General features: G+C 42.1%; 3 protein-coding genes and 2 non-coding genes across 8 annotated transcripts; 3 read left to right on the top strand and 2 right to left on the bottom strand.

Moving 5' to 3' along the window:
- Positions 1-26,975: 26,975 nt before the first annotated feature.
- On the bottom strand, positions 26,976-44,456 carry LOC109640061 (calcipressin-1). 3 transcript variants are annotated; one of them, XM_069520780.1, is made up of 5 exons: positions 44,191-44,456; positions 42,888-44,139; positions 32,040-32,213; positions 30,655-30,814; positions 26,976-29,316 (listed from the first exon to the last, which is right to left on the bottom strand). In XM_069520780.1, the coding sequence occupies exons 2-5, from the start codon at positions 43,008-43,010 to the stop codon at positions 29,132-29,134; spliced, it is 642 nt and encodes a 213-aa protein (XP_069376881.1). In that variant the 5' UTR covers positions 43,011-44,139; positions 44,191-44,456; the 3' UTR covers positions 26,976-29,131. The 3 variants fall into 3 exon arrangements, with proteins under 3 accessions (XP_069376881.1, XP_019959414.2, XP_019959415.1); XM_020103855.2 differs by lacking the exon at positions 44,191-44,456 and having other exon boundaries at positions 42,888-43,042; positions 43,186-43,625; XM_020103856.2 differs by lacking the exons at positions 42,888-44,139; positions 44,191-44,456 and adding an exon at positions 33,839-34,503.
- A 499-nt stretch (positions 44,457-44,955) lies between these two features.
- On the top strand, positions 44,956-45,027 carry trnae-uuc (transfer RNA glutamic acid (anticodon UUC)). The gene has a single exon. It is a non-coding gene; the product is annotated as a tRNA-Glu (tRNA).
- A 342-nt stretch (positions 45,028-45,369) lies between these two features.
- trnae-uuc (transfer RNA glutamic acid (anticodon UUC)) lies at positions 45,370-45,441 on the top strand. The gene has a single exon. It is a non-coding gene; the product is annotated as a tRNA-Glu (tRNA).
- A 1,093-nt stretch (positions 45,442-46,534) lies between these two features.
- LOC109640053 (chloride intracellular channel protein 4) lies at positions 46,535-56,440 on the top strand. 2 transcript variants are annotated; one of them, XM_069521363.1, is made up of 6 exons: positions 46,535-49,572; positions 52,882-52,991; positions 54,005-54,130; positions 54,561-54,667; positions 54,891-55,072; positions 55,167-56,440. In XM_069521363.1, the coding sequence occupies exons 1-6, from the start codon at positions 47,083-47,085 to the stop codon at positions 55,326-55,328; spliced, it is 3,177 nt and encodes a 1,058-aa protein (XP_069377464.1). In that variant the 5' UTR covers positions 46,535-47,082; the 3' UTR covers positions 55,329-56,440. The 2 variants fall into 2 exon arrangements, with proteins under 2 accessions (XP_069377464.1, XP_019959404.1); XM_020103845.2 differs by lacking the exon at positions 46,535-49,572 and adding an exon at positions 51,772-52,152.
- A 1,600-nt stretch (positions 56,441-58,040) lies between these two features.
- On the bottom strand, positions 58,041-63,949 carry urp2 (urotensin II-related peptide). Its single transcript, XM_069521364.1, has 5 exons — positions 63,381-63,949; positions 60,452-60,748; positions 60,144-60,178; positions 59,489-59,642; positions 58,041-59,318 (listed from the first exon to the last, which is right to left on the bottom strand). Exons 1-5 carry the CDS (start codon positions 63,457-63,459, stop codon positions 59,287-59,289), a joined length of 597 nt encoding a protein of 198 aa, XP_069377465.1. The 5' UTR covers positions 63,460-63,949; the 3' UTR covers positions 58,041-59,286.
- Between the last annotated feature and the right edge of the window lie 7,701 nt (positions 63,950-71,650).

The following is a 71,650-nucleotide window of genomic DNA, read 5'->3' as shown; positions in this document are numbered from 1 at the left end:
TCACACGTGAAGAAGCAGCAGGAGGTCATTCTTCATTTCCTTCTGTGAATAAAAACAAAGTTTTAAAATCACTTCACCTGGTTGCGGATGTATTTGAGCATCCTATGTCCTTCTTCCCTTCCGTGTCAGAGATGTTGGGTGTTCTCTTCATGGACAGCATCCTCAGACACGACTTGTCCCAACACTGAAGGCACAGAGGCTTTTATAAACCACCAGCGATAAAGTAGCACATCGCTTTATTAATATATTCATCTCATCGAGTTTCAAAACAGGACAGATAAGACATCACCAGAAGAGGGCTTTGTCTTCTCAGGGGCGGTCCTAACAAGGTTTCCATGGGTGAACATGTAGAAGGATGATTACCAGTACAGCAGCCCGACCAACCTCCAGACGCTTATGGGATATCGAGACTTTAGGGACATCTGGTGGTCAATCTGCATGTTACAGCCTCTCCTCCCAAACATGAGAGAACCTGTGATACCTTCAGTTGTCATAGAACCTCAAAAGTTTTAGTTTGTCCAGTTTGGGCTCCTGCAAAAAAAACATGGCGGCCTCTTATTAAGTATGTAAATATAAAGTATTTAAATATAAAGCCTCCATTCTATGCTAAAGACACAACAATTTGTAGGAACACAGTGAAAACATCTCTAGGATTATTTTAGATTAAATATCTATAAGATCCCTTCACCTAAATTACACACTGAACTTTTACTTGTCATCACTAACAACATATATCGGTGTTTTTATATATATTTTTGTATATATTATATATATTTGTATATATATAACAAGGGTTCTGCTCTAGTATATTCTCGGTTTAGGTGTTTGAAGGAGTTTTTTCCTTCAGTTGATTCAAATGTAGAAATGTATGTTCAGGTTGTGTTAAGTGGACTTTTAATATTGATTTCCATGTTTCTATTTTTCAGGCTGAGGTAGAGCTGCCTCAGAGGGAGGAAGAGAGCAGCCGAGAGGTGGAGCTGCCTCGGAGGGAGGAAGAGAGCAGCCGGGTACAGAGGATCTGTGGAGTTCAGTGCATGAATGAAAGCAGCTTGTGTAAAGAACATTTAACGAACATTGAATAAATATAAAAAAAACAGCATCTACCTGAGTACATGCCTCTCTGAATACAGTTAAAGGATTCGTGGCTCTGATCGACCACTACACTGTTACACTGTTACACTTCATTTGGTGATAAATGAGTCTTAATGCTCTCAATGATCGAGATAAAAACCTGGACAAATGGAATAAAAACGATCATATGAAATGTTTTGTGGATGAACGATCCCTTTAACTTTTACAGGTCACTGCATTACATTGATTCTAAATCTGAAGGAACCTGACAACTCAGGTCAAGTAGTTTGTGTCGTTGCATCCAAAAATGAATTTGAAAGGTAGCATGAGTCTTAATATGAACATTAACTACATCTTCAGATCAACAGTACCAGTAATAATACTAATGATGTTATTTTAGATGCACTCATAAATAGAAAATAATAATGTTTTCATACTGAGTTAGTAATTAGTCAATTTACTGTAGGGGCAACCAATGTAAACAGGACTGAGACTTACAGACCGGTCTTCATTGATTGGGTCCTGGGTCCTGGCCCCTGGCCCCTGCCAGTGTTCTGAGTTTGTTTACTGAAGGAGCTGCATGAAGAACGGAGAAGAAGACGTGGGGTGTGTAAAACTTCAGGATGGAGTTGATGCGCTGGTGGGCCTCCTGGTGCTGGAACTACACCACCATCATTTCGGTCACAGTGTCGGGAACCGCCGGAGGGGATTTGGGGGGGGGGGGGGGGCAGAGGAACAGGGAGGAAGAGGTGAAGCATAGTTGAGGGCACACAGAGAAGGAGAGAAGAAAGGATGTATAAAAGAGAAGTCAAAAAGAAACAAGAAAGGAAGAATATATTAGAACATTAAACAGTTAAAGCGTGACGCGTCTCTATAATCTGAACATTAATAAACTCAGACAGTCACAGCGAACTACAGAGTCAACCCACGTGTGACTGATGGCCGACTCACCGGCAGCCATGTGTTTGTCCACGCTAAGTAAAATCTCCCAGGCGGTGGGCTGGATGTCTCCGTACATGTTGTTGGTCAAGATGGGAGCTGCTTTGATCAGCAGCGAGAGCGACGCCTGGCACAAGCTCATCACCTGAAACAGAAAGAGGCAAAACCAAGAAAACCACTGGATAAAATATAAAGAGCCTTCAAGTTGGAAAATGTAGCATTGAAAACAGATAATATCCATGTTTTACCTGCACACACGCGCACACACAAATGCTGTTTTTCACACATGAAGAAGCAGCAGGAGGTCATTCTTCATTTCCTTCTGTGAATAAAAACAAAGTGTAAATATCAGTTCACCTGGTTGTAGATGTACTTGAGCATCTCATCCAGTTTAAAAACAGGACGGATGACACTTGTGAGTTCCACCTCTTTGTTCTTCTTGGCACGTGCCCCAATGTCAGAGGAGGCGCTGTCTTCTCAGGGGCGGTCCTAACAAGGTTTCCATGGGTGAACATGTAGAAGGATGATTACCAGTACAGCAGCCCGACCAACCTCCAGACGCTTATGGGATATCGAGACTTTAGGGACATCTGGTGGTCAATCTGCATGTTACAGCCTCTCCTTCCAAACATGAGAGAACCTGTGATACCTTCAGTTGTCATAGAACCTCCAAAGTTTTAGTTTGTCCAGTTTGGGCTCCTGCAAAAAAACATGGCGGCCTCTTATTAAGTATGTAAATATAAAGTATTTAAATATAAAGCCTCCATTCTATGCTAAAGACACAACAATTTGTAGGAACACAGTGAAAACATCTCTAGGATTATTTTAGATTAAATATCTATAAGATCCCTTCACCTAAATTACACACTGAACTTTTACTTGTCATCACTAACAACATATATCGGTGTTTTTATATATATTTTTGTATATATTATATATATTTGTATATATATAACAAGGGTTCTGCTCTCTTATATTCTCGGTTTAGGTGTTTGAAGGAGTTTTTTCCTTCAGTTGATTCAAATGTAGAAATGTATGTTCAGGTTGTGTTAAGTGGACTTTTAATATTGATTTCCATGTTTCTATTTTTCAGGCTTGTGAAGCAATGCAGGCAGAGATTGAGGCTCTGAAAAAGATGCTGAAACAGAAGGATGAGCTTCTGATGAGGGAGAATGAGAGAAGGTCTGCTCGCAGCAAAGCCCACATTGACATCCTGGCCGAGCTGGCTGCAAAAGAAAACGAGCTCAAGAGCTCTCAGGCCAGGTGTGCATCTCTAGAGATCCAGTGTGCAACTCTGGAGGCTGATTACCGCAGCATTGAGCTTTTACTGACAAAGATGGACGAAAGGCGAGTTCACAGTCAACAAACTGACTCTGTGGCCGAGGAGACTCTAACCAGTGAGCTGCCTCAGACTAAGGAAGAGAGCAGGGCTGATGAAGAGCTGCCTCAGAAGGAGGAAGAGAGCAGCCGAGAGGTGGAGCTGCCTCAGAGGGAGGAAGAGAGCAGCCGAGAGGTGGAGCTGCCTCAGAGGGAGGAAGAGAGCAGCCGAGAGGTGGAACAGAATCAGAATTCTTTTATTTGCCAGGTATGTTTGCACATACAGGAAATTGCCTTGGTGTAATTGGTGCACTACTTATGTACATAAAACAACAATGTAGAAAAACAACAATATATAAGACATTGAATAAAATAAAATAGAATAAAATAAAATAAAATAAAATAAAGTATATACATATATGCAGTAACAGAGTAGTAATAAATTATAAATTATGTGCAGGTGGTGGGGTGTGGTGGGGTCGAGTCAGTGCGGTGCAGAGTCAGTGTGATGCAGGGGGCTTGTTTGTGAGCCCCACTGCCACGGGGAAAAAACTGTTCAGATGGCGAGAGGTTTTAGTCCTGATGGCCCGAAACCTTTTTCCGGAGGGAAGTCTCTGGAACAGGTGGTGACCGGGATGTGAGGGATCAGCAATGATCTTGCCTGCTCTCCTACTGGTCCTGGAGTGGAACAGGTCTAGGAGGGCCGGCAGGTCACAGCCGATGACCTTCTCAGCTGACCTTATGATCCGCTGCAGTCTGCCCTTGTCCTTGGCAGTGGAGGCAGCGAACCAGACGGTGATTGATGAGGTGAGGATGGACTCAATGATGGCTGTGTAGAATTCAACCATCACTTTCTGCGGCATGTTGAATGTCCTCAGTTGCCGCAGGAAGAACATCCTCTGCTGGGCCTTCTTGGTGATGGAGGTGATGTTCTCCGCCCACCTCAAGTCCTGTGCAATGATGGTCCCCAGGAATCTGAAGGACTCCACTGTTTTAACTGGGGAGTTGCACAGGCTGAGGGGGGCAGTTTGGGCTGGGCTCCTCCTGAAGTCTACTACCATCTCTACAGTTTGTAGAGCGTTCAGCTCCAGGTGGTTCTGGCTGCACCAGGAAGCCAGGCTGTTAACTTCCTCTCTGTAGGCGGCTTCGTCCCCATTGGGGATTAATCCGATGAGGGTCGCGTCGTCTGCAAACTTCAGGAGTTTGACAGAGGGATGGCTGGAGGTGCAGTTGTTGGTGTAGAGGGAGAACAGTAGAGGGGAGAGCACACAACCTTGTGGGGCTCCAGTGCTGATGGTCCGGGACTCAGAGACAAGCTTGCCCAGCCTCACGCGCTGCTTCCTGTCAGTCAGGAAGTTAGAGATCCACCTACAGGTGGGCTCAGGCACGCTCAGCTGTGTCAGCTTGTCACGGAGAAGAGCTGGGGCGATGGTGTTGAATGCGGAGCTGAAGTCCACAAACAGGATCCTGGCGTAGGTGCTGGGGGAGTCGAGGTGCTGGAGGATGAAGTGGAGTCCCATGTTGACTGCGTCGTCTACGGACCTGTTGGCTCTGTAGGCAAACTGCAGTGGGTCGAGGAGGTGGTTGGTTATTGTCTTGAGGTGGGTCAGCACGAGGCGCTCAAAGGTCTTCATTACTACAGAGGTCAGGGCGACAGGTCTGTAGTCATTAAGGCCTGTGATCCTCTGCTTCTTGGGAACGGGGATGATGGTGGATGTTTTGAGACAGGCGGGTACAGCACATTCAGCCAGTGAGGTGTTAAAGATGTCCGTGAACACTGGCGAAAGCTGGTCTGCACAGTGCCTCAGTGTGGAGGGGGAGACAGCGTCGGGTCCAGGTGCCTTGCGGGGGTTCAACTTCTTCAGAAGCTTGTTTACATCTCTCTCCTGAATAGAGAGAGGTGTGATGGGGGGGAGGGGGGTTGAGTCTTCGTCCAGGCTGGGGTGAAGAGGTGTAATAGCTGCGTGGGGGGGCTGGGAGTCTGGGTTAGAACTGGTCCATTGTCTTTCAAATCTACAGTAAAAGTCCTTCAGTTCGTTTGCAAGTTTCAGGTCTTCCACAGAGTGGGGGGATTTGGTTTTGCAGCCGGTGATCACTCGCAGCCCCTTCCAGACTGACGAGGAGTCGTTGGCTGCAAACTGTTGTTCCAGCTTCTTTGAGTACTGTCGTTTGGCCTCCTTAATCTCCTTGCCAAACGAGTATTTTGCCAGTCTGAAACTATCCATGTCCCCACTCTTGAAGGCCGCCTCCTTCTCCAAACGAAGCTGTTTGAGTTTTGCAGTGAACCAGGGCTTGTCGTTGTTATAGCTCACCCTGGTGCGTGTTGAACAGTTGGAAACGCTGGAAAATGTAAAAGTGGACGACAAGACAGAGAACAGTAACCACAAACCTTCAAAACAGGCAACAAAGAAGAAGAAGAAGAAGCAGAAGAAGAAGACTGGAAAAAAGCCTCATGGTTTCCACTGAAACCTCGTAACCGTACACCCGGGTACAGAGGATCTGTGGAGTTCAGTGCATGAATGAAAGCAGCTTGTGTAAAGAACATTTAACGAACATTGAATAAATATAAAAAAACAGCATCTACCTGTGTACATGCCTCTCTGAATACAGTTAAAGGATTCGTGGCTCTGATCGACCACTACACTGTTACACTGTTACACTTAATTTGGTGATAAATGAGTCTTAATGCTCTCAGTGATCGAGATAAAAACCTGGACAAATGGAATAAAAACGATCATATGAAATGTTTTGTGGATGAACGATCCCTTTAACTTTTACAGGTCACTGCATTACATTGATTCTAAATCTGAAGGAACCTGACAACTCAGGTCAAGTAGTTTGTGTCGTTGCATCCAAAAATGAATTTGAAAGGTAGCATGAGTCTTAATATGAACATTAACTACATCTTCAGATCAACAGTACCAGTAATAATACTAATGATGTTATTTTAGATGCACTCATGAATAGAAAATAATAATGTTTTCATACTGAGTTAGTAATTAGTCCATTTACTGTAGGGGCAACCAATGTAAACAGGACTGAGACTTACAGACCGGTCTTCATTGATTGGGTCCTGGGTCCTGGCCCCTGGCCCCTGCCAGTGTTCTGAGTTTGTTTACTGAAGGAGCTGCATGAAGAACGGAGAAGAAGACGTGGGGTGTGTAAAACTTCAGGATGGAGTTGATGCGCTGGCGGGCCTCCTGGTGCTGGAACTACACCACCATCATTTCGGTCACAGTGTCGGGAACCGCCGGAGGGGATTTGGGGGGGGGGGGGGGGGGGGGGGGGGGGGCAGAGGAACAGGGAGGAAGAGGTGAAGCATAGTTGAGGGCACACAGAGAAGGAGAGAAGAAAGGATGTATAAAAGAGAAGTCAAAAAGAAACAAGAAAGGAAGAATATATTAGAACATTAAACAGTTAAAGCGTGACGCGTCTCTATAATCTGAACATTAATAAACTCAGACAGTCACAGCGAACTACAGAGTCAACCCACGTGTGACTGATGGCCGACTCACCGGCAGCCATGTGTTTGTCCACGCTAAGTAAAATCTCCCAGGCGGTGGGCTGGATGTCTCCGTACATGTTGTTGGTCAAGATGGGAGCTGCTTTGATCAGCAGCGAGAGCGACGCCTGGCACAAGCTCATCACCTGAAACAGAAAGAGGCAAAACCAAGAAAACCACTGGATAAAATATAAAGAGCCTTCAAGTTGGAAAATGTAGCATTGAAAACAGATAATATCCATGTTTTACCTGCACACACGCGCACACACACACACACACACAAATGCTGTTTTTCACACATGAAGAAGCAGCAGGAGGTCATTCTTCATTTCCTTCTGTGAATAAAAACAAAGTCTAAATATCAGTTCACCTGGTTGTAGATGTACTTGAGCATCTCATCCAGTTTAAAAACAGGACGGATGACACTTGTGAGTTCCACCTCTTTGTTCTTCTTGGCACGTGCCCCAATGTCAGAGGAGGCGCTGTCTTCTCAGGGGCGGTCCTAACAAGGTTTCCATGGGTGAACATGTAGAAGGATGATTACCAGTACAGCAGCCCGACCAACCTCCAGACGCTTATGGGATATCGAGACTTTAGGGACATCTGGTGGTCAATCTGCATGTTACAGCCTCTCCTTCCAAACATGAGAGAACCTGTGATACCTTCAGTTGTCATAGAACCTCCAAAGTTTTAGTTTGTCCAGTTTGGGCTCCTGCAAAAAAACATGGCGGCCTCTTATTAACTATGTAAATATAAAGTATTTAAATATAAAGCCTCCATTCTATGCTAAAGACACAACAATTTGTAGGAACACAGTGAAAACATCTCTAGGATTATTTTAGATTAAATATCTATAAGATCCCTTCACCTAAATTACACACTGAACTTTTACTTGTCATCACTAACAACATATATCGGTGTTTTTATATATATTTTTGTATATATTATATATATTTGTATATATATAACAAGGGTTCTGCTCTCTTATATTCTCGGTTTAGGTGTTTGAAGGAGTTTTTTCCTTCAGTTGATTCAAATGTAGAAATGTATGTTCAGGTTGTGTTAAGTGGACTTTTAATATTGATTTCCATGTTTCTATTTTTCAGGCTTGTGAAGCAATGCAGGCAGAGATTGAGGCTCTGAAAAAGATGCTGAAACAGAAGGATGAGCTTCTGATGAGGGAGAATGAGAGAAGGTCTGCTCGCAGCAAAGCCCACATTGACATCCTGGCCGAGCTGGCTGCAAAAGAAAACGAGCTCAAGAGCTCTCAGGCCAGGTGTGCATCTCTAGAGATCCAGTGTGCAACTCTGGAGGCTGATTACCGCAGCATTGAGCTTTTACTGACAAAGATGGACGAAAGGCGAGTTCACAGTCAACAAACTGACTCTGTGGCCGAGGAGACTCTAACCAGTGAGCTGCCTCAGACTAAGGAAGAGAGCAGGGCTGATGAAGAGCTGCCTCAGAAGGAGGAAGAGAGCAGCCGAGAGGTGGAGCTGCCTCAGAGGGAGGAAGAGAGCAGCCGAGAAGTGGAACAGAATCAGAATCAGAATTCTTTTATTTGCCAGGTATGTTTGCACATACAGGAAATTGCCTTGGTGTAATTGGTGCACTACTTATGTACATAAAACAACAATGTAGAAAAACAACAATATATAAGAAATTGAATAAAATAAAATAAAATAAAATAAAATAAAATAAAATAAAATAAAGTATATACATATATGCAGTAACAGAGTAGTAATAAATTATAAATTATGTGCAGGTGGTGGGGTGTGGTGGGGTAGAGTCAGTGCGGTGCAGAGTCAGTGTGATGCAGGGGGCTTGTTTGTGAGCCCCACTGCCACGGGGAAAAAACTGTTCAGATGGCGAGAGGTTTTAGTCCTGATGGCCCGAAACCTTTTTCCGGAGGGAAGTCTCTGGAACAGGTGGTGACCGGGATGTGAGGGATCAGCAATGATCTTGCCTGCTCTCCTACTGGTCCTGGAGTGGAACAGGTCTAGGAGGGCCGGCAGGTCACAGCCGATGACCTTCTCAGCTGACCTTATGATCCGCTGCAGTCTGCCCTTGTCCTTGGCAGTGGAGGCAGCGAACCAGACGGTGATTGATGAGGTGAGGATGGACTCAATGATGGCTGTGTAGAATTCAACCATCACTTTCTGCGGCATGTTGAATTTCCTCAGTTGCCGCAGGAAGAACATCCTCTGCTGGGCCTTCTTGGTGATGGAGGTGATGTTCTCCGCCCACCTCAAGTCCTGTGCAATGATGGTCCCCAGGAATCTGAAGGACTCCACTGTTTTAACTGGGGAGTTGCACAGGCTGAGGGGGGCAGTTTGGGCTGGGCTCCTCCTGAAGTCTACTACCATCTCTACAGTTTTTAGAGCGTTCAGCTCCAGGTGGTTCTGGCTGCACCAGGAAGCCAGGCTGTTAACTTCCTCTCTGTAGGCGGCTTCGTCCCCATTGGTGATTAATCCGATGAGGGTCGTGTCGTCTGCAAACTTCAGGAGTTTGACAGAGGGATGGCTGGAGGTGCAGTTGTTGGTGTAGAGGGAGAACAGTAGAGGGGAGAGCACACAACCTTGTGGGGCTCCAGTGCTGATGGTCCGGGACTCAGAGACAAGCTTGCCCAGCCTCACGCGCTGCTTCCTGTCAGTCAGGAAGTTAGAGATCCACCTACAGGTGGGCTCAGGCACGCTCAGCTGTGTCAGCTTGTCACGGAGAAGAGCTGGGGCGATGGTGTTGAATGCGGAGCTGAAGTCCACAAACAGGATCCTGGCGTAGGTGCTGGGGGAGTCGAGGTGCTGGAGGATGAAGTGGAGTCCCATGTTGACTGCGTCGTCTACGGACCTGTTGGCTCTGTAGGCAAACGGCAGTGGGTCGAGGAGGTGGTTGGTTATTGTCTTGAGGTGGGTCAGCACGAGGCGCTCAAAGGTCTTCATTACTACAGAGGTCAGGGCGACAGGTCTGTAGTCATTAAGGCCTGTGATCCTCTGCTTCTTGGGAACGGGGATGATGGTGGATGTTTTGAGACAGGCGGGTACAGCACATTCAGCCAGTGAGGTGTTAAAGATGTCCGTGAACACTGGCGAAAGCTGGTCTGCACAGTGCCTCAGTGTGGAGGGGGAGACAGCGTCGGGTCCAGGTGCCTTGCGGGGGTTCAACTTCTTCAGAAGCTTGTTTACATCTCTCTCCTGAATAGAGAGAGGTGTGATGGGGGGGGAGGGGGGTTGAGTCTTCGTCCAGGCTGGGGTGAAGAGGTGTAATAGCTGTGTGGGGGGGCTGGGAGTCTGGGTTAGAACTGGTCCATTGTCTTTCAAATCTACAGTAAAAGTCCTTCAGTTCGTTTGCAAGTTTCAGGTCTTCCACAGAGTGGGGGGATTTGGTTTTGCAGCCGGTGATCACTCGCAGCCCCTTCCAGACTGACGAGGAGTCGTTGGCTGCAAACTGTTGTTCCAGCTTCTTTGAGTACTGTCGTTTGGCCTCCTTAATCTCCTTGCCAAACGAGTATTTTGCCAGTCTGAAACTATCCATGTCCCCACTCTTGAAGGCCGCCTCCTTCTCCAAACGAAGCTGTTTGAGTTTTGCAGTGAACCAGGGCTTGTCGTTGTTATAGCTCACCCTGGTGCGTGTTGAACAGTTGGAAACGCTGGAAAATGTAAAAGTGGATGACAAGACAGAGAACAGTAACCACAAACCTTCAAAACAGGCAACAAAGAAGAAGAAGAAGAAGCAGAAGAAGAAGACTGGAAAAAAGCCTCATGGTTTCCACTGAAACCTCGTAACCGTACACCCGGGTACAGAGGATCTGTGGAGTTCAGTGCATGAATGAAAGCAGCTTGTGTAAAGAACATTTAACGAACATTGAATAAATATAAAAAAACAGCATCTACCTGTGTACATGCCTCTCTGAATACAGTTAAAGGATTCGTGGCTCTGATCGACCACTACACTGTTACACTGTTACACTTCATTTGGTGATAAATGAGTCTTAATGCTCTCAATGATCGAGATAAAAACCTGGACAAATGGAATAAAAACGATCATATGAAATGTTTTGTGGATGAACGATCCCTTTAACTTTTACAGGTCACTGCATTACATTGATTCTAAATCTGAAGGAACCTGACAACTCAGGTCAAGTAGTTTGTGTCGTTGCATCCAAAAATGAATTTGAAAGGTAGCATGAGTCTTAATATGAACATTAACTACATCTTCAGATCAACAGTACCAGTAATAATACTAATGATGTTATTTTAGATGCACTCATAAATAGAAAATAATAATGTTTTCATACTGAGTTAGTAATTAGTCCATTTACTGTAGGGGCAACCAATGTAAACAGGACTGAGACTTACAGACCGGTCTTCATTGATTGGGTCCTGGGTCCTGGCCCCTGGCCCCTGCCAGTGTTCTGAGTTTGTTTACTGAAGGAGCTGCATGAAGAACGGAGAAGAAGACGTGGGGTGTGTAAAACTTCAGGATGGAGTTGATGCGCTGGCGGGTCTCCTGGTGCTGGAACTACACCACCATCATTTCGGTCACAGTGTCGGGAACCGCCGGAGGGGATTTGGGGGGGGGGGGCAGAGGATGAGGGAGGAAGAGGTGAGGCATAGTTGAGGGCACACAGAGAAGGAGAGAAGAAAGGATGTATAAAAGAGAAGTCAAAAAGAAACAAGAAAGGAAGAATATATTAGAACACTAAACAGTTAAAGCGTGACGCGTCTCTATAATCTGAACATTAATAAACTCAGACAGTCACAGCGACCTACAGAGTCAACCCACGTGTGACTGATGGCCGACTCACACGCCCGCCATGTGTTTGTCCACGCTAAGTAAAATCTCCCAGGCGGTGGGCTGGATGTCTCCGTACATGTTGTTGGTCAAGATGGGAGCTGCTTTGATCAGCAGCGAGAGCGACGCCTGGCACAAGCTCATCACCTGAAACAGAAAGAGGCAAAACCAAGAAAACCACTGGATAAAATATAAAGAGCCTTCAAGTTGGAAAATGTAGCATTGAAAACAGATAATATCCATGTTTTACCTGCACACACGCGCACACACGCACGCACAAATGCTGTTTTTCACACATGAAGAAGCAGCAGGAGGTCATTCTTCATTTCCTTCTGTGAATAAAAACAAAGTCTAAATATCAGTTCACCTGGTTGCAGATGTACTTGAGCATCTCATCCAGTTTAAAAACAGGACGGATGACACTTGTGAGTTCCACCTCTTTGTTCTTCTTGGCACGTGCCCCAATGTCAGAGGAGGCGCTGTCTTCTCAGGGGCGGTCCTAACAAGGTTTCCATGGGTGAACATGTAGAAGGATGATTACCAGTACAGCAGCCCGACCAACCTCCAGACGCTTATGGGATATCGAGACTTTAGGGACATCTGGTGGTCAATCTGCATGTTACAGCCTCTCCTTCCAAACATGAGAGAACCTGTGATACCTTCAGTTGTCATAGAACCTCCAAAGTTTTAGTTTGTCCAGTTTGGGCTCCTGCAAAAAAACATGGCGGCCTCTTATTAAGTATGTAAATATAAAGCCTCCATTCTATGCTAAAGACACAACAATTTGTAGGAACACAGTGAAAACATCTCTAGGATTATTTTAGATTAAATATCTATAAGATCCCTTCACCTAAATTACACACTGAACTTTTACTTGTCATCACTAACAACATATATCGGTGTTTTTATATATATTTTTGTATATATTATATATATTTGTATATATATAAAACAAGGGTTCTGCTCTCTTATATTCTCGGTTTAGGTGTTTGAAGGAGTTTTTTCCTTCAGTTGATTCAAATGTAGAAATGTATGTTCAGGTTGTGTTAAGTGGACTTTTAATATTGATTTCCATGTTTCTATTTTTCAGGCTTGTGAAGCAATGCAGGCAGAGATTGAGGCTCTGAAAAAGATGCTGAAACAGAAGGATGAGCTTCTGATGAGGGAGAATGAGAGAAGGTCTGCTCGCAGCAAAGCCCACATTGACATCCTGGCCGAGCTGGCTGCAAAAGAAAACGAGCTCAAGAGCTCTCAGGCCAGGTGTGCATCTCTAGAGATCCAGTGTGCAACTCTGGAGGCTGATTACCGCAGCATTGAGCTTTTACAGACAAAGATGGACGAAAGGCGAGTTCACAGTCAACAAACTGACTCTGTGGCCGAGGAGACTCTAACCAGTGAGCTGCCTCAGACTAAGGAAGAGAGCAGGGCTGATGAAGAGCTGCCTCAGAAGGAGGAAGAGAGCAGCCGAGAGGTGAAGCTGCCTCAGAGGGAGGAAGAGAGCAGCCGAGAGGTGGAACAGTTGGAAACGCTGGAAAATGTAAAAGTGGACGACAAGACAGAGAACAGTAACCACAAACCTTCAAAACAGGCAACAAAGAAGAAGAAGAAGCAGAAGAAGAAGACTGGAAAAAAGCCTCATGGTTTCCACTGAAACCTCGTAACCGTACACCCGGGCACAGAGGATCTGTGGAGTTCAGTGCATGAATGAAAGCAGCTTGTGTAAAGAACATTTAACGAACATTGAATAAATATAAAAAAACAGCATCTACCTGTGTACATGCCTCTCTGAATACAGTTAAAGGATTCGTGGCTCTGATCGACCACTACACTGTTACACTGTTACACTTCATTTGGTGATAAATGAGTCTTAATGCTCTCAATGATCGAGATAAAAACCTGGACAAATGGAATAAAAACGATCATATGAAATGTTTTGTGGATGAACGATCCCTTTAACTTTTACAGGTCACTGCATTACATTGATTCTAAATCTGAAGGAACCTGACAACTCAGGTCAAGTAGTTTGTGTCGTTGCATCCAAAAATGAATTTGAAAGGTAGCATGAGTCTTAATATGAACATTAACTACATCTTCAGATCAACAGTACCAGTAATAATACTAATGATGTTATTTTAGATGCACTCATAAATAGAAAATAATAATGTTTTCATACTGAGTTAGTAATTAGTCCATTTACTGTAGGGGCAACCAATGTAAACAGGACTGAGACTTACAGACCGGTCTTCATTGATTGGGTCCTGGGTCCTGGGTCCTGGCCCCTGGCCCCTGCCAGTGTTCTGAGTTTGTTTACTGAAGGAGCTGCATGAAGAACGGAGAAGAAGACGTGGGGTGTGTAAAACTTCAGGATGGAGTTGATGCGCTGGCGGGCCTCCTGGTGCTGGAACTACACCACCATCATTTCGGTCACAGTGTCGGGAACCGCCGGAGGGGATTTGGGGGGGGGGGGGGGGGGGGGGGGGGGGGGGGGGCAGAGGAACAGGGAGGAAGAGGTGAAGCATAGTTGAGGGCACACAGAGAAGGAGAGAAGAAAGGATGTATAAAAGAGAAGTCAAAAAGAAACAAGAAAGGAAGAATATATTAGAACATTAAACAGTTAAAGCGTGACGCGTCTCTATAATCTGAACATTAATAAACTCAGACAGTCAGAGCGAACTACAGAGTCAACCCACGTGTGACTGATGGCCGACTCACCGGCAGCCATGTGTTTGTCCGCGCTAAGTAAAATCTCCCAGGCGGTGGGCTGGATGTCTCCGTACATGTTGTTGGTCAAGATGGGAGCTGCTTTGATCAGCAGCGAGAGCGACGCCTGGCACAAGCTCATCACCTGAAACAGAAAGAGGCAAAACCAAGAAAACCACTGGATAAAATATCAAGAGCCTTCAAGTTGGAAAATGTAGCATTGAAAACAGATAATATCCATGTTTTACCTGCACACACTCGCACACACGCACGCACAAATGCTGTTTTTCACACATGAAGAAGCAGCAGGAGGTCATTCTTCATTTCCTTCTGTGAATAAAAACAAAGTCTTAATATCAGTTCACCTGGTTGCAGATGTACTTGAGCATCTCATCCAGTTTAAAAACAGGACGGATGACACTTGTGAGTTCCACCTCTTTGTTCTTCTTGGCACGTGCCCCAATGTCAGAGGAGGCGCTGTCTTCTCAGGGGCGGTCCTAACAAGGTTTCCATGGGTGAACATGTAGAAGGATGATTACCAGTACAGCAGCCCGACCAACCTCCAGACGCTTATGGGATATCGAGACTTTAGGGACATCTGGTGGTCAATCTGCATGTTACAGCCTCTCCTTCCAAACATGAGAGAACCTGTGATACCTTCAGTTGTCATAGAACCTCCAAAGTTTTAGTTTGTCCAGTTTGGGCTCCTGCAAAAAAACATGGCGGCCTCTTATTAAGTATGTAAATATAAAGTATTTAAATATAAAGCCTCCATTCTATGCTAAAGACACAACAATTTGTAGGAACACAGTGAAAACATCTCTAGGATTATTTTAGATTAAATATCTATAAGATCCCTTCACCTAAATTACACACTGAACTTTTACTTGTCATCACTAACAACATATATCGGTGTTTTTATATATATTTTTGTATATATTATATATATTTGTATATATATATAACAAGGGTTCTGCTCTCTTATATTCTCGGTTTAGGTGTTTGAAGGAGTTTTTTCCTTCAGTTGATTCAAATGTAGAAATGTATGTTCAGGTTGTGTTAAGTGGACTTTTAATATTGATTTCCATGTTTCTATTTTTCAGGCTTGTGAAGCAATGCAGGCAGAGATTGAGGCTCTGAAAAAGATGCTGAACCAGAAGGATGAGCTTCTGATGAGGGAGAATGAGAGAAGGTCTGCTCGCAGCAAAGCCCACATTGACATCCTGGCCGAGCTGGCTGCAAAAGAAAACGAGCTCAAGAGCTCTCAGGCCAGGTGTGCATCTCTAGAGATCCAGTGTGCAACTCTGGAGGCTGATTACCGCAGCATTGAGCTTTTACTGACAAAGATGGACGAAAGGCGAGTTCACAGTCAACAAACTGACTCTGTGGCCGAGGAGACTCTAACCAGTGAGCTGCCTCAGACTAAGGAAGAGAGCAGGGCTGATGAAGAGCTGCCTCAGAAGGAGGAAGAGAGCAGCCGAGAGGTGGAGCTGCCTCAGAGGGAGGAAGAGAGCAGCCGAGAGGTGGAGCTGCCTCAGAGGGAGGAAGAGAGCAGCCGAGAGGTGGAACAGAATCAGAATCAGAATTCTTTTATTTGCCAGGTATGTTTGCACATACAGGAAATTGCCTTGGTGTAATTGGTGCACTACTTATGTACATAAAACAACAATGTAGAAAAACAACAATATATAAGAAATTGAATAAAATAAAATAAAATAAAATAAAATAAAATAAAATAAAATAAAATAAAATAAAATATATACATATATGCAGTAACAGAGTAGTAATAAATTATAAATTATGTGCAGGGGGTGGGGTGTGGTGGGGTAGAGTCAGTGCGGTGCAGAGTCAGTGTGATGCAGAGGGCTTGTTTGTGAGCCCCACTGCCACGGGGAAAAAACTGTTCAGATGGCGAGAGGTTTTAGTCCTGATGGCCCGAAACCTTTTTCCGGAGGGAAGTCTCTGGAACAGGTGGTGACCGGGATGTGAGGGATCAGCAATGATCTTGCCTGCTCTCCTACTGGTCCTGGAGTGGAACAGGTCTAGGAGGGCCGGCAGGTCACAGCCGATGACCTTCTCAGCTGACCTTATGATCCGCTGCAGTCTGCCCTTGTCCTTGGCAGTGGAGGCAGCGAACCAGACGGTGATTGATGAGGTGAGGATGGACTCAATGATGGCTGTGTAGAATTCAACCATCACTTTCTGCGGCATGTTGAATTTCCTCAGTTGCCGCAGGAAGAACATCCTCTGCTGGGCCTTCTTGGTGATGGAGGTGATGTTCTCCGCCCACCTCAAGTCCTGTGCAATGATGGTCCCCAGGAATCTGAAGGACTCCACTGTTTTAACTGGGGAGTTGCACAGGCTGAGGGGGGCAGTTTGGGCTGGGCTCCTCCTGAAGTCTACTACCATCTCTACAGTTTTTAGAGCGTTCAGCTCCAGGTGGTTCTGGCTGCACCAGGAAGCCAGGCTGTTAACTTCCTCTCTGTAGGCGGCTTCGTCCCCATTGGTGATTAATCCGATGAGGGTCGTGTCGTCTGCAAACTTCAGGAGTTTGACAGAGGGATGGCTGGAGGTGCAGTTGTTGGTGTAGATTGAGAACAGTAGAGGGGAGAGCACACAACCTTGTGGGGCTCCAGTGCTGATGGTCCGGGACTCAGAGACAAGCTGGCCCAGCCTCACGCGCTGCTTCCTGTCAGTCAGGAAGTTAGAGATCCACCTACAGGTGGGCTCAGGCACGCTCAGCTGTGTCAGCTTGTCACGGAGAAGAGCTGGGGCGATGGTGTTGAATGCGGAGCTGAAGTCCACGAACAGGATCCTGGCGTAGGTGCTGGGGGAGTCGAGGTGCTGGAGGATGAAGTGGAGTCCCATGTTGACTGCGTCGTCTACGGACCTGTTGGCTCTGTAGGCAAACTGCAGTGGGTCGAGGAGGTGGTTGGTTATTGTCTTGAGGTGGGTCAGCACGAGGCGCTCAAAGGTCTTCATTACTACAGAGGTCAGGGCGACAGGTCTGTAGTCATTAAGGCCTGTGATCCTCTGCTTCTTGGGAACGGGGATGATGGTGGATGTTTTGAGACAGGCGGGTACAGCACATTCAGCCAGTGAGGTGTTAAAGATGTCCGTGAACACTGGCGAAAGCTGGTCTGCACAGTGCCTCAGTGTGGAGGGGGAGACAGCGTCGGGTCCAGGTGCCTTGCGGGGGTTCAACTTCTTCAGAAGCTTGTTTACATCCCTCTCCTGAATAGAGAGAGGTGTGATGGGGGGGAGGGGGGTTGAGTCTTCGTCCAGGCTGGGGTGAAGAGGTGTAATAGCTGTGTGGGGGGGCTGGGAGTCTGGGTTAGAACTGGTCCATTGTCTTTCAAATCTACAGTAAAAGTCCTTCAGTTCGTTTGCAAGTTTCAGGTCTTCCACAGAGTGGGGGGATTTGGTTTTGCAGCCGGTGATCACTCGCAGCCCCTTCCAGACTGACGAGGAGTCGTTGGCTGCAAACTGTTGTTCCAGCTTCTTTGAGTACTGTCGTTTGGCCTCCTTAATCTCCTTGCCAAACGAGTATTTTGCCAGTCTGAAACTATCCATGTCCCCACTCTTGAAGGCCGCCTCCTTCTCCAAACGAAGCTGTTTGAGTTTGGCAGTGAACCAGGGCTTGTCGTTGTTATAGCTCACCCTGGTGCGTGTTGAACAGTTGGAAACGCTGGAAAATGTAAAAGTGGACGACAAGACAGAGAACAGTAACCACAAACCTTCAAAACAGGCAACAAAGAAGAAGAAGAAGCAGAAGAAGAAGACTGGAAAAAAGCCTCATGGTTTCCACTGAAACCTCGTACCCGTACACCCGGGTACAGAGGATCTGTGGAGTTCAGTGCATGAATGAAAGCAGCTTGTGTAAAGAACATTTAACGAACATTGAATAAATATAAAAAAACAGCATCTACCTGTGTACATGCCTCTCTGAATACAGTTAAAGGATTCGTGGCTCTGATCAACCACTACACTGTTACACTTAATTTGGTGATAAATGAGTCTTAATGCTCTCAATGATCGAGATAAAAACCTGGACAAATGGAATAAAAACGATCATATGAAATGTTTTGTGGATGAACGATCCCTTTAACTTTTACAGGTCACTGCATTACATTGATTCTAAATCTGAAGGAACCTGACAACTCAGGTCAAGTAGTTTGTGTCGTTGCATCCAAAAATGAATTTGAAAGGTAGCATGAGTCTTAATATGAACATTAACTACATCCTCAGATCAACAGTACCAGTAATAATACTAATGATGTTATTTTAGATGCACTCATAAATAGAAAATAATAATGTTTTCATACTGAGTTAGTAATTAGTCCATTTACTGTAGGGGCAACCAATGTAAACAGGACTGAGACTTACAGACCGGTCTTCATTGATTGGGTCCTGGGTCCTGGCCCCTGGCCCCTGCCAGTGTTCTGAGTTTGTTTACTGAAGGAGCTGCATGAAGAACGGAGAAGAAGACGTGGGGTGTGTAAAACTTCAGGATGGAGTTGATGCGCTGGCGGGCCTCCTGGTGCTGGAACTACACCACCATCATTTCGGTCACAGTGTCGGGAACCGCCGGAGGGGATTTGGGGGGGGGGGGGGGGGGGGGGGGGGGGCAGAGTAACAGGGAGGAAGAGGTGAAGCATAGTTGAGGGCACACAGAGAAGGAGAGAAGAAAGGATGTATAAAAGAGAAGTCAAAAAGAAACAAGAAAGGAAGAATATATTAGAACATTAAACAGTTAAAGCGTGACGCGTCTCTATAATCTGAACATTAATAAACTCAGACAGTCACAGCGAACTACAGAGTCAACCCACGTGTGACTGATGGCCGACTCACCGGCAGCCATGTGTTTGTCCACGCTAAGTAAAATCTCCCAGGCGGTGGGCTGGATGTCTCCGTACATGTTGTTGGTCAAGATGGGAGCTGCTTTGATCAGCAGCGAGAGCGACGCCTGGGACAAGCTCATCACCTGAAACAGAAAGAGGCAAAACCAAGAAAACCACTGGATAAAATATAAAGAGCCTTCAAGTTGGAAAATGTAGCATTGAAAACAGATAATATCCATGTTTTACCTGCACACACGCGCACACACGCACGCACAAATGCTGTTTTTCACACATGAAGAAGCAGCAGGAGGTCATTCTTCATTTCCTTCTGTGAATAAAAACAAAGTCTAAATATCAGTTCACCTGGTTGCAGATGTACTTGAGCATCTCATCCAGTTTAAAAACAGGACGGATGACACTTGTGAGTTCCACCTCTTTGTTCTTCTTGGCACGTGCCCCAATGTCAGAGGAGGCGCTGTCTTCTCAGGGGCGGTCCTAACAAGGTTTCCATGGGTGAACATGTAGAAGGATGATTACCAGTACAGCAGCCCGACCAACCTCCAGACGCTTATGGGATATCGAGACTTTAGGGACATCTGGTGGTCAATCTGCATGTTACAGCCTCTCCTTCCAAACATGAGAGAACCTGTGATACCTTCAGTTGTCATAGAACCTCCAAAGTTTTAGTTTGTCCAGTTTGGGCTCCTGCAAAAAAACATGGCGGCCTCTTATTAAGTATGTAAATATAAAGTATTTAAATATAAAGCCTCCATTCTATGCTAAAGACACAACAATTTGTAGGAACACAGTGAAAACATCTCTAGGATTATTTTAGATGAAATATCTATAAGATCCCTTCACCTAAATTACACACTGAACTTTTACTTGTCATCACTAACAACATATATCGGTGTTTTTATATATATTTTTGTATATATTATATATATTTGTATATATATAACAAGGGTTCTGCTCTCTTATATTCTCGGTTTAGGTGTTTGAAGGAGTTTTTTCCTTCAGTTGATTCAAATGTAGAAATGTATGTTCAGGTTGTGTTAAGTGGACTTTTAATATTGATTTCCATGTTTCTATTTTTCAGGCTTGTGAAGCAATGCAGGCAGAGATTGAGGCTCTGAAAAAGATGCTGAAACAGAAGGATGAGCTTCTGATGAGGGAGAATGAGAGAAGGTCTGCTCGCAGCAAAGCCCACATTGACATCCTGGCCGAGCTGGCTGCAAAAGAAAACGAGCTCAAGAGCTCTCAGGCCAGGTGTGCATCTCTAGAGATCCAGTGTGCAACTCTGGAGGCTGATTACCGCAGCATTGAGCTTTTACTGACAAAGATGGACGAAAGGCGAGTTCACAGTCAACAAACTGACTCTGTGGCCGAGGAGACTCTAACCAGTGAGCTGCCTCAGACTAAGGAAGAGAGCAGGGCTGATGAAGAGCTGCCTCAGAAGGAGGAAGAGAGCAGCCGAGAGGTGGAGCTGCCTCAGAGGGAGGAAGAGAGCAGCCGAGAGGTGGAGCTGCCTCAGAGGGAGGAAGAGAGCAGCCGAGAGGTGGAGCTGCCTCAGAGGGAGGAAGAGAGCAGCCGAGAGGTGGAACAGTTGGAAACGCTGGAAAATGTAAAAGTGGACGACAAGACAGAGAACAGTAACCACAAACCTTCAAAACAGGCAACAAAGAAGAAGAAGAGGAAGAAGAAGCAGAAGAAGAAGACTGGAAAAAAGCCTCATGGTTTCCACTGAAACCTCGTAACCGTACACCCGGGTACAGAGGATCTGTGGAGTTCAGTGCATGAATGAAAGCAGCTTGTGTAAAGAACATTTAACGAACATTGAATAAATATAAAAAAACAGCATCTACCTGTGTACATGCCTCTCTGAATACAGTTAAAGGATTCGTGGCTCTGATCGACCACTACACTGTTACACTGTTACACTTCATTTGGTGATAAATGAGTCTTAATGCTCTCAATGATCGAGATAAAAACCTGGACAAATGGAATAAAAACGATCATATGAAATGTTTTGTGGATGAACGATCCCTTTAACTTTTACAGGTCACTGCATTACATTGATTCTAAATCTGAAGGAACCTGACAACTCAGGTCAAGTAGTTTGTGTCGTTGCATCCAAAAATGAATTTGAAAGGTAGCATGAGTCTTAATATGAACATTAACTACATCTTCAGATCAACAGTACCAGTAATAATACTAATGATGTTATTTTAGATGCACTCATAAATAGAAAATAATAATGTTTTCATACTGAGTTAGTAATTAGTCCATTTACTGTAGGGGCAACCAATGTAAACAGGACTGAGACTTACAGACCGGTCTTCATTGATGGGTCCTGGGTCCTGGCCCCTGCCAGTGTTCTGAGTTTGTTTACTGAAGGAGCTGCATGAAGAACGGAGAAGAAGACGTGGGGTGTGTAAAACTTCAGGATGGAGTTGATGCGCTGGCGGGCCTCCTGGTGCTGGAACTACACCACCATCATTTCGGTCACAGTGTCGGGAACCGCCGGAGGGGATTTGGGGGGGGCAGAGGAACAGGGAGGAAGAGGTGAAGCATAGTTGAGGGCACACAGAGAAGGAGAGAAGAAAGGATGTATAAAAGAGAAGTCAAAAAGAAACAAGAAAGGAAGAATATATTAGAACATTAAACTGTTAAAGCGTGACGCGTCTCTATAATCTGAACATTAATAAACTCAGACAGTCACAGCGAACTACAGAGTCAACCCACGTGTGACTGATGGCCGACTCACCGGCAGCCATGTGTTTGTCCACGCTAAGTAAAATCTCCCAGGCGGTGGGCTGGATGTCTCCGCACATGTTGTTGGTCAAGATGGGAGCTGCTTTGATCAGCAGCGAGAGCGACGCCTGGCACAAGCTCATCACCTGAAACAGAAAGAGGCAAAACCAAGAAAACCACTGGATAAAATATCAAGAGCCTTCAAGTTGGAAAATGTAGCATTGAAAACAGATAATATCCATGTTTTACCTGCACACACGCGCACACACGCACGCACAAATGCTGTTTTTCACACATGAAGAAGCAGCAGGAGGTCATTCTTCATTTCCTTCTGTGAATAAAAACAAAGTCTAAATATCAGTTCACCTGGTTGCAGATGTACTTGAGCATCTCATCCAGTTTAAAAACAGGACGGATGACACTTGTGAGTTCCACCTCTTTGTTCTTCTTGGCACGTGCCCCAATGTCAGAGGAGGCGCTGTCTTCTCAGGGGCGGTCCTAACAAGGTTTCCATGGGTGAACATGTAGAAGGATGATTACCAGTACAGCAGCCCGACCAACCTCCAGACGCTTATGGGATATCGAGACTTTAGGGACATCTGGTGGTCAATCTGCATGTTACAGCCTCTCCTTCCAAACATGAGAGAACCTGTGATACCTTCAGTTGTCATAGAACCTCCAAAGTTTTAGTTTGTCCAGTTTGGGCTCCTGCAAAAAAACATGGCGGCCTCTTATTAAGTATGTAAATATAAAGTATTTAAATATAAAGCCTCCATTCTATGCTAAAGACACAACAATTTGTAGGAACACAGTGAAAACATCTCTAGGATTATTTTAGATTAAATATCTATAAGATCCCTTCACCTAAATTACACACTGAACTTTTAATTGTCATCACTAACAACATTTATATATGTATTTTTATATATATTATATATGTTTGTATATATATAACAAGGGTTCTGCTCTTGCTATCAAGTTCATACAGATTCTTTTAAATATAATAAAATATTCAGAGTGTTACTTTCGTTGTAAAACCTGAGAGTTGACTCATTTTTATCAATTTTTATAAAACTTAGACATAAAGGTCACTTCACTTTTTCCAACAGCTTTAAAAATAATGTGATTTGAAGAAAATGGATTATGTGAAACATTTCAAATAGAAAATAATCCTACAGGACTCTATTTGGAATTTATTGTCATTACAGTAACATTTTCATACTTTTCTTACCAAGCCAAGAAACGAAAATAGTTTTATTTGAATGTAGTGAAATTATGAATAACTAACCTTCGTTTATAGAATAAATCTGAATTATTTCGAAAATGTAAAGTTGTTGAGTCACATGTTTTAAACTTTTAAAAGTTAGTTGATACAAAATATTATAAATCAAACTATAAACGTATGAAACTCTATTCGCGTCAGTTGATGATCACAATCAAAGTCACATTATAATACGTTTGTATTTGTTTAAATTCTCTTTTCCAGGATGTCAATAAACCCAACTGGTGCCACGTGTGGTGAGCTTATGATGCTAGCTTAGCTTAGCATTCACATGAGAAACCAATGACACTACTGTTCCTCTAAAACAAGTGATCAACAGAAGATGGAATAGCTGTGTTGATAATTGAATCAATATTCGCCTCGTGATGGATCTGTGGGCTCCGGATCCAAGCGTATCCGGCTCCGTGCGGAAGCACCGGCTGACAAACAGGAAGAGGAGGAGTCCAATGGGAGCTATCCGCTTTAAATCGAAGGGAATATTATTATTATTATAAGACAAACTTCCGTTGTACAAGTACAAGTACACGTACTTCACGATTCCTTCATCGCTTCTTTCTTTCCGCTTCAAGTTGTTGTCCCCCGTCGCGCTGACACCAGAGTGCAGTCCGTCACTAATAGTGACCCCCCTGCAACTGGTACCAAATAGTAGTTCCGCCACGAAACACCACATTCTTACACATAAATACTTATAATGCCCAACAAAAATAATTATTCATTACACTAAATGATTTTTACATTGACTAACTAAATGTCTTACTTCAACTTTGAACTGTATAACTGAGTCATGATGGCAGAGGAGAGGAGGAGGATGGAATCTCATCAGATGTAAAATTTAGTTAACGCCCTAAAATTCAGGTTTGATTGAATCAATTCCAAAAGTCAAATTCTGCAACTTGGTGGATCTTGCACCAAAAAATCCCGGTTTGACAGAGCTATCGCTCTAATGTAATGTCTGCACTCTGTTACAGCATTCGACTCTTTGCATTGGGAACCAACCCACGTCAGATGATCTGCGAGGCAAAGCTCAAAGATTTCTGTTGGGTTGATAAGATGTGAACTGCCATCAGGGCTAGAACCACCTGAAACACTCGATTGGATTGAATTGTCAAAGAACATCAAATTACAATGGCTTGTTCTTTAAAACATTGTAAAATTTGTAATTATTTTATTCACAAATGTTGATTATATTACATTTATAATTTAAAAGTAAATACCATTTATACTTGGTCACATTCCAGTCGGATTTCGTGCCACAGCTTCTCAACATCTGGCACAACCTTGAAGTTTCAAATCAATCCGCCACGCCATCAAGTCCCCTTCATGGTGAAATCCTCTCAGCATGATTTTAACTTTTCACTTTGGCTGTTGAACTTCAAAACTCCAAGACACTCCAGAATCTTGAACCTGTGTCCTCAAAGCTATCCTGCAGCCACCTGAGCTACTTGAACACATCATCATTTCATTATACTGAAGTATTTGCTTTGAGGTTCTTGTAAATTTAAGGCTAAAGGTTCTGTTATCCAAGAAAAATCCCTCTTAATATAAAATACATTTTACATTACATTTCATTACATATAATTTAAAAATCACATCTCCTTCTACGGTGGAAGGAATGTGGCACTTACGCAAACAGAGCACGTGGAATCTCAATCTCACTTCTACGACTCACTACTATATTTTTATTATGTTTCAGAACTAGAAGAACATGTTTTAGCATTTCATGTTTATATTACAAGAGATAAGGAAAATACATCTGCAGTCTAGAGTCCATTAAGAATCACGACAATTTGAAATAATTTAAAGTGAAATATCAGAAACAAAAGTGCATCATTACACAGAGTTTAACTGAAATCTCACAAAAGTGCAAATATTAGTGATATTGAACATTAACATATCAGTAAATGTATTCATTTATACAAAGTGCAACCGTTTCTCAATAGAAGGTGGTTAGACATATGCAAAACATTTTCTGACACCATGGTGAGGCAATCAGACATTTTTGTAAAAATTCACATTTAAAATTGAATTATATTGCATTAATATATCCGTGTTTAAGCACACTTAATAATTAGCTTTGTACACAAATACACACTTGAATGTCTTCCTTGTAAAAGTTACACAGCATCGTTGGCTCTTGTTGCAGAAGCTCAGATTTAAGGTCATTTGGACTTTTTTGGTCAAACCCAGTCATTCATCAGCAGCAGCCGTCTCTGCAGGTGCTGTCACAAAACAGCGGACAAGCTCTTTGGAGGCGTCAGTAAACTGAAGCAAAACAACGAGGGTCATGTTCCCAAACCTTTTTAATCGCTTTAAATTAAAACGTGCGGGACAGACAAACCCCTTCGTGCTGGTTGCGCCACCTTGCTGCTGACACTTGAGCACAACCTCTTTGACTCTTTGCATTGGGTACCCACATCCTGACCAAGGTAACTATTTCAACTACTTCGTGATTGAGATGAAGCGATAAAAAGGTCAAACTCTAAATATTACCTGACTTGTGCTGTGGTGCTCCTTGCTTCATTCCAGCAGGATCTCAAAACTGGGCAGACTTGTCTTCACATGGCTTCTGAGGAGGCAGACATGGAGCTGCTGCAACTTTTTCTTATCCAGCCACAGTCACTGTCCGTTGTAAATGTAAAGGGAAGTCAAACACACTCTCTTCAGAAATGTTATGTGCAAAATCATAAAAGCCAAGTTGAAGCGGTGAACCTGCTGAAGAGAAAAGGAGCTGACCCCGGAGCCAGGAATTATAAAAAATGAGCTGCCATGTCAGCTGGTGCCTGGAGGACCCATTTTCGTGCATCATGAACATGCAGAATTAAATGTTGCATTGTGACACAATACAATATTTACTCATTGTGGGACTTGTGGGTTAACAAGGGGTTTTTCTTTCACTTTAAAACTGTGGTGATAACATTGTTGTACCTTTCTTAATCCATGTTATAATGTCATCATTTGTCCTGTTGAAAATAGGACTTAAAAATACTTATAGTTAACATGATTTGTTTTGTATAATGATAATTATTGTTGATCATGTTGAGACATCAGATCATAACATCATTTTATCAATTTGGTGTAAAAAGGTTTTGATTTTTAAAGATTTTAGATTTGTATACACATTTTTACATTTTACTTTAGTTGAAGCATCTGGGAACAAAAGTCAAAACAGGTCTATATCCTGACTGCACCATTAGGTGACATTGTAATGTTGAATTATATTGGCTTTACACAACAACAGGTTAACTGTGTATTTCACATGTCTGTCAACTCCAACAATACAGTCTCTTTTCACAATTAAAACCATATCGAACTTTCATTTATCGAACTTTCTTTCACCTTTATGCATCCTCATTATTAATTTGAGTCCATGGAGTCACTCACACGCTATCAAAGGACGAATTGAGCAAGTGTCAAATATAAATCCAGAAAAAGTTTGAAGGACTCGCACACACAAACACATTTTCACTCACTCAGGGAATTTCACATGAAGGCCTTCAGGACTGAAGAGAAAGAGATACAAATAAAAACATTCAAGGGAGAGGGACAAAGAGAAATGGTAGCCATTTTTAAAAGTACATTTTCTTATTATTTCTGGAACTCCATAATTGACCTCCTATTTCCTTGTGTGCTATTTTCTCACCAGTGTGTAAGATTCAGGTGAAAGGGATCTATTGGCAGAAATTAAATGTTAAATAATCCAAGTGAGGATTTCACTAGTATGTTTCATCTGCATTGTATGGATTGTTCTCTCTTTAAATATATTTTAAAAACGACACCTCAGTAACTCTAAAATAAATGTCGTATTTATTAAAATGCACCATGCAACCACAGTATATACTGACAAGGCCTAAAAAAACATTTGACACCTGAAACTCCTTTCTGTCCCCATCGAATAAAAGCATACAAAACATCTTCAAATTCACATCCTGTGCGATTCAGAGCCTCACGATGCTGCTTTCAATCCCCAATATTTCATTTTTAGCATAGAATGTGATTTTGTGGTGACTAATGCATCTACGTTGCCACCGACTGACCGGCGCAGTGAACCATCTTTGGAAAATCCACAACCACTGATGCCAAACAGTGACTTTTTCTTACATTTGAAACTGAGCATCGGGAGGCTGATTCTCTTTTTTACAGTCACTCCATTGTCTAGGAACTGTGTTGACGGGAATTGCAGAATACTCTTAAAGGTCCAGTGTGTAAGATTTAGGTGAAAGGGATCTATTGGCAGAAATGTAATGTAGAATAATCCTCATGATGTTTTCACGAGTTCATTTCATCTAAATTGTATGAATTGTAGTTTTCTTTACACCAGAAAAGGCCCTTTATATTTAAATACTTTATATTTACATTGAGGTGGGTCCTCTCTACGGAGGCCGCCATGTTTTTTACATTAGTCCAGACTGGACAAATAAACACCTTTTGAGTTTTTATGACAACTGAAGCTACCACAGGTTCTTTTTCATGTTTGGAAGGAGAGGGTGAGGTGAGGGGTGTTCAGCTGCAACATGCAACTTCAACACTAGATATCACAAAATCCTACACACTGTGAATCTCAGGCATCCGTTTACACTGGGGCTTCCTAAAAAAACTCACATTGCAGGGTTTTACTCTCTGCACAATGATTCAAAGTTTTTTTTCTTCTCTATTTAGACCAATGTCACTGTTTTAAGCGTCCGTGACGCGTGGACGCACTCCTGCTGTATCTGCGATGTAACATTAAAGACAGCAGTTTGGACAACATCGTACAAAGCAACAGCCGCGCACAGACACACACAACATGCTTCTGGTGCCTATTTGACAGTTGTTTCACATGCAGACAGCTTGTGTGAACACAGTGACACGTTGACTAACACTCACAAGCACTGTGATCGAATGAGGACCCACGAGAACAGGCTGAGAGCAGAGCTGGGCCCTGAGTCACACATATTGTTTAAATATTATTGAGCCCAAGTGGACACAAAAAGTTAGCCCTATTTTTTTCTTCTTTTAACAACGAGATACAATAGTTTCCCTCAAGCGACGGACTTGGCGTTAGAACTACATTCCCAAAATAAGAACGCAGTGTAAATCACTGGATTTGAATACTTCTTTGCTAATCTACAACCAAACCTCAGACGCAGAGAACTGAAATAATCCACAAATAACACTGTTAGACGTCGTTACAGGAACACTGTTGTCAAAGAGCCACGTTTTAGCGTAAGCCTGTCTGAGTGCGAGTAAGGCGAGCTTCCGCCGGATTCTTCTTCCACCGCACGACAGCTGAGCAGGAGACGAGACATCTAACAATGGTAAAGAGTAACAGGGACCCGCGGGGCCGACGTGACCTTGTGGCTAATGAGCACGCAAACCAAAGGGGAACGGAAAAAAAGCAAACGCCAGCGGTGAGTTAAGTTTACATCCTCCTCAACTTCCACAGCTGGATCCTTTTCTTCTTCTGTCCGTTCGTTACATTCCAAACTCTAGATGAGGACGACGCAAACATGGTTTCTCAGAATGATGCTGCATTCATGTCGTGCGGGAATAACATCCAACATCCGTTTGATGCTCTCGCACAGACTTTATTTGCACCTGACCATCTTCAAAAACAAAACAAACTTAAGTCTTTTTTTTTAAAACATCACCACAAACCAAACCTCCGGCATTTTCAACACTACAGTACAAAAAAAGTGGTATACATCGTTTCTCCAAACCGCAAATTCACACAGTACAAATCAATTGATGGCTACGCAAACTATGTAGTTCGTATCACGTCTTTCCCGTGGGACATGAATGCAGCATTCCACATTGTGTTTTCTCTCCTTATGAAATGCTCGTCTACGGGACGTCTCGGCGCCCGCGGGCGCCAAACCCTCAAAGCTCAGAGAGTGCGTTCGGCTCTCGACCAGTCTAATCAGGATGGAATGTCGCACTGCTGCCCCCCCTTGCCGTCGTTCACTGCTTGACCTCGGGGCTGTAGTCAGGACGCCGCGTCTGGATGATCTTAGGCCGCTGCGGGCGGGGCTTGTCGTCCTGGTCGCTGTCGTCGGGGGCCGAGCTGTCGCCGCTCTTGTCCTCGCAGACGTGGACGACCACGCTGGGGGTGGTGGGCGTGGCGGTGTGGAGCTCATATTTGTCCCCTGGGAATTGCACGTGAAAGACAAGGCTCAGTGAGAAGAGACGTGGGACAGTAAATGCATCACAGCTCAGGAGAAATACCTTCACTTGATCATGTCAAATAATTACATTTGTATTTCCTGTTGAGTCACCAAATGTAATGATTATTAGTTCTCTCATTAGTTCATTTTACTAATGATAATGGTTAATTCAGAGATTGAGGCATTGTACCTAACAGCATGACTGATCTCCTACATTTTAAACTTTACTCAACTTTCAAGACTCATTGAAACTCAAAAGCCACACATAGTGATCTCAAAGGGTTTAGATTTTCATCAGTCCATCATTTAACTGTCGGCATTAACAGCCGCCATTTTAGGAAACCAAGACTTCAATGCACGCCATGATATACAGCTACAGACAGACCAGGTACAATGCTGATGTCTGTGTTGGACACACATATAATAAATAAACCACCATAGTTCTGTGCTAGGATTCACAACAACTGACACACTCCATGCCACTGGACACAGGGAGAGCATGAAGTCGGTGACAGTCTTGGTGAGACAGATGTTATCAGGACAACAAACCACGAATGACCGGGGATGTCAAGCTGCTGCAGAGAGACTGCGATTCGGCCTTTAGGTCTGGGGATAAGCAACTATACAGCATTGCCAGATCCAACCTAAAGAAAGGCATCAAAGAGGCCAAAGCAGCATATGGGAGGACGATTGAGGGACCTTAAGCATGTCTGGCAGGGCATTCAGCATCTCACAAGGATCCGACTACCAGCACCAGCAGCGACTAGCTTGCTGAGAAGCTCAACTGCTTCTTTGCCCGTTTTGAGGTGACTGAGGCAGAGACCCGGCCAGCACCGCTACCATCAGCACACAACCTGACACTTACTGTAAACGCAGAACACGTCAGGAGATTTCTCTGTGGTTTGAACCCCAGGGAGTGTACTCGGGGACTGCGCGGACATCTTTCACCTCTCTCGATCAACTTGCACGGCCCCCAAATGTTTTAAATCTGCCACTGTTGGGCCTGGACCCAAGAACCATCTATCAACTGCCTGAATGACTACAGACCTGTGGCTTTTACCTCTACAGTAGTGAAATGCTTTGAGAGGCTGGTCCTTAAACACCCTCCCTCCCACTCTGGACCGACACCAATTTGCATACAGAGCTAACAGGTCGTCAGGAGACGCCATCAAGGCGGCTCTTCGCGTTGCGCTGATTCACCTGGAACCCCCTAGCGCATGTGTGAGAATGCTGTTTATTGACTTTAGTTCTGCTATTAATATGGGAGGAGTGCACTTAAGTTTCATTCAAACGCTTAAATTGCACAACAGCTCATATTACCTGGTCCTAGTTTTGAGATGGCGCACAGCAGATCGTAATTGATGACGGGCGTGGCATCTTGAGACTGCTCCCAGCCAACGGGAGGGGAGGCCGGGGGGGAGATCAGGAACTGCTTGTCTGGCTTGGGGGGCTCCAGCCGAGGACTCCCTATATGGACAGACTACAGGACAAAATGGACGGATTTAAGTTTGGGTCAAAGTTTTCAAATAAACAGAATGATGTAAAATAATGACATGACTGAATTGGTGTAACATAACTAATTAATAATTAGTGACATAATGAAAGATACTGACATCGCTATTCTACAATTATATTTCGCACATGTTTTTTCCTATGACAGATTTTTTGCAGTTTGTTTTGATTTCATTATAGAATATTTTTTATTCTGTTGTTACATCCCCCCGTCTACAAAAAATCCCACCAAATGTTACCAGTTAGCAGCCGAGCAACAAAGACAAAGTCCTGGTGGATCTGCAGCTGTCCCGACACGGTGACTAACTCAACTTACTACATAACTAGCTGGCTAACAGCTAGGCTGGGTGAGACCCTTGGATTTTTACTTGGCCTTTATACACCGGGGGCTAAAATCAATTGTCGGCAAATATTAAGCATCACAACATCCCACGTTAAAAGGTGGAGAAAGACACAGCCCCAGATATATATTTTAGGATATTGGTGGAACAGTGAAGTCCTGCTGAGGAAACCAGAGCTGCACCTGAGGAGGCAGAGATCCTATTGATCTATTACCCAACAGTGATTGTTGGAATCCCTTGAAAAAATACCCCGTAACTAAATAAACATATTTTTGTCCTCATAATATTTTCCTTATTTGTGATAGTAATTATGACAAAATAAAAAACTACAATAAAAATTCCAATGTAAGCTCACAACCACACCTCATTAGTTACAACAACTATTATTATTATTAACAACAATACTTTACAGTTATTAATTACTATATGAATTGTTACTGTAATCAATAATAATCAATAACTCTTTACACTCTTATTGTTTACAATTTAACTGATAGCTGATGCTGCTCAAGTCTTCCCTGTCTCTCTCCCCTCTACGTAAAGTGCCTTGAGATAATGTATATTATGATTTGGCGCTAAAAAAATAAAATTGAATTGAATTAGCAGGTAAGGTAGTTAGGATGGTATAGGACTGTTCATTTACAGCAGCAGCTTTTATTGATAGATTCAAGGATTTTGACGTTGTAGCTGAATTTGATTGTACTTGTTGAGTTTTCCAAAAAAAGGCTTGTGGCATCACACTTGGCGTCATGAAAAGTTACATAATGGCATTAACAGTGAAATGAAATAAATCAATGACCTCTCACTAAATCGATGCAGTCGGAGGAAAAAGATGCTTCTCAAAGACATTACCTGGGCAAAGTACAGTCTCATCTCTTTGCCATTGAAGTCAGTCTTATGCAGTCGCAGTCTCGCCTCAGCCGCAGCCAGAGCGTCGCTGAAACTGATCCTGACCCGCCGGAAAGACCTGAAGTACTGGAACTGCACTTCTGGGTTGAATGAACGGAACAAGGCCTCAAAACTGGCCTGGGGAGGGAGAGAGAGACAAACGGTGAAGGGAGGCGGTGAGAATAGAAGTTAATATCGGAATCAGGAAATTTAGACCAGCTTCTGCATCCTCCTCCTCTAGTTCCACTCCATTTATTCCCTTGAGCTCCTTTTTCTCCTCTTATCTAAAAATACTAAACACTGTCAGACACAGGCAGCCGTGAATGCAGCTCTGGCACTTGAAGTCGCTTGGAATAAAAATGATAAAAATAGCCTCTTCTACCAGCCGCTTCTCTTTGCTCAAGACAGCCCCGCAGCCTGCGCATATGTGTGTGTGTGTGTGTGTGTGTGTGTGTAGGAGGCTGTGGCCTCAATTTAAAATGACCAATAATAGCTACAGCAGCTAAAAGTGACCTTGGCTCCTGTTTCCAAGCGAACACACACCAATCAAAAGCAGTCCATTGTATCTCGCTGATAGCTCCACTCTGACCACCCAGTCTTCTTCATGAGAGGCTCATCAGGTCAGTGTGCACACAACAACACAAAGGGATGAGCCCAGTCCAGATGATCATTTCATGTCTGCACAGTGCAGCCACAGAACTGCTTGTTAAGTGCGTAACAGCTTCACTTTAGCTCCTGTGACGCTTTTGCTACATCCAGTCATACATGATGCAGTTAGTCTTCAAGCTCAGGTAGATAAACGCCAGAATGTCAACACAATATATATATATCAATATGTTGATATTTATCATCATTTTAGATTATTGTTAATATAACGTGTCAACGCTAAAATATGTTTCTGGTATTATCTGTTGTATTTTTATCAAAGAAGGGAGACAACGAATCAGTCGAACATCATATAATTATAACCATTATAAGCAGGACTTTGCTTTAGCTTCATTTATCTAATAAGCGGACTAAAAAAAATTATAAACGGTGTAATGTTGCAGTTGTCACAGTTGGACTATGTGGATAAAAATTGTTTTTCACAAGTCACCCCTGCCTCCCACTGTCGTCAGTCAGCATGTTGTGTCCACTGCACTGCAACACAAGAGCAATCACTGACTGTGGACTTGTGCAGTGAGTCAGGGACCAATCAAAGGAGGAAGAAGAACAAAGTGTGGCCTTAGGAGGTCAGGTCCCTCATTGTCGCAACCTCTCATTACAATCTTTATAGATGCTCCCTGCAGAGTCTCCATGAAAATGGTAAGTACATGACAGAGTAAGGCCCCTATAATATCTAGGTATAAGAACACCAATAACAGCCAAAACACACAGACCTTAACGTAGTGTAGTTTTATCCGACCTAGTTAGACACCTATAACACCTCAGATCATCACTTCAGATATGTGCTCGTGTGATGACTGCCAAATCAGCCGTTCTTCTGACTTTGCACATTACGTGAGCATGGAGCTGCCTCTGAATCAAGCACATTACTCAAAATGGCAAATAACTTTCAATCAGCCATCGTACAATCCTGTTTGAATATAATCTGGATGACTATTGACAAGATTGATTGACAGTGAAAATAGCTGCAGGCCTTTTGACACTGACAGGAACTAAGTTGAAGTAAAGCATTATGTGTTCTGCTTGTGACACGGTTCTGGTCCAGGTGGGTGGACTCAATGATGAATTGTGTCCAGGAAGCTTGAACGCTCTCTTACCTGCGTCTCAGGACGACTGAACACTTCCTGGTTAGTCACGGAAGCGACCAAGCAGAAGCGGTTACACTTTGTAGTCTTGATGTGCATGATGGGCGATCCCAGGAGCCGAAGCCTCTTCCACCTGATACCCGAGTTCAGAGTGCAACGGGACGCTGCTATGGACTTCAACGGTGGTGAGGGCGATGGGGGTGATGATGATGAAGAGGAGGGGGGGAAACGGAGGAGCGTTGCCTTCCCCAGGGTGACAGGCGAGCAGGAATTAACAGATGCTCCCCAACAGGAAACAGGTCAGCTCTTATCCACCTCTGGCTCCCTGCACAAGGATCTTCTTTTGTATCCGTAAATGTTTGTCTTCTTTTAGCTTCACAAGGGAAATGTTCTACATATAGCCTCCTAACCTAAATTCCAAGGTTATGTAGTCATCTGCTGCAACACTTGCAAAAGATAGGCAAAATCCCAAAATCAGCCAGTTAATATTTCACCTTTTCCCGTATCTCTCTGTCGGCCTCGGGGAGCGAGCGCTGCAGCAGCCTGCAAAGTGAAGGAATTTTCCAGAGATCTGGGTGTGGAGAGCTGAAAATGTCACTCAGTCTCTACTGAGCTCTTTCTCTTTCTCCTCCTGCTACACAGCCGCTTAAATGAGCCCCTGCCAGTCGATGACGCATTACCCACAATCCCATCCCCTCCTCTTCCTGTGTCACTCAGCCGTTCTTTCATAGCGAGCCAATCGTCTGTGGAACGGGGAGGGACAGTCTGTTTTTTTTTTTTTTTTTCATCCTATCGCTCTACTGACAGATACAAGCCAATGCTGACTAATCAGACATAAAGAAGACCAGTGTGTGTGTGTCTGTGTGAGTAGAGAGAGACTGGAAAATAATGACATCATCATTGAGCAAACAAAAAGCCCAGATCTGCCTTCGGTTGTATTTCATCTCAACACAAAAAAATCCTTTCTTTCAACGGAAACTACGCGACAATGAGCCTTTCTCCTCCTGATTCCACACAAAGCCTCGTCGCCTGACTGCTGAGTGCACAGGGCAAGATGTGGAAACATGTAAATATGAATGAGGCAGAGAGAGCAAGACAGAAATTGACAAAGGGAGAGAGAGAGAGAGACACATAGCAGCAAACAGACAAAGGGAGAGAAAGAGCGTAAGAGACGGCTGGTAGGAAGAATGTAGTATGGAGGGATGAAGGGATAAAAAGCAAGAGGTGAGAGCTGGTGCTCATGGAAAGTATGCAGTTTGATAGCATGCTTTTATGAGGTATTAATAGCAGAGAGCTTGAAGTGGAGGAGAGGTGTGTGTGTGTATGTGTGCAGTTGGAAAAACACAGCCAGCACTTGCACCTGTGTGTTCGACAACTTTGTGGTCGTGAGGAGGATAGCGACGCATTCCGTTTGTCGAGTCCGACAAAGTCGCACATTTGACATCTGGGAGAGATAAAAGCTTTCATCCTCACACTTAGTGGAACATTAATTATGCAATTAACAGCACTAGAAAGGCATCTGGCAAATATTAATCTTGGTTTAGCACGTGGTCTGGGAATTGTGGGCCCATTAGAGGATATCATGTGGTGGATCTAACACGTACTTCTAAGCAGTCACTTAAAAACAAAAAACTCCTTTATGTCCTTTTTATCATGCACAAGTTTCCTATACATTATAATTATATATGAAGAAATATTATACATTGTTTACGATTCTGCGATTGTTGAAGGTCCATAAATAGTTTGCTTTTCTCCATTCCATTGCAATCATTCATTTATTTATTTATTTGCATACATGTCAATAACTATGTTTCTTTTTCCTCCCATAGTCCGACTCCAGAACTGCAGGAGAACAACTTGTATTATTATTAACAACAATAATTATTATTTATTATATGAATTGTTGCTGCTATCATTAATAATCAATAACTTCCTTACACTGTTATTGGGTTCATTTTAACTAGTCACAGCTGATACCTAATGGTGCTCAAGTGTTCCCAGTCTCTCTCACGTCTCTCTCTCTCCCCCTCCCCACTATCTCTCTCTCTCCTCTCCCCTCTTTTCCACCCATCTCCTCCCCATTTTTTTCTGCTCACCCCAGACGGTCGAGGCAGATGACCGCCTGCATTGAACCCTGGTTCTGCTCGAGGTTTCTTCCTGTTGACGAGGGAGTTTTTCCTCTCCACAGTCGCCAAAGTGCTTGCTCTTCTGTGTAAAGTGCCTTGAGATAATGTTTATTGTGATTCGGCGCTATATAAAATATAATTTAAGTGAATCACCTCACGGGGGATGCTCACAATGATCAGTTTGTGGTTGGTTTCATTTCAATTGTCATTTCTGCTTCCTTTTTTTTTTTTTTTCTTTAGTACAAATATTTTAAACATTCCTACACTTCTCCATTTATGTTAGACACCATCTTTTCTCATGAGAATTATAAATATAGTTTTTTGTTAAAGTGCTCAGCTACACGCAGCATCTAAGCAACAAAATAAGGTAAAACAGAATTGCTGAGTTTTGTTGACGCTGACAGGACCCACTGCTGGATGTGAATAAGTGCTCTAACCTTTTTTCCTCTTCAAATAAATGTTTCTCCTAAATGCCAAGCATTCACTTTGCCACAAACATGGAGGTTCATTCTTGGTAAAAGTGACACAATACAGACATGATGACAAAGCATCAACACTAATTGAGGAAATGCATCATATTTTCTTCCTGCGGAGAGATGTAACATGTTTGAGATAAAATTGTTCTTGTGAACTTTTCAGAATGAACATTTCTTAGTAGTTGTGCTGTACTCACAAGTGCCGAGGTGGCCTTTTAAAGAGACCTCTTAAGGAAAGAAAGGAAAAGAGTCTGCACAACAGGCAGTTTGAGATAAATTACTGGAATGGACTGTATTATATTCCATATTTCTCGTCTTACAGACCATTCAAAGCACTTAACAGGATGAGCCTGCATGGGATCAAACCACCAACTAATGAACGACCCTCTCTACCTCCTGAGCAACAGCTGCCCGTGTTCAACTTCTGCTCACATGGAAACCTTCTTCACTTCAGCCTTCAAAGTTCTTATTTGCTACAACTGCCAAGATCTGCTATCCGTGGGGACCTCCTACTCGTTGTGGAGTACTCTTTGAGGCACACAGCTTCCAAATAAACTCTGCCATTTTTTCCTGGATTTGACATTTCACTGCATGTTTAAGCACTTTTTTAAAAAACATTATTGTAGGAGTCGATGGAATAAAGTAGATTTCTCGTTTTCTGCACCTCTCGATGTGCATTTATTTACAAACTTTTTCCGACCACAGAGAACTTCCTAGTGTCAGCAAAACATCCGCTTTTAACCCCTCCCAGTGCCCTTGTTACCACGGTAACCCCACAGCTCCTTACAGGACCGAGTAATAGTGCAAACCACATAGTGCAAATGAAATACAGTGTAAACCACATCAACAGTCTTTGGTGAATTCTGTCTATCACCTGTGTCCACTAAACATTATATACATTTTATATTTGTGCATAATGTCCATATCATGTAAATCAGTCTATATCAATGTGTACACAAAGTTACATAGATGCTTAATGATAGCATCTACTTTAATTGTTTTTAGTAAACTAACATGTGCATGGAGTCCTAAAAATGAGTAACCACAAAACGCAAGATGGAAATTGTTCACTGGTACCTGTTGCGACACAACAACGTCAGCACAATGCCTTGTGGTCTGTTAACACAGATCTGTTTTCAGTCTGAACACCCAACGCTCAAATTCACACGAGTAGACACTCGTTGGTGGAAACTGCAGCGACTGGAGGAATCCCGTGCGGGCATGGACTGGACATACAAAGACATACAATGACAAAGGACCTCAGTGGAGTTGACCTTCTGACTGTGAGGTGGCGGCTAACACAGACTGCAGTGACCTACCAGTCTCTGAGGCTATTTAAACTCTAGAGTACATCTCATCTATTTACAGGCAGTGACACCTGGCAGGTGGTTTGGTCGGAACGAGTCTATCATATACTATCACGCTAACGTGCAGACATTCTGTTCGTGATCACTAAGGCCCCCTGAGTGTGGTGTTAATTCACAGTGAATTGACTAAAAGCACCGTCCTGTGTGCGCGCGCTGAATGGAAAATGCGTGTGTGGAAAATAAAGTGGTGTAAAGTTGATGAGCCACCTAACAGTGAAACTGATGCTCTCATGTAAGTGCTGTTTGTTGATGTTAAACATTACCATGTGAGTCAGTGTGTGTAAGGTGCTAATCATCTCCAGACCTCAACCTCACCCTGGTGTGGCTGCTACGCGAGTGTGTGTGTGAGAGAGAGAGAGCGTGCATGTACTGCATTTTTTCCATCACGCTGTGTTTTTTTTTTTTTTCATCTTCCCATTTTTTCCATTCCCTCACTTGACAGACAGGCAACACCCCCCCCCCCTTCTCACTACTTCTCCATCCTCCCTTTCCAGCTGGTGATATATGACACGCCGACTGTTGTCGCTGTGGTTTGCTCCAGAAAACCTGCTATTTTATATAAATTGTATAAATATATGAACAATTAAAAATGTGTTTTCCAGCAAAAAAGTTGAGCATTGCTCATTATTGCCGCATCCTCATCAAACAACACAGCGCGTGAGCCAATCAAATACATGCCCGCACACATTCTTGAAATTGGTAACGTGAAGGCGTAATTCTACTGTTTACCTGGCAAAAGACACAACCGAGGATAGAATGACTGCCTCTGTAATATGTTTAAATATTAAAATCCAGTCCTAGAGTACAATTATTGGCAGATATCCAGATAAATACTGATAGGTGTGACACCAAATCCGCAAACAGCCTGCAGGAAACTCCAGTTTGGACATGTGTTCGCATTTCTCCAGGAAAAACGCATTGATGTTTCTCCGCACAGGATCTCTGGAGCTTGACTAGAATGACCAACGGCTTCTGCGTCACCAGGCGGCAAGAAGAGTCGTGGTTGTTCCACAAAATGAAGTAATTAACTGAACTGAAGTGGTTTGAGTACTTCCCAAACGCAAAGTATCTCACAATAACTTGCTGATACACTGAGCGGCTCTAGCTGCATGTAGGTTTATATCAATATCATGGCAACAGTGATTTCCACCAGATAATCGCCCCCTCAGCGTTGGCAGTATCTATGTCTTTAACCACTAAGATGTAGCCTAAAATAATTTGGACTTGTAGGGGAATTCCATTTTCCCCCCAATTAAAATTCCAACGACACCATCTTTATTTTTAAACCCCAATCTCTGTCACAAAGCCCGGTCTCATCAAGTTACAGAGGTCTGACTCCTGTGAGAGACTCTTTCTTGTGACTTCAACAGAACTCCATATCTGAGCAGGAAAAGAGAGCCTGCAGCACAGTGACACATCGTTGCCTTTTCCAGCTCTGTCTCTGAACTTATGGAGAATTTCAGAAAAGCTAAATGAAATCTAGATAACGCTAACTCTGAGTCAGTGCCTGTCCGACAAAACGTCTCAGATTTTCCATTTGGGCTGAAACTTCTTTGTCCGGTGTGGCTGACCTGGTAAGGATTAGTTTACATACTTGTCATCAGGGTGGTTGGAAACATGATTCACATCTCTTTGTTTAACCTGCTTATCCTGTTGTGTAAGACTAAAGACTAATAATGATATTCACTGTGCTGAGAACTGTGATCGCACATTTAATCGCACACATACACTCTTTCACTCTTGATTTTAATCAGGATAATTAGACTGAGATTGGAATTTAATTACATCTCTAGTCATGATGAGTACATCCACAGCTGCAACAGGGTGCGTTGGGCTGGAAAAGTCCAACTTGCCTGACTTTCCAGACCTACATCAGAGTTTTCCCTGACCTAAATCACTTCTTCCATGCTGGTTTATTAATACTGTCGCCTCTCTGCTGCGGGTGAGCTAAAACCAGTTTAACCTGCACATCTCACTGAAAAATACATACCATACTTTCTGTTAACTGACCTAAAATGTCCTGTTCTCTCGGGAGAATATATTCTCAGACTCCCTCTGCCATATGCTTTATTCATTAATATATGTATGCTTGCCCTGTGCCTGCTGTATATACCCATATCAGACAATGCCATCTTATATATGACCAAAAATAATCTATATTAGCTTTAGGTCATGTCTTGAGTCCTGCCAGATGCAGAGATACATTCAGGGATAATAACAATTACAGTTGCTGCTGTTAATATAACTATATTAAACCTATGAAGATAAATATTATTAACGTCATTGTACTAACCACTCTGACAGTGCTTGAATAAAACAGTTTATACATAGACAGATGCCCACCCTGACTCTGTAAAGTGCCTATATAATGTATGTTATGATTTGTTGCTACATAAAAAAGGGAAATTGAATCATGTCATGTATGTGCTGCCATTTTTCGTTACTTCTCAGCTGAAAGACATAGTCCAGACCGTGAGTATTATTACAGTGTTTCAGGCTATGAGTCATTTTGTAATAAAAAACTTAAAGTGCCAAGTCTCAGCTTTAATTACAGTAGGTTTATACCAATATAAAAAAAGAAGAGTGCAGTCAAACAAAATCATCATATTAAATATTTGGCATAAAATTGTTTGCTGTCAACCACTGGTTAACATCTTCCTCCCATAGACACAAGATAGTCAGGTCTGTGTGCATTTGGACAGCGACAACATTTTTGTAATTCTGCCTCAACAGACCAGCAGTATAAGCTACAGTTGGCCTATTATTCCACTACCAGGTCTAATAAAATACAAGGCAGACATGATATAGAGTAAGTTGGCCATATCTTAGCACCATCATTGGAAATTTAGGAAACTTAAAAGAATACAGTGTTAGCATCTATCACACTGATATAATAGTTGTGGCTGTTTTTCTGCCACAATGATACATACAAATGATTTAAATACATGAACAAAACTATTATGATCTAAGTATGTGTGACTGTGTTATCGGTTTTTCAGATAAGCTGATGTTGAATGTGCATAGATGACTCAATTTCCCCTACAGGGGATCAAAAAAGTTACAGCTTTTCCTATTTCATCTCTCTCACCTAACATTCATTTGTGTTTTCATAAATTCCAGAAGCAGTCACCCACCTCAGTGGAATATTTTGCCATATGATACATCAGCTGACCCTCAAAACTTTCCCAATGCCCAGTGGAAAAGCAGCAGGATCATGGAATAAATGAAGGAAGAAAACATCTCTCTTCACCTCTGTTTTTTCTTTTCCATCAATGTCAGCAACCTCCACACTGGCTCATCTCACATCCCCTGTGTATGCATATGCCTGGCAAAATGCCTGCGTGTACCAAGAATTACATGTTCCCACAGGATCTCCCACAGATGGACCCTGACTTTTACGGTGGCTTTTGTTTGGCTACATCTTGAAAAGAAACATTACACTGAGAGAAAACCAAGAAATCAGAAACAAAGAAAGGATAGAGTTGTTTTTCCACTGTCTGACTTTAGTTCTCCACTGTTAACATGTACAAAGATTGAAAATGTACTTTGTTATTGTTCAAACCACCTTTCTTATTGGTTGAATTTAAGTGTATCAATCTTTGTCAGAAATTATGGATCAAAGAGATTTTACAGTAGAGTAAATATTGCGCATAATGCCTTTTTCAACTAAAAAAAGGAACTTTGAGGCTGAATTTCTCCAAAATGATACAGTAAATATGCTTGATACTGAGTGAGTGAACAGTCAGGATGGTCCTGAATTCAACTGTATCAATCTTTGTCAGAAATTATGGATCAAAGAGATTTTACAGTAGAGTAAAAATTGTACATAATGCCTTTTTCAATTCAAAAGAATGAACTTTGAGGCTGAATTTCTCAAAAATGATACAGTAAATATGCTTGATACTGAGTGAACAGTCAAGATGGTCCTGAGGACAACTCTATCAGCCTTTGTTAGAAATTATGGATCAAAGAGATTTTACAGTAGAGTAACTATTGCACATAATGCGTTTTTCAACTAAAAAAGAAGGAACTTTGAGGCTGAATTGCTCAAAAATGATACAGTAAATATGCTTGATACTGAGTGAGTGAACAGTCAGGGTGGTCCTGAGGACAACTGTATCAGCCTTCGTTAGAAATTATGGATCAAAGAGATTTTACAGTAGAGTAAATATTGCGCATAATGCCTCTTTCAATTCAAAATAATGAACTTTGAGGCTGAATTTCTCCAAAATGATACAGTAAAAATGCTTGATACTGAGTGAGTGAACAGTCAGGATGGTCCTGAATTCAACGGTATCAATCTTTGTCAGAAATTATGGATCAAAGGGATTTTACAGTTGAGTAACTATTGCGCATAATGCCTTTTTCAACTAAAAAAGAAGGAACTTTGAGGCTGAATTGCTCAAAAATGATACAGTACATATGATACTGAGTGAGTGAACAGTCAGGATGGTCCTGAGGACAACTTTTGACAACCTTTGTCAGAAATTATAGAATAAAGGGATTTTACAGTAGCATAAAAGATTGGCTCGCTCCGTATCATGGACTACCTGCATTTATTACATTCTGTAATACGGGCGCACTTGAAATCAGGAAAAGACGAACGTCTGCTCACTTGACCACGAAGAGACGAACGTAGTTGTTTTTTGTACAAGCTGTTTCACATGAAACGCCCACAGTTGGGATTAATAAAGTTGTTTGAATTGAATAAAAGTCAACTTTTGGAAGTTCTCTTCTTAAGCAACTCCACTCTGATTGTTTTGTTGACAGCTCAGTTAAATACCTGTGCGTATTTTAAAATATTACCCCCAGCTAGTGGTGTTAATGACTGAAAAGAAAGCTCAGTATTGCTGTCACTCAAAAGGAGATACAGGACGTGTGTGGGCGTGCACAGCAGCTCACCAGACTCCATGAAAAGAAACGATGATCTTAGCACAATAACAGAACAGAACAGTGTTTTGAATGCTTAATGGATCCGAAAGGACCACTCTCACACTCGGCTATCATCGGCTACACCAAAGTATACGCAACACAATAAAATGTTAGTAAATGGTTAACCTAACAAAGTGCTACATAAGCATTTAGCTCTTACCTTGAGGTTGCCTTCACCGAACAGGTCCTCCGGCACTTTGCAGGCGATCAGGGCGTTTGGTAAATCTCGAAACTGCACATCCACCGTCGCCTCCTCTTCGGCGCTCTTCTTCGATCTCTGCATCACGATCCCCGGCTGTTTCCTTTGAGTTTTGCCTGGAAACACCGGACCAGCAAATCAGAAATCCAGATCCCAAAAAAAAGTTAGCTAGCTAGCTAACGTCCCCCCACTAATGACTTCCCAAGTGTCAAAAGCTGACGTTGTGGCTAACGCTAATTTAATTCCGTGTTATTCGTACCGATAAAGTCGTTATTTCATGTTAACGCAGCTCAGTCTGCGATGTTTCCATCCAAACAGCAAACGGAGCCAAAAGCTTCAAAGCGGCTCTTGGTGTATTAGCTCACAAGCTGCACTAAGCTGGCTAGCTGGCAGGTTATGCTAACCAGGAAGCTGGAATAATGCTGCCAAACAAGCGAAACACACGATATTCCGTGGGTTTCTTCCGTCGTCTTGTTTTGGGCGGAGGTGGTCGTTCGGTAGAAAGTATTGACTCAAACCGAAACAGTAAAATATACGTAAGAATTAACTGTAAATAAACCTCCGGGGTAATTTTGTTAGCATGACGCACAGGATCAGGGAGATGACGTCAGGACAGCAGCAGCTGATGTGTATTTCCGGTTTTGCAGCGTGTCCCTTTTTTTTTTTTTGACTTCATTACAAAGAGTGTAACATTAAATAAAAAAGAATGATGGATATCATACATCTTTGATTCATCCAAAACTGTGAAACTATTTTAATTGCTTAATCCTGTTTTCTGGCTTTTCAAAGTAAGGTGTTGCATTATGGCAATGTGACTGAATGATAATCACGAACAGTATCGATGAAAATGTGTGACGTGTCTCCGAATATCCAGAAATGAACCCAAAATATCCGGGATACAAACACAGCCATCTTTGACTACAACAAGAAAGCCCTGCAGTGCATAGTAAACACAGCTGGACGGATCATTGGGGCCCCACTCCCCACCCTGCAAGACATATACACCACCCGCCTCACCCGCAAAGCGAACGCAATTGTTAGTGATGCGAGCCACCCCGCACACAATCTGTTCAGCCTCATGCAGTCTGGGAGAAGGTACAGGAGCCTCCGTTCCTGCACCACCAGACTCACCCCCAGCTCCATCCACCAGGCTGTCCGGAAGCTAACACCCCCCCCACTCTGGACTCTGAACCCTCCGACCCCGGTCTTTGCACTACTATGCCATTTGCACAATTGTATCAAACAGAAAAACGTCTGCTGCTACTACTGCCTGTCTTTGCACTATTACAACTCACTTTATAAAACTTTGCTGCTACTTCATACATTTGCACTACGAATTTTCATTTTATTTATTGTCTACTTTAGTGTTAGGATATGTCTGTCTCTATTTGTTGTGCCTGTGCACTTTACTGTTACTTTAGTGTTAGAAAATGTCTTGTCCTGTCTTCACCGTGGGATAGTTAGGAACGTAATTTCGATTCCTTTGTATGTCTGGTATATGTGAAGAAATTGACAATAAAGCTTTGACTTTGACTTTGTTGATTTGAAGCAAGATTATGGGATTATACCCTGTCTGAGCTGTCAATCAAGATTGTTTACATCAAATAACTCATTATTGGACAAATTAACACTGAGATACATCAGTGTGATAACAGCTCATGTAATTTACAGAATCTATCTATTTTATATGGATAACAATTTTTTTAAACTTATTTATTTAAGTGGCTCCATCCATTACATGGAGGTGTGATTTATGACCTATATTGCAGGAAGCCACTTGGTGGTGTTTGAAACAGTTTGGCATCACTTTCGGGGAGCAGTCATATTTTCCAATTAATAATGTTAAATTGATATAAGATTTCTGGATCCATCCCTTGATCCAAATCCATAACAAAATTTAAAGGATTGACTACATCCACAGCTGACACATACTGCATTCCCTCCGCCACGTTCTGTGGTAATCCGTCCAGTAGTTTGATTCGAATCGAATTTCTAACGAAAAAAAGACCAATAAACTGTGTATTGATAGTCCCATATGGTCTAGCGGTAAGGATTCCTGGTTTTCACCCAGGTGGCCTGGGTTCAACTCCCGGTATGGGAACTACAGTATGTCTTTGCAGATGAAATCTACCCCATCACCTTTGGGGAGCAGGCATATCTCCCAATTAACAATGTTAAAGTGCATTCAAATGACTGGATCCGTCCCTTGATCCAAATCCACATCAATATTTATAGGGTTCTTGACATTGTCACAGAATTCCCAGGAATAATTCATGGATCTTGATGCGAAACAATCAGGCATATTTAGGGGACTGGTAAAAAGCCCCAGAGTCATTACCTCTGCCAAGGAGGTCATGGTTTCTCCTGTTTGATTGCTCATGTGTTTGTTAATTTTATTCTTTCATTCATGAGGAAAATAGATCAAAATATTACTTGTTGATAGTCCCATATGGTCTAGCGGTAAGGATTCCTGGTTTTCACCCAGGTGGCCCGGGTTCAACTCCCGGTATGGGAATTTAACTGTCTGTTTATACATGAAAGGTGCATTATGCGCATAACTTTGTTTGAGGATTGAAGAACCACTTCAGTGACACATAAATATAGTCATTTCACCAAACTGCAGTGGAACACAACATATAGTTATTTTTCCAGTTTGTTTGACATTTTAACAGAATTCCCAAGGAATAATTTATGGACTGGAATTCAGTCTGGCTTGATTGAGTTTAAGGGGACTATCGGGCCCTATTGGGGGAGGTAGATGCTCTACCATTCTGTTATTAGTGTTTTTCTTTCTTACACATTTTGTCTAGACTAGATTTTGTGGGAAATAAGCAGACTGGAGCTTCGTAACAGTACTCAATGTCCCTTTTAAGCCTCAGGGAGGCGCCATAGACAAGTAAAGGCCAGACATCATTCCTGCCTAAGGCAATCAGGAAGGTGAAAGCAAAATTATGTTTCTTTCTCTTCCTCTGTATTGTTTTTGTAAATACAGTCTGTATTGTGTTTTTGAAGTCAAATATAACTTTCCACAATCACTAACCAACTAATTCGGCTCAAGAGCCTCAAAACCTTCTGTTGTGGTTAATATTGTTTGCTGCTCGACGCACCATGCAGGTGAGATGATATTTGCTGTCTGTCTAAAAATACGATTGTAAGTGCAGCCTGTCTTGGGGGACAAACACTGCAATTGGCATTGTAATCTTAATTTATGGAAGATGAGCATAATTATTAATCCGAAAAACAAACTTAATTCAAACATTTTTCCCTATTCTTATTTTAAAACAGCCTTGTTCTAGCTATTATAGAGCAACAGCATAGTGCCATACCCAATTTAATTTCATTAAACAAGATTATATAGCAGCTTTTGAAATTAAAGTATGGAAATAGAAAACAAAACAATTGGTAAACCCACACCATAAGCAAACTTTTGAAGGTTAATTTAGCCTGAAATCTGGAGTTAGTATGTGCTAATGTGTCTGTGTGGCATATGTAGACTTTATGTGTTTTTAAGGAACTTCATTAAGTGGTGCTGGTCCCTGGGTGGCAGAGGGGTTTAAGCTCTCAGTCATGTGGGGATCAGCCTCCATTTAATCCTTTAGAGAGAGAGGGAGAGAGCGAGAGAGCAAGAGGTCTGACCGTGCTTAAGGTGAAGTACAGTTTTGAGAGCTCTATAGGGACAAGCAAGGCGAAAAACTTTCTATTTGCAATTCAACCTGTAAGCCTAAATAATATGCATCGTCTTCGCCTGGACATTTGGAACTTCCTGGGAATCATACTGAATTTCCACAATTTTCAATGATTTCAAACTCTTGGATTTATTCTGAAAAACCGGACTCCGAAACCACCCTTCACATTGCAATTTGGGACCTAGTCCAGGATTTGAGTCATCTTGCAACCTTGGAAACGCTTGGAAACATTCTTTCTGCTCCTTATTTCTTGCTCTAAAACATACCGAGAGATACTATGTTTATGGTTTTTAGAAATACTGGGTTTAGTTCTTATTTTTTAATGTTGGCGTCCTAAGATTCACGCTGTTATACTTTTGACCCAAACTGGGAACTCTGCGATTTTAGTCTTGTAGCTCTAAAATCAATTGTACATCTTGTGGAACTGCATACTGACCCTATAGAGTCCCATCTTTTCTTAGAAAGTTCCTATGGCTCAATCAGGCTCCTGTCCAAACCAAGACCTATCAAATGCTGCCATTGTCCACAGCCCACTGGGTATTTGTTCAGACCTGGATACCCAGAAAGGAAGAGAGGGTGGGGAAGGAGAAGAGGACGATGATGAGGTGGAACTAGCTGAGGAGGTAGGGGAGGATGTTTTGATGATGGCTGAAGCAGGAGAGGAGCATAAAAAAGAAGAACTTGGAGCACGGGATGAAAGGGAGGAAGTGAAGATTATACAAGAGGACCAGTTACCAAATGGAGTAATAAGAGACGAGGATGGAGGTAATGAAACACTAGAGGAAAATGGGGAGGGAGGAGCAGAAATGGCAGATGAAGAGCATGAAAAGATAGAAGACCAATCAAGACAGAAAGAATGTGAAGACAAAGAAGAAGAAGAAGAAGAGTCAAAAGACACAAAGGCAATGACTGATAATCCATCTACATTTTCATCAGTCAGTATTATCTCTCAAAATCAGATATTTGGGGAAAATGAGAACAGAGAAAGTGAAGAAAATACCCAAGAGGCCTTCACTGAAAGATCCAAAACAGAGACAATGGAGGAAGAGACTAATGAAGGAGATGATGGGTTAGAAGAACACCAGATTATGTCCTCTGCAGATGATACAGATAATCTTCAAGATTTAAGTATCATAGAGGAGTCAGGGGAGGATGCACAGTTGTCTACTGATGACAACAACAAAACAGAAGTTGTTCTTCTCACTAATAGTGAGGAGACAGAAAACATTGAGGAGTCAACAACAGATGCAATCTGCGTTACCGCATGCCCAGATGAGCCAGTTAACATTCAAAAAGATCTATGCCAAACCTCTGTTGATAATAGTGGCCCACTATTCAATACACCTGCTACAATTGAGATGGTGAGCATTCAGACCAACCAGTTAATCAGTGAGAATCAAGATGGCATGACTTACACAGATGAGAAGATAAACTTAGAATCCAGCAAACAGGAAGTTGAGTCAACTAATAACAACATTATTTGGCAACAGATGGATCCCATTGAAGCAAACATTGAGGATGAGGGAACCGAGGAGTTAATGAAGAATGCAATGTTAGCTCCTGACGTTCTGGACAATGGGGGCGAAGCAAATCTAAAGGTAGAGCAACCAGAGTTAGCCTTCGTACCTCCTGAAGAGCCGTCACAGACAGAAGGATGGACTGACGAAGGGATTAACCAGAAAGAGCAAGTGCAAAAGGTTGGTGTTAATGCTCATGATGGGGCAGCAGGAATTATAGAGATGAAGGAGAACACGACTGATGTTATGCAAGAGTTAATGGGTGAGGAAGAGCACATAGGAAGAGGTGATGAAGAAATGCAGGAAGAATCTATTGTTAAGCTTGAAATGGTAGAACCTCCAGAACCAGAAGTGCAGAGTGTAGAGGAGCTACCTTTAGATGCACAGCAGGATGTGCATTTGGATCAGGTGGAGGAGGCCTTCGAACCGGAGGAAGAGGGTGAAGTTGAACTTGACCAGCCAGGAGGTGAAGTTGTGTCAGAGGAGAATGAGTCCACAAAACAGGGGGGTGGTGATTTTCAGCAACAACTGTCACAACTGCTCATAGAAGCATGGGCAGACAACTTGAGAGAACAGCCAAGAGGGACGACCCTTGTAAAAGGTGAGAGTGGGGGTCAATTAGATAAAGTGGCAATGGTGGGAGAAGAAGAGACAGCAGAAGAACCTGTGACAGTTTTAGATGATGAGATTGAAGAGATAGAGGAGACTCAGACTAGTGAACTTGATGAACAAAAGCCTTCCACCCTTACAGTCACTTCTGAAGAGGGCATAATGGAGACAAAGGAAGAATGTCAAAAGATAGAAGTTGAGACGGTTGAACCAAGTAAAGCAAAAGAAGAGAAGCAAAAAGATGAACAAGGAGAGGAAGAGAAGGAAAAGAAGCAAAAGGATGACAATACAGCAGAAGAATTAGATGTAAATGGAAGAGTTAAAGGACTGAAGCAGGAAATGGAGAATGGGATCTTGTCTCCCGAGCCACAACCAGTCAGGAAAGAGGGATGGGAGACAGCAAGAAGGCGGTCACCGAGGAGAAATCAGCCTGAGGACGAGAGAGCACCAGAAATGAAAGACTGGAGGAAAGATTTGAAGCCAGTGAAAAAAGACAAATGTGACACTGAAAGGGGAAGGAGGGAATGGAGGAGAGAATCATCACCAGAGGAGAAGAGTCTGCTAAGGAGGGAGGACTGGATAAAAGAGCTAAAGTCAGTGATAAAAGATGAATCCCTGCCCAAAAACAGAGATGAGCATGTGAAAAGAAAGCGAGTGGTGCTGCTCGAAGATGGCCATTCATATTTCCCGCAGCGGGAGGAGATGACTGAGGAGAAGAAAGAGGAGTTGAAACTAATCTCCCATAGGAGAGTGAACAGCCCCTTTTCTCCTGTTCACATGAGGAACATCAGAACACCCCAAGATCAGGACTATGAGATCTCACTCTATGTCAAGGTGAGGAGCCTCTTCAAAACATAGATATGTACACATGTCGAATGACCACCCAGAGTCAATAACACTGTAGGATGAAAACTGAGGGTTCCTCCATAGTTCCTTGGTAAAGGCCACAGACCATAATGCCTTTAAGAGTTCTAACACCGTAAAAACAACCTTATAGAGCTTTAAACCTTTAAACCACAGTCATCTGGCAAAAACGTTGACACCATCTAACGGTTAATTGTTAATTGCAAAAGCCAAATCAATATTATTTTTCCTGTATACCACTTCGATACACAGCAATGCTCAAGAATACACTGTTGAGTTCACAGATAATGGTGTGTGTTGACATGTGGCAGGTAAAGTCCCTGATGTCCTGGATCAAAAATCTCATAAATGGGCTCAAGCAGGATCCATTACACTTGACATGTACTGTCCTGAATATATTCATTCAGCATAAGAAATTGGTTTGGTAACTTTTACATTCCTGAAAGAACATGCAGCCAGCTGGGTAAGTGTCAGTGCACTTGAACTTTTTGGCACTGTAGAGCCCCAAGCTGTAAGCTTGCTCCAGGCTGTACTCGACTGCCCTAAGGCCAGATAATAGCAGCATATGAGCAGCTCTGGGCCAGTGTACTTTCATACCATTCATAGCGTTTTATTAAGTGGTCAACCGTGATTTGTGAGTGCGTGTGCGTATGTGCGCTCGCGTGTGTGTTTGTGTATTGCTTCTGTGTGCGTTACAGAAAAAGCAAGTGAGGGAGACAACCTATCTTGATCTACTTACCTTATCCCATTAAGACAGTGATATCCTAATCCATCAGGTATCCTGCATTGCTGCACGCATGCAATTCTAAAAGTAATAGACAAAATAATAGGAACGCACTGTAATCGACCATATTCATGGAATATTAGCTAGTGCAGCATCCTTGTTAGAAATAAAATGTGATCTTTGTGATGTGATATTTATAATAATCAGTTCTTTTTTCCATAACCGCTGCAAATAACGCTAATTTATAGATCATCTCAACCTGCACACATACACACAGAGAGGTTTTGCTCTGTGGTTCAGCAGCACATTCCTGACTGAGGTGAGAATAAAAGAGGGCAGCCATCCGAGGGTCAGCCGAGAGGTTTAACACCAAGAAAAAAATGCACTAATATCTGAGAGCTGCTTCACACATACACACAGCGAGCTTGTTCTCTGTGGGAGCTCACAGTCAAACAATGGCTTCCTTTGTCAGGGACTCTGCTGGCAGCATAGACTGGAGTGGATGGAAATATTATGGAAAAGGTCAAGCATCTTTCTGAAGTCCTTGGGCTCAGCGGGCCTCAATGTACGCAGCTCTGACTGGCTTTGTTCACCTCCACCGAGACAATAAACATACAGGAACACGCACCAAATTATGTTTAAGCTTGACATATTTACTATAAAATACAGACTACAAAATGACAGCCACTAGGATGTATCCAAGGAAACATGTTTGAGGCACTAATGACTGAATAGTACAAAAGCTCTATGCTGTTGCCAGTAGCATGCAGGGTTAATCTCTGCATTCTCACTCTACAAGCTGATTAGCCTGCTGTTTGGTCCTGAGAGGTCTGGTCACACAGCGGTGCAACAACAACACAGGCTCTCCTCCAAATAAATACTGCCTTTACATGATCTTGAACAGGCGGTAAACATGCACAACAAGGACAACAAGAACAAGTTATCCATGATTACTCATCAAGGTTTATACACACATATATATATAAGGCCTATATTTGACTATTATTTAAAAATCAGGTCTGTTCCGGTTAGTCAGTCTAATGTTGATCCTTTGAGCTGCACTTAGCCTTACCCCCCAGCAGGCCCCGAAAATAAATAAAAGCTAAGTGTGGCTGGTGTGCATTGAATTCTGAGAGGGGAGTGAAATAGAAGGGAGCAATCTTTATATACAGTTTATGCTTCGGAGAGGATCAAATGTTCAGCTATGATAAAGAGAGATCTTGAGTTTATTTGACAGCAGAGAGCAGAACATCAGATCTCTAATGTTATCAGAACTTTAGAATGGTCTATGAACCGAAGTGTTTGTCAGTCATACACTGTTGCACCAACTGCTGAGTCTAGAATGGTGATGCCTTCATTGGAACTTGTATGGCTTGAACGGCCTTGAGAGGATTTATGAGAAATAAAAAATATGGCTGCAGCATGGACGATCAGATCTGACTGCAAAGGAAAATTTCGAATCCTGCTTAATGTCAGACTGATGGGCCGCTGGGATGGGTCCACTGGCAAGTGTGTGTGTGTGTGTGTGCTGAAGTTGAGATTCCATTGCCACCCACTCCTTTCTGATGGGCCTCTGTTCTGCGCCTTCCATTTTGAGTCAGTGGGACACACAGACACAGACAGACGTGGAGCTGGTGTTTGTTTTTCATGGCTTAATTGGGGGATGAACCGGCGGGTGATATGGATTAATCGTGGATTGTACTTCTATAATAGATAGAAAGTGTCTCTAGAATGATTTTAGTGTAACACGTGGACTGTCCACCATGTCCTGGTTTGACGTAGCAGTTAAAAAACTTGGCTTTCCTACCATTGAGTTGTTTGTAAAGGTAAGTGACGTTGTAAATATGTACACCCTACTGATTATATTCACTGAAGCAGATTGCTTGCTAAATGCTCATACCTCTATGCTGACCATTACCTTGAACTCAAGGTCCAATTACTACCTTCTTTGGAGCTTTTAACTACATCTCATGGACTTCATCCACATAGTGTCCCAGTGTGCCCCGGTGTCATCATGTGACCTAAGTTGATAACAAGTGTTGGGGTGGTCTGACACCCAACGGCTGATGTTTATGGTCTTCATTCAGTTTCTGGTTCAGTGTCCTTGCTGTGTTCCCCATGATGATGATGATGTCAGATACTCTTCACTTCCTGTGTCTCAAATCGGATACTTGAAGGGATAGTTCACCCAAAACTGAAAATTCACTCATTATCTACTGACCACTATGATGTCGCCCCAGCAGCACAGACATCTTCTCCATATATTTTGGGTGGGTCTGTCAAAAGAGTCTGTTGTTTGGATTGCTCTTGTCTCATCACTTATTGTCTGACGAGACGAACATAAAGGGAGAATTAATTCACTTTCCTTTCATATTTGATATTTTTGTTATCGCCTGTTGTGCGGGTGCAGATTAAACCCAGTGAATAGCTTCATTATCATATCCTCACTCAGGATTTGTATAGCTGAGCTGAAACATTCTCTCATTTCTGAACTGGAATGTGTGTGTGTCTTTTTGTGTGTGCATGCATGCATGTGTGTGTGTGTGTGTGTGTAGGCGGGAAGTGACGGAGAGAGCATTGGTAACTGTCCATTCTCTCAGAGACTCTTTATGATCCTGTGGCTTAAAGGAGTCATCTTCAACGTCACCACTGTCGACCTCAAACGGTAATCTACTACACCCACATGCAGTCATTATCTTATTAGACAATTATTGATTTAATAAGAATGACAGAAACATGTGCAGTAAAAAATAAAGAATACTTAACTACTATACTACTAAAACAGATGCTATCCTATGACAAACGTCTGGCTTATATGACTTTGTATAAAATCTGAATCAACTTTTCAGTCCCCTAAAGTAAGGTGATTTGAAATAATGTGTGACTTGGTGCCATGCAAATAAAATTGTACTGAATTGAATTAAATCCATTTCTGTTCAGTCCTGTTCTGCTCATTTTATCAAATTAAAAATGACTAAAACTAAAAAAGACTCAACTGACATCTATATACTTGTTGCTTCAGTTTCGATGCAGCAGCATGACTATTGATCACAACCCATGTTAAAATCAGAACATGAGATAAACGGAAGATGTGCAATGCCGATGAAAGGTACAATGTGTAGCATTTATTTGATATCAAGTGTTGATATTGCATGTTGCAGCTGAACAACCCTCACCTCACCCTCCTCTTCCAAACACCTGTGGTAGCTTCAGTTGTCATAAAAACTCAAAAGGTCTTTATTTGTCCAGTCTGGACTAATGTAAAAAACATGGCGGCCTCCGTAGAGAGGGTCCCCTCCATGTAAATATAAAGTATTTAAATATAAAGGGTCTTTTCTGGGGTAAAGAAAACTACAATTCATACAATTTAGATGAAATGAACTAGTGAAAACATCATGAGGATTATTCTACATTAAATAGTTCCCTTTCACCTAAATCTTACACACTGGACCTTTAACTTACGGGAAGCTGTATATTTCAAATTACACCTATTTTATTGTCTTACAATCGGTCATATCCCTATTTTGGTCCTATCGCAATTGAGAGATCAAAGCTGTGGTAAAAGTCACAGTTTAATAAAAGAAGGATACAGATTCTGTAAAACATCTTTTAAACACAGTGAAGTTTGCAATTGTTTTCATCGCAAGCTTTGTGATTGTCTGCATTTGACATTTTCAGAAAGCCGGCTGACCTGCAGGACCTCGCTCCAGGAACCAACCCTCCGTTTGTGACCTTTAACGGCGAGGTCAAGGTGGACGTCAACATGATCGAGGAGTTCCTGGAGGAGAAACTGACCCCGCCGCGGTACACAAACACACATGATGTATCTGAATAATGTATCTGTTTTTGTCACTTAAGCTATACAAAAACATGTGGCGGTGTGTCCCTTACTAGTAAGGTGCCAGATATTTGCCCTGGCACACTGCAGTGTTTTTAGGCCACAGCTTCCATTGTTCTCTTCAGGTTCATTCAGGTCCTTAGAATATCTTTCATTATAACATCCTTTATTGCTTGTAACACAATTTGCCACCTTTAAACCTTACCTATGATCCCAACTGTGTTTTTTCACACACAAGAAATACAGCTGAAAATTGCTCATCTAGAATGTTATGCATATAACGATATGTCTATTGGATGCTAATTTCACACCGTACCAGTACAGTACAACAAATGAGCATCAATGATAAAAGAAAAATAAATGCATGCTGATTCTTCGATCTCTGTTTTACACTAGCTACCCCAGGCTGGCTCCGAAACATCGACAGGCCAACACTGCCGGCATCGACGTGTTTGCCAAGTTCTCAGCTTACATCAAAAACCCAAGAAAAGACACCAACGACGGTAAGAGAGCAGTTTCCATTGATTTAACTACTAGCTAATATACATTTTCTGTGTCTTCAGAATAATCACCGACTCTATTAAGTAAGTAATGTCGTTCTGCTGCCCCAAAGTGGCCAAACGTACAAGCTAAATCAGCTTTAACAGTGTGATTTAACAGAGTGATTGTGTCATTTGTCCACTTCTTTTGTTCTCCGTACCTCTGTGACTCCATCTGTCCGTGCAGCCTTAGAGAAAGCCTTGCTAAAGTCTCTTCGGCGTCTTGATGACTTCCTGCGGACTCCCCTGCCTGAGGAGATTGATGCTTACGCCTCAGGCGACCTCCCCGAGTCTTCCAGGAGTTTCCTAGACGGGGCTGAGCTCACCCTGGCTGACTGCAACCTCCTGCCCAAACTACACATCCTTAAGGTTAAGTCAACCTCATTTTCATATGCCAGCTCTACATCAAGAGTGGAGTTTGAGAGTATTTGGACTGTTCCAATTTTCTTTCAACTGTTTCTAGGTCGTAGCTAAGAAATACCGCGGCTTTGAGATCCCGGCGGAAATGACGGGGGTGTGGAGGTATTTGAACTGCGCCTATCAGAGGGAGGAGTTCACCAGCACGTGCCCCGCCGAGCGGGAGATCGAATTTGCCTACCTGGATGTTGCAAAGCGGATCAAATGAGAGCAAGGGGTTTGAGAGGAAGGAAAGAATGGAGATGGATGAATGAGATAAAACAGAGAGTTGTGAAAAAGCAGCAAATGGTTACAACAGAAAACATAAAAAGCAACAAGAGGTTAGAAATAAAGTAGAACAGTCAGAAACACGACTGTAAGGTGTTTGGTTGACGCTGAATTGATCATGTGAAGAGTAAAGAGAAGGATGAAGAGATGCAGAAGCAACAGGTGAATAAAAGGAGGATGAGAAGAACGCACAGAACGCCACCCTAACACCAAAACATCTTTTAATTCCTTGAGTTTGATAGCTCTGCATTGACGAGTGGAATGCTGATTGTACCTGTGTGTGTGTGTGTGTGTGTGTGTGTGTGTGTGTGTGTGTGTGTGCTCTCACAGGTTGGGTTGCACCGTTATCTTCTGTATCTTATGCTAATCGTTCTACAAGTAATCTATAAATTAGAGATCTGCTTGCAGCATTAATTCCTGATTCCCTTCATATTCACTTTTCAGACGATGGCAGGACCAGGTTCACTGCGAGAAACAGAATAAGTAGCACACGTATGCAGCTCGTATGCATTTTCACTCAGTATTAAAGGAGGAAAAATTAAGAAATTAACTTTTAGCAAAGCGTTTGATTAACCACTATAAACTACGTCAATCACTCTCAATCTAATAACTGCATTTTTGTAGTGGTACAAGTAAAATACGAGCACTATGACAATGTCTCTATGAGTATCAAATGACCTAATCTTTAAAAGGAAGCTAACTAGGACACGATAAGTAAATCATAATGTGTTTCCTGTGGGGACTGCTGATATTTTTTCATGTTTAATGCATTACATACAATAAAAAATGGCTCATTTTGTTTGCTGTGTTTTAATCAATTAATGTGGCCCATATTACATTTGACTGAAAGCATTCTGGGGATATCAGAATGTAGAATGAAGGAGAAATCATCCCCAAACCCCACAATCTGATTCAGACAACTTATCCAGGAATGTCCTTTTTATTCCCTTGAATGCAGTCCAACATTAACCAACCCTGACGCCATATGCTGTGTTCTGGCCTTATATCCTCTCTGGGGGGGATAATCTTTATTAAATATTGATTTTATCACTCTGTGAGTTGTCTTCAATGATTCTCTGTGTGTCTGTCATAATCATTTCAGGGAGTTGTGACATCTTGCCATTCAATGAGAATAATTTAAATGAAGCTAATTGCTTACATCCATGGTAGTTCAAATAATGCAGTGAAAAATGATGGTGTTGGTTCTTATGAGTCTCAGTGCCACTGACTCGTGAGCTCCACTCAGTGGTGACTGGCAGTACTGTCATGTTATCGCATCAGCAGTTGCTTCATATTTAACTTGAATTAAAAGAATGTACAGATTTGTATGTATTAAAAATCTGTATATATTTGCATTGAGATTTGTACACTTGTCAACTGATCTGAAATCTATGGTCTATGCACCCGTTTGCAGATTTCTCTACATATTTATAGATCTATGCTCACATTTGCCCATTTGTTTACACGTGCACAAATCTCATCATGCTCACACATATTCTGAAAACACGTTTGCAGATTCCTCGACGTATTTGCAAATCTCAGAACGCATGATTATAGTGCACATTAACCTCAAAGTTTACTGGACCAAGATCAGAGCTACCTCAGGACTTTCTGAATGTGAAAGGCCTCGATGTACTGATATAATAATAATAGGCTTTTACTTAATTATGACCAAATAATGAATTGGACTGGACGAAGGGTGAACAGTGAACCTGGATCTCTCCTGGATCGCTTGATTAACAAGCAACATGACTGTAAAAACTATCATTACTGATTTTAGGGGCAGTTACATGCCAAAACATTTTCTTGGCAAACAGGTTTATACATTTATAAACACGTCTTTGGAGGATTTCCATCATAGCATGGAAGGGACAGCACTGGAGTTTCGTTGGGTATAGTCCTAAACTATAAGAGACTTCATTCAGATATCAAAATCTTTTTTTAAAAATAAAAATGTGTTAATTATCATTTTAAATGGTTTCTCCAGCACACATTGCTAAAAGCAATACTTCATCACTCTTTGCTCAAAGAATCCAAAAATAATTGTTTGCGCAAGAGCAAGTATATTCAACACATTTTAAGCACGTGTAAACACTCGAGCATGTGCAGACTCACGCACGCATCACTGGGGCAACAGTGATAAGTGACCTCTGTTGAAACCCCCAGAATGTAATGACCCAGAGTTTACACACCCAGACAGCAAACACATACAGCTCAATTACCATAGAAACATCCGCAGGAAGAATGCCCCACTGTTCTTACCGCGTTGAGACTAATAACAATCTGTAGAGCCACACTTCAAATACTACGACTGCAGAGGTGCGGCACAGTAAATCTACAGTTTGGGAAATAAATGAATTACCCAGAGTTCATCCTCATTGAATCAGAGTTATACTCCAGTGGAACAGCCGATTCACATCTACAGGTTTCTATATTTCAATACTTGAATGGAGCAATGGATTCTATTTCAGCTGCTATGTAATCTTTAGTGATGTGAGGGCCATGTTACAGCTAATTTTGCAGTAATCTTATTTTGTACACTCATAAAAGTATTTTCTTTCTAAAACACTGTAAAAGAAAACTTTCTATGATAAAATGAAGTATTCTTACTGGTCATGTGACCTGTCTACACAATGAACAACTAACAAGAGTGTCATTGTAGAAAAATAAAATATCAATCTTTATTGTGACAGCAGGGTTTTGCCATGCCAGAGATGAACTTTATTTTGAAATTCGCTCACACACATACAAAAATGACGTGTGTCTGTCTCAAAAGGGAAAAGAGAGGGTTAAAAGGCATTCATGCGCCGGCCACAGGCGCACATCGTCTTCTTTGATTGGTCAGTCGTGTTAATTAATGAGTGAATGAAAAGGTCTGAGTCCAGGCTGGCGCCGGTGTTGGAGGGAGGGGGCCACAGGGGTCTCTGATGCCATGGCGACAGTCTCTTAGCACTCAGAGGTCAGAGGAGAGACAGAGGAGAGGAAGGGACACGGGCGGCGGGGACGGAGGGATGAATATGGATGTATGAAGGGATGGATGAAACCACAGTTCAAGCACGTTCAGCTTCTGAAGGCCCACACCGATACTCTACTAATTTATCTGTACACATATTCATCTAAATGAATCAAAGTTACAAACAGTTTCTTTTTTTTAAGACTATAATACTGCATGGGGTGGATTAGTTCACATCCAATGTAAAACATACTCTCCCTGACTCCCTGGGTCTAACAAGCCACGGTGTAATACAGCGGCTGTCACTAACAATGCACCGGAACCTGGCAGTGACGGTGCGACATAAAAAACCGTAAAGGTTGCAGATGCAGCAACAAAAACAGATTTGTTAATTTGGAAACCAAAACAAGGACATATGTATTAATCAATTGGTTATAGTGGCAGATATGCATTATACGATGGCAAACTTAAAAACTCTTAACCTATCTGCAGTGAAGACTCTGGGTCCAGCAAGCATCACTTAACTGGATGTGAACCAACACCATAATGTAAATGAGTGCTAATCTTGTACCTACTAAAATGCTCTAAAACCGCTTTTGTCACAAACTGTCACATCGAATGCACTCTTTAAGTTTTTTAGAGAATTTGTCAGTGAATTATTAACGACGTAACTCAGCTGCAGTTGCGTTACAGCTGAAGTGACAATTTATTATTCTAAATGAATATTTATTCCAATGTACATTGCTTTTGCAAACTTCAACCTGTAAATTGGATTTATGAAACATAGCTGCTTCATATTACTGTTTTATTTCATGTCATTTGGAAACATTTTATATTAGGGGGGTTATTTGGTGGACGGACGGATGGATGGAATGATAAATGGATGGGGAGGGTGAGGAGGGCTAAAAGGTGGACCAGCAGCAGGTCAACACTGGCTGGGACGTGGTCAGTTCTGGGAGCAGTACTTCCAGAAACACACTGTTGAAGACACACAAAAAAGAAGAACATCATCATATACAAGTACAAATAATAAAACCTTTTTTTTTGAAATGTCCAACAATTATTCACATCTTCCGACTGCTGCTTGAAAACGTGAATACAACATGTTGACCTCCTTGCAGAGATATAAAATGGAATTTGCCTCTCACCTCTTTTGTTAGTCTTCTTGTTCTGTGGTGGGAGGGACTTCCTGAAGTTGCGACCAGTCAGGCTGGGCACGTTGACGTCTGCGCTCGCTCTGGACGCAGTGCTGTCTGCTGGGGGTGCAGTGGTGGGCTTCACCCCTCCCTCAGCGTTGGGGAGCTTTGTCCAAGGCAGCAACAGAAAAAAGTACGAGGAGTGAATATAGAGAGCTGAAACCCTCTGGATGTTTTCTCTCTTCTGTATCTTTACTTGATTATATATTTTAGTCATTCTGTGCTTTTGAATGTAAAGACATCGTTGACTGGTCCCCTCTCCCACAGGCTTAAAAACTGGTCCTGCTTACATCATATCACCCTGTAGCTTGGACACCAGCGTCACATTTGATCAAGCATTTATCCCTAAATGAAAAATCAAAGTTCTCTTTAGCCTCTTGGGCAACTGCAAATATTTTCTTCATCATTTCTTATGTCAAACTAGAAAAGGAAGGTTCTTGCCCCCAAATTTTGTCCCTCGACAACAGGTTCTACTTGCAAACATGCAAAATCCACCAGAAGTGGTATCTTCAAATACCACTTCCAGCATATTTGTTAGCCAAATAATATACAAATAAATAGAGTAATTAAGGCAAAGTATGAGTGCAAATATTTTACATGAACTCACCATTTTATTTTTTCGTCCTGAACCTCTGCCATGTGCTGTAATGACAGAAAAAAATAGACGTCAGGGAAAAATCAGGGATTCAGCAAAGTCAGCGAGATGCATCCTCTGGAGACCACAATTGCTAAATACCATATTACACTACAACCGATCAAGTGACAGGCCAACTGCAACACTGTGGTCAATACTACTACACCACTGGTGGCATTATTGCAATATTCTATGCAATACACATTGCAGCTGCACTTGTTTAATGTTACAATGAATTCAAGTGTTTCAAGAATCTTCCACCAATTTGAGATTTTTTTTACCTCGAGGCATGATGGTGATCCGTGAGCTCAGCGTGCTGTTCAATGTCCTGTGCAGCCCCTCCAGGGCTGAGATCATCTTCAGCATGTGGGCTGTTCTACCTGGACCGGCCTCCTCAGAGCTGCTCCTCCATCTCCCAGCCCTGGTGCTGGCAGGGAGAGTCCCTGTAGTGGTTTTTGTCGTCCCGTCCAGTCCGGCTGCTTTGGTACTCACTAGCCACTGTTTCAGATAGCGGCTCAGGTTCAGTGCCGAAGACTTATCTGGCACAGCTGACTTGTGAGTGAGCTTGGCAAGAGGATCTGGAGGTTTAAGGTAAATAAATGGTCACCTTTTTGTTGTTAGTGGCACTAGTACACAGTCTAATGTGATCAGACACTCTGATTTTTTTAGGAAAACTAAATAAAGCCAAGTGGAGCATCTATACCCAAACATGTCTTAAAGGTACAGTGTGTAGAATTTAGTGACATCTAGTGGTGAAGGTGCATGTTGCAGCTGAACACCCCTCACCTCACCCTCCTTTTCCAAACATGAACGAGAACCTGTTGCAGCCTTCAGTTGTCATAAAAACTCAAAAGGTGTTTTTTAGTTTGTCTAGTCTGGGCTAATGTAAAAAACATGGCAGCTTTCATATAGAGGACCCGCTCCTGATGTAAATATAAAGTATTTAAATATAAAGGGCCAATTCTAGGGTAAAGGAAATAACAATTCGTACAATTTAGATAAAACACACTTGTCAAAACATCACTAGGATTATTTTATATTCAATTTCTGCCAAAAGATCCCTTTCACCTAAATCTTACACACTGATCCTTTAACGCCCCAATGTTGCCAGACCCTGTTACTGTGGTAAGTACAATGTTAATTTTTTTTTTAAACTATAGATATAATTAACCCATGGCCCTTCTAGGACAAGTCTGCCAAGTCGTGCTACAAAGAGGCTGTGGTCCTGGACAGGCTGAACTAAGACGTGTGTTCCTCCTGGAAAAGAACCCTTCATCAGTTGCTATTATTTCTGATGATTTTGTCCATTTTAATGTTGAATTCATCCACATTTATTATATAAATAGTTTTTTACAAGTGCCTGCTCACAACCAGGTCTAGATACTGCAGCATGGACAATGTGCATGTGTTTTTCCAGTTGCTGTGTCTCATTTCGGGGGCCGGATCCTTCAGGGGCTTCATTTAAAGAGCAACCGCATCACAGCTGCACTACTGTCCCTTTTCGAAGGCTCCTTCAAATGTGACGGACAAATGCATTCTTTCAACCCCAAGGAAACAAGGGCTCCTATGGGTTGATCCTTTCCAGCTCAACCTATCCCAGGATCAATTGCGGTGACGCACCATCTTTAACAGAGGCAATGGTGGTGACATCCAATATGTCAACTCAACCAAACAGCTTACAGGACAACTGCTAAAAACCATTTAAACGTTCTCGTCGTGTCCAACTTCAACTTGCTTGGCAACTGCAACGAGGGCAGGAAATGCCTGTGACGCGATCATGGAAAGCCTTTGGAGACCACACCATCTTGATTTGGTTTGGCCTTTGTGGCCTCTGCGTCCTCCAAAGAAGACAGCCTTTAAATCGTGACAAGTCAGTGTATGGGTCCAAGCAGAGAGCCATCTTTCTGCTGACATCTTCCCTTTTTCAGTCCCTGTCTTTTTGTTCGTTGTAGCTTCTGCATGCACAGGACACCCCCCCCATTCACACACACATGCACACACACACACGCTATTTTGGTTGGATTCCAATGCTTTGCTGGTTGCTAGAAGAGTTGTCATGGCACCCTAAGCTGTGACATAAGACTTGTATGAGATGTGTTTATGTGTGTGCATGATGACGTCTGAGCTTGTGCAACAATGTCGCTCGGTGTCACACACACACACACACAAACACACACACACATGCATGTATGAGTAGATTCTGTCTTGTGTTGTTTCGTAAGGAATGAAAGGAGTAGGTCACGCTGTGGAGAAAAGCAAATGTCTTCTCTTTTGTAAAGCTTTTACAGCGTTTATATCCAAGTTTGTGGACTTCGAGTTGCTATTCTGAGTGCTTTCAATCCATTCAAGGCCTAATCTGTTGTACCATTGTCAGTGTTGTATGTAACACATGTTCTTCAGAGTGTTGCTGCTTCCAGTCCAGCCTCCCTCTCTACTATCTGTTATATATGATATATATGCCTAAAAAACACTTACTTCCTAAGTAAAGTAGGATTGGTGATAATGGATATCAAAGCCAAAAAAAAGAGTGATGCTCTTAGATGACTCTTTGAATCTTTTCAAAATCTGCAGTGGTTGACGGCACTGAATAACTGGTTATGGCTGGAACACATATGGTTTATGTAAGGTAATGAAATACTTGGACAAGGTGAAGGAAGGCAAATGGCTCTAAATGTTAGCATTGGTCTGTTGGAATCATCCAATATAAATATAATTACAAGGATATTAGACTTGATAACATTTTTAAACGTAACCTTCGAAGAACTGCTAATGAATCTACACAACGGCCAGCACTGATTAGAATCTATGTATCTGATATCACCTGATGATAAACTTTAAGGATACGTTGATCTAGTCCACGCAGCGGCTGTACCCCGGTAGGTTGAGCAGCTCATCCACAAACAAAAAGGCTGCTGGCTCCACGTGCCGAAATGTCCTTGCACGAGATACTGAATCCCACATTGTCCCTGATGACTGTGCCGACAGTGTGTGATGTATGATAGAGTTTTTTTACGACTGTACTTGCTCTAATCAAAATCTTACTTTTCTGAAAATGATGGCCCTGAAAGTTATAATGCATTATTACTGAACATGTTTCCAGTTTGTTCAGCAACAGTGTTGGCTCTACCACCTACACAGATCTCATTGTACTCTTTCCAATTGGCCAAAACCACCAACCACCTCTAACTTGTTATCTCACAGATGACTTACCTCTCTCAGTGGGTGCCGTCTCTACTCCAATCCTAAGAATCGTCAGCATCATCATGGCTGCCGCTGCTCTGTGAATCATCGTGGCTGTAACCGAGCGCCTTTACTGACTTAACAAACCAGTTGAAGTTTGGATTCGGTCAGTATTCTTTTCCTGGAGCACTTTAGTTAAATAAGTTCTCAGTATGTGTTGTTTCTATCTGTGATCCACGTGTCTATCCAATTCTTCAACCTTCCAGCCGACGTTGTAGATCTTGCAGATTGTTTAGACATTAAGCTAAGGTGATTTTAAAGTTGCTCTGCAGCTTGTATTTCTTCTTTTAGAGTTCAGAGCTCAGTTGATTTGAAAGTGATACAACAAGGATCCTCTTGCGTAATGATTCTCCTTCTGTTTCTCAACCCGACACAGGTTTTCGTCTACTTTAGCTCCACGTCTTCTCAACAACTCTTCCGTTAAATATCTTTCTTTTTTTCTGTATAACAAAATGAGTCCCTCTGTTCACTTTACATGGATGCGCCTCTTGAAGAAGGCTTGTCAAGACTGAGTCGGATGCGTTCCTACCAACTGTAAACGAACGATCTCGCCTTTATAAACCAGAATTTGCCCCTAAAAGTGTGACTGATGGCTCATTATCCACCAATGACTGGCCTGGAAGACTCCCTAGCACCGCCTTTTTCCCGCCTCCTTATGGACCTGTGACATTTGGGGAGTTTGGCTGCGAACTTTGTGTGTTTGGAGTCAAATCTGTCTTTTTGTGAATGTGGTGTGTATTTAGGCTTGTATTTAATGTGTGCATTTTTTTGTGTGTGGCCCTGGCTGTATAAGCAGTGATAAGGTAGTTCTTAATATGTTTGCTCAGGGGCCACAGAAAGAAAAAGGCCCTCTGACGCATGAGGACCTGGAGCCACACTGACTGCGCACACACACACACACACACGGCTCACAAATACAACATTCAAACACAGAAAACGACATGGTAAACTCATGTACACAAACACACACACACACAGACACACAATCTCCGGGTCAGTTTGAACCTGGAAGAAAGGATGAGCGACACACACACACATTGTAAAAAGAAGCGTGGTATGCACATCAAAGGGCACAGAAAGGCTGAGAAGTCATGTCCAAATGACAAAAGACCGAGAGAAGGTTTTTGTCTTCTCTGTGTTGTTCATTGTGACGACAGACAGGAAGTTGACAGAGTGACGACAGAATGCCACCTCACCAATGGCCACAAATAACCACCAACATCCAACCCACGATAATGGATTGAAGGAAAGATGAATGGATTTGGATGCCGTTGTGAAGGAGAGGTTGAGACGACAAAATGAACATTGCAAAGAGTAATATGAAGTGTGTGTGTTTGTGTGTGTGTGTCAGTTGCTGGGTGAAGAGAATTCAGCTTGAGAACATCCACTCATTCATTACTGCTCTCTGTCTGTCTGCATAGCTTTGACACCAATACACTGTGTGTGTGTGTGTGTGTGTGTGTGTGTGTAAGAGATATTAGAACGACAGGAAGTGAAGGAGTTTGAGGCTTTGAGGCCTCAGCTCATCCATCTTCTCTGTTCTCTTGGCCTCTTTTCTTTTTTCTTCATCTACTTCTTCCCTTTAATCATCCTTTGTATTTATTGAAAAAAGAGAAGGATACCAGATTCTGCAGATTTGCTCCCAGCAGCCTCGGGTAAAACACAAATGTAGCAGCACTCAGGTAAATTGAAGTCCGGTCTGGTTACATCTGCTGGAAGTAAAAATCCTTGGTCACGACTTTTTTTAATGAGTGGTAGTGAGGTTATGGGTTTAAGGCCACAACTTTTTGAATGCCCGATTGCTTCGCGGTCAGCTTTAGAGTGTTGCTGCATGGGTAATTCGCCCTTATCTCGAACCTCCCGGTTAAGTAGAACTACTCAGATTCCACAGATTCCACAGTTTTGATTGGGAATATTTCTGCAGTGAGAATCATTTTCATTGAGAATTGATTGGAGGTGGATACTATTTCACAGATAGCTCTGTCAAAACCTGGAAAAATAAAACCAAATAAAACTGATTACAAGAAATTAAGCCAGCATTGGACTGGTCTTAGATGGGGAACTCTTTCGCCTTGTGATGAATTTGGTTCTTTCTGTCAGACATGTCTCCTGCCTCCATCTATCTGCCTCATCCACACACAGGAGAAAAGGAAAGGCCAGCATTTGCAAACACTGAGCTTTTACTAGTCATTCCACTATGGTCAACATATTTCTGGCTGTTTCCCTTCCAACCAGTGGCGCGGTCTCTTTTCTCTGTATTTTTCTCAGGTTTTCCAGATCGAAGCCTCTCAACTGATGCTGGGTGGTCAGTGTTCCAACTCATCCCAAAGATGTCGGATGGGGTCGACTTCTTTCACACCAAACTGGGGAAACCATTTCTTTGCGGAGCAGGTCAAAGCCGGAAAAGGACAAACACTAACTGTTGACACAAAGCTCATTTGCATTAACTCAGTTTTCTTCCCATTTCTGGACACATTTTTCATGAGCAATTCTTTTTATAATGACTATGATATATGTGCACATAAATAACAATAATCCAAATTCTTGGGTTTTTCGTGGAGACACGTCCACAGCCACCTAGGTTCACTCGAGCCCTCCTCTCCCATGGTGGCTGTTCTGTTGCTCTTTTTCCAACTCAGCATGCAGTCATCCTCCTCGCCATGTCTTTCCACTATCTCTCCTTCCATGCTCGCCTGCTGCAATTCCACGTCCTCTCATTCCATTTACTCCCTTTCCTTTACACCCGTAGGACCTCTTTAGCTGTCGCATTGGCAGGCGCTGCATTGAATACCCCTCACCCTCCCCTCCCAAACATGAAAAAGAACCTGTGGTAGCTTCAGTTGTCATAAAAACTCAAAAGGTGTTTAGTTTGTCCAGTCTGGACTAATGTAAAAAACATGGCGGCCTCCGTAGAGAGGGTCCCCTTGATGTAAATATAAAGTATTTAAATATAAAGGGACTTTTCTGGGGCAATTCATACAATTTAGATGAAACGAACTAGTGAAAAACATCATGAGGATTATTCTACATTCAATTTCTGCCTATAGATCCCTTTCACCTAAATCTTATACACTTAATACATACATAGCACAATGTGCAGTGAAATGCAATAAGCTAAAAAAGAGTTAGCCTGGTTGAGTTCACATGGCCTGTGGGTTTGCCTCATTCTCTCCATGTTGGCCTGCACAGAGTGGAAGCTCTTAACATTTACAAAAGCATGCAGATTGTCACAACCAGGCTCAAACGAGTGTGACAACAAGGGACAAATGTTGACGGTTATATTTTAAGACATCCATTTACACAGAGCAAGACAGGAAACTCAACGTGTGTCCATAAACAAAGTGGGAGTCAGGGAGAGACAACCTTGTCCCTCCGAAAGCGCCAGTGAAAGACATGAGGCGAGGCCTTTTAAAGGGCAGAGCACACCGGGCCCAGGTGTGCACCGATTGTAGCCGAAGTCAGCTCCACCTACGGCTCAGGGAAAAGAAGAACAGGGACACCTAGTGTCCAGGTGAGGGTGTGGAGGGGGCCTTCACAAGATTAAATATCAGGCATGCATGCATATATATATATTCATTTAAAAACTAAATAGAAAAACACAAAAAAATAACTTTTGGACAACTAGAGACATTAAATCTAGATTAAACTTAATTTGAACTAACACTACTTTAATCATTGTAAAAAAAATATATTTTTCAGAGAAATCTGGTCAGAAGAGCTTTTAACTAAAGCAAGTTTGTCTGATTCAGAGACAGACCGTTGGACATGGGAGACAAACACTGATCTCCTGTGTGTCTGTTTGTCCTCGAGCTTCTTTCTTTGCTCCTGTCATAATTACTTTGACAACTAAAGAGCGAAAGATGGGATATTAATACTGAGTGTCACCTTTCACTGTTTCACTCCCTCTTCCCTTTGTGTGGATCACACACACACACACACACACACACACACACTTCAAATATTTCCTCTTTTATTTACATGTGTTCACCTCTTCCAGTTTGTCCTGTCTCCTGTAGAGGGCAGTCCTCCTCTATATTAAGCCCCAGAGCCACAGACACCCAGCATGAGCCCTGACCATGAAGCATATGATGCACAGTAAAGGATTCGTTCCACCTCAAGCTGAATAAATGCATTTATTTATGAATACTCTCTTAAAAAACATGTTGCTAACATGTTTATTATCCTACTATGGTCAACAAATTAAATTTTTGCTTGAGGATTGACCTGGTATTTAAAGAAAATAGAACAATGAGGTAAATAATAAATGAATGAATTAAAAAGAACAAAATTAAAAACAACATGATTTTGTAACCATTGCAGTACATCGTACATCTACACCCACAACAATGAAATTATTGCATTGATATCTCAAAATACGTTTTTTGTCCCATCCATTATATTTAATGCATTTTAATGACCATTTACATAAGAAATTTTGACAGTCTTCAAAAGTTTTATCGTAAGATACAACAGAACAATGTTGGCAACTGTTACATTTTCCAGGGTATTTAAATAAATACACAATGCAAATATCCACATATATTTTCTATAGAGGTGACATGAAGTACAATAGGATATTTGAAGTTCATGGGAAATTTATTGGATTCTACTGGAAAGCCAAATATCTTAGAGGACATAAATAATGGCAACCCGAAATCACATAATTATTCATTTAACTTTGATGGTGGATGTCTCAGTAATCTTATGTTTATGATATAACACCAATTAACTACATAATGAATATAGAACTGTTCTTAATAAATAAACACTTTAAATTAAAATAATAGTCATAATAATTATATCTGTTCAGTTTTTTTCTTCACCCTGTCATTTCACTATGAATGAAAACTGGACAATGTCCAGGAATGAGACAGAAATCAGCTTGTGGATGGAAACATGGAAACAGAAAAGATATCAAAATTAGATTTTCATTGTATAAACTATAAATTAAATAGTATATATATAATTTAATGTTCTATCTCTAATACAAAGATGAATTTGGACATTTGGCACTTTTCAGTTTTCTTTTATCATTTTACAAACATTTGTAATTTGATTTTGAAGTCTCGGGTTTTAATTTTCATTGAATCGAAAGCAGGAAAATCCTGTTAGTGTTAGATTCTGTCAGTGAGGAATAACATACTGTGATCTATCTGGAAAAAGATTTTTAGAATAGAATCCTTCTTACAAATAGAACTGTAGGATGGAAAATAACAATCCAATCTTCATTGTTATGTAGCGAATTATGAATAAAGTAATTACTTTTCAAGAGATATTAATTTAAAAGTGAATATAGATTACAACAACAAATAAGGTATAATAATAATGACACATGTATTGTTAAACTTTGACCATATTGATAATGAATATAATTCATAATTAACTTAATTTATTCTGCTAGAGGTTTGTTCTTCTTAAGGTCTGCTATACAAATAATATTTATTGAAAATAATCTAAATTTTATATAAATCAACTTAAATAATTAAAGTATGGAGTAAAACATGAACTAAAATGTAATATAGGCAAAATACTAATAATATATTAATACTAGTATAAAAGTTAAAGCCAGTAAGAAAATCATTTCTAATAAAATCGAAAAATTGACAGTTTGCATTGTAAAATGGAATTGATGCATAATAATGCATTTATTTTTAAAGGGATTAATTTTGAATGACACTTTGAAGCTTTTTTCACCTTTTACCGAAATCAAAGTTAAAAAAGACAAAAAAGGAGAGGGATGGGGTGGAAAAAAAGAATGGTGGGCTGAGTGACGGAGCGGAAGAGGAGAGCACCCATGGGAGAGAGATGAGAGAGAGAGAGAGAGAGAGGAGGAGGAAGGTCAGAGATGGGGATGAAGAGGAGAGAGAGGGAGAGAGAGGGTGAAAGAGAAAATGGAAGGGCAGGAAGAGAATGGAGAGAGAGAGAGCTGGTGGTGGGAAAGAAGTTTGTGTGTGTGTGTGTGTGTGTGAACGCAGGAGTGAGGGAGTGATTTGTTTTCAGTGAAAGGTGAGGCCACTTAGCCGAGGCGTAGAGCTACAGCGGAATCTATTACCATGTGTCAAAGGAAACACGAGAAGGGCACGACCTGACCGTGCGCGTGAGTGTGTGAGTGTGTAAGTGTGTGAGTGACAGAGAGAGAGGGAGAGAGAGAGACAGAAAGTGGATGCGCATGCCCACTGTGATTAAAATGATAGATATTGTATGTGTGTGTGTGTGTGTGTATGAGTTTGCGTGAGCTGTGTGCATTTGTAGCTTAATGTGACTGATGTTATGGTTGTGTTGCATTTTGTTAGATAAAAGCATTTCGATTGATGGAAGGCGAGGAGTTGCCTGTGTGTGTGTGTGTGTGTGTTGCAGGTGGTCAGTGACATAAGAAAGAATGTTTATGATCTCATTCTTTCCAAGGAGAGCTGATATGTTCATGCAGAGTCAGCAGACAGTTGTCCGCTGATTAGGTTCACTCACATGTTTGCTGTCATAAAGCATTTCACATGCTGTGGGAACTGATAACTCCATATCTGTTTCATTTAAGTATTATTTATAGTATGCACCGAGTTGATTACTCAGCTATTAACTCCAGAAAATGTCCAGACAATTGGGTCTGGACATGAAGCTCATTAAGGCATTATCTGGAGTTCTTATCAAGGGGCTGGCAGGAGAAGCTCCGAAGAATGTTTGCAGAACCTGACATTTATCATTCTCAATCTTCTACGGTCACTTAATATTTTTAATGTACTTTCTAGTTGTATGAAAATGTTTTATTTCTACAGTTACTTTCTAGTTTTTATATAGTTTTTGCATAGACGATAAGCACGGGTTAACTTAACAGTTCTATATTTATTTTCTATGCACATTTTCTGCAATTTTTTTACTTTAATATTCAATATTTAATATTCCTGCACATTCCATATATTTAAATCCTTTGCAAATGTTTAATTTCTCTGTAAAGGTTTAACTTTGCTTCAATTGTTTCAATTGCAGATTCATTTCTCTGCACACATTTAGATTTACATTCATCTCAGGTCAATTTGAACATATGGTTACTGTGTTATAAGAATTTCCTTTGGGATCAATAAAGTATCCATCTATCTATCTATCTATCTATCTCACATGCAACCCTCTATATCAGAGGATTATCCAGACTTCAGTGCATGTCCGAAAGCAGCTTAGCTTAAAGTAATATTCAAGCCAGACCCAGTCTTTCTTTCTTTCTTTCTTTGAATGAAGCTCATGGGGGTTTGTCTGCAAAGACGAATATTTCTAAAATGTAGACACACAGACTCTGTGAGGAGGTTCTGATGCTCGGACAGAAAATAATGCATCACTAATACTTTTAAATTAAAGTAAGTTACAATTCCAGTATAATGGATTTTACAGTAAACGGGCTATCACAGGGCATTTAATGTCCGTAGTGGTTGTTTTAAGAGATTTAGCTAATATTGGTATTTTTGTTTTTGTATATATGAATTTATGAGAAAAAGAACGAGGCTGCGAGAATAACTATATGTGTGTAGGTGTGTGTGTGGAGGGCAGCGAGGGAGAGTGAGCTTGTCACTCTACACCTCATGGATTCTGTGGCTCACCAGAGGCCAGTGTGGTTCACTGGGGGCTGAAACACTCAAACCACACTCTGTGTTTGTGTGTGTGTATGTGTGTGCACGTGCGAGCCAAAGCCGCAGGCCACTGGCCGTCCTCTCCGCGTGTATAACAAAATTTATTTGCGCCTGCAGACAAGTTGAGGCGCACCCGAGCAATGTTTGTTTCTTTTCCGGTCTTTGAAACACAACATGATGCCACTTTTCGTCCATAGGCAACCCCTCACCTTCCACCAGTCCGGATACTTTTATCCAACATCGATCACACTAAGCTTGCATACAAACCCCAAAACCTTCCCTGCCATATTTCTTTATATATATCTATATATAACCCCCTTGTAGGAGATATGAGGTGCAGCTAAGGCTGATGGGAAGGGCTGAATGTTCTTTCTCTTCTACAGGTCCTCTGGCCTCCCACTTTCCAAAGTCATACAGATTGTGACTCTCAATTGACCGAGAGGTTAATTTAGTGAGAATGTTTCTGGTCTCTACATATTAGCCCTGCGATATAACTGGCGATCTGTAAACCCTGCATCTCATGGAGGATTACCAAGTTGAAGTGAAATGCAGCCTGATTAGCGATTTATTCCGGAGCATTTGAGTTGTGCTGATAATATTTTCTGGAGACGCTGTGTCAGCATTTGG

The sequence above is a fragment of the Paralichthys olivaceus genome, chromosome 24 (genome assembly GCF_024713975.1).
Source record: "Paralichthys olivaceus isolate ysfri-2021 chromosome 24, ASM2471397v2, whole genome shotgun sequence".
NCBI classification, from domain to species: Eukaryota; Metazoa; Chordata; class Actinopteri; order Pleuronectiformes; family Paralichthyidae; genus Paralichthys; species Paralichthys olivaceus.
Note: the sequence above shows the minus strand (reverse complement) of the source record. Positions and strands in the feature narration are given on the sequence as shown.

Bases quoted from the DNA above. Each gene is read 5' to 3' on its own strand.
- LOC109640061 (XM_069520780.1), bottom strand. From the start codon at position 43,010: ATGCAGAGATCGAAGAAGAGCGCCGAAGAGGAGGCGACGGTGGATGTG. The intron at 30,815-32,039 runs GTAATGTCTTTG...TTTGTCCTGTAG, and splicing joins TGAGACTGTACTTTGCCCAG to TCTGTCCATATAGGGAGTCC. The intron at 29,317-30,654 runs GTAATATGAGCT...TGCAATTCCCAG, and splicing joins CATCTCAAAACTAGGACCAG to GGGACAAATATGAGCTCCAC.
- LOC109640053 (XM_069521363.1), top strand. From the start codon at position 47,083: ATGGCTCAATCAGGCTCCTGTCCAAACCAAGACCTATCAAATGCTGCC. The intron at 49,573-52,881 runs GTGAGGAGCCTC...GTGTGTGTGTAG, and splicing joins AGATCTCACTCTATGTCAAG to GCGGGAAGTGACGGAGAGAG. The intron at 54,668-54,890 runs GTAAGAGAGCAG...CTGTCCGTGCAG, and splicing joins AAGAAAAGACACCAACGACG to CCTTAGAGAAAGCCTTGCTA.
- urp2 (XM_069521364.1), bottom strand. From the start codon at position 63,459: ATGATTCACAGAGCAGCGGCAGCCATGATGATGCTGACGATTCTTAGG. The intron at 59,643-60,143 runs GTGAGTTCATGT...CCTTGGACAAAG, and splicing joins CAGGACGAAAAAATAAAATG to CTCCCCAACGCTGAGGGAGG. The intron at 59,319-59,488 runs GTGAGAGGCAAA...TGTCTTCAACAG, and splicing joins CAAGAAGACTAACAAAAGAG to TGTGTTTCTGGAAGTACTGC.